A 70046-nucleotide genomic window follows, 5' to 3' on the forward strand; every position below is an offset into this window, starting at 1 on the left:
ACCCCATGCGTTTCGCTGATGAAAACCACTGCCTGTTGCTGTAGAGGAAGGAAGATGATAGGGATGCTGGGGATGGACTCTTCATTAGGGACTGTAGTGGTAGGACAAGGGGTAATGGGTTAAAACTGAAACAGGGGAAGTTTAGATTGGATATAAGGAGGAAATTCTTTCCTGTTAGGGCGGTGAGGCACTGGAATGGGTGCCCAGGGAGGCTGTGAATGCTCCATCCCTGGCAGTGTTCAAGGCCAGGTTGGATGAGGCCTTGGGTAATATGGTTTAGAGCGAGGTGTCCCTCGGGAGATGTGCTCTGGAGGAGGGTGTTGAGGCCGATGGCAGCAGATGGGGATGAAGGTGACTGCAGCTGGATTAGGGGTAAAATTGCATCTACCTCTCACCTGGGCATCCCTTTTTGTCATCCTAAAAGGAAAGAAGTGCAGTGTGATGACCTGGGAACAAGGAGTCTAGCAGAGATGTCCCCTTCCCACCCCCTTGCTGGCTCTTGGGTATCTTGGCTTTCCTCCTTCAATGTGCCCAACCCAAATGTTGTGATGCTGGTGGGCAGTGATAACTACTGGATGCTGTCCTACCCTGGAGCGGGGTCCTGAGCCACTGATGAGCAAGAGACATGCTCACACTGCACCTCCCACCCTCGGTACTATGTGTGTTTTAGTTTAGTTATTAGCATTTGCACATTATAATAGAGAGAAATCCTGTCTCATCCATCCCTGTGTTTAGTTTCTGTGGATGGAGTGATCTGTGCAACCACACGGGCTCAGATGCTTTAACTGGTCATTATACAGCTGTAACAAGAGGACAGCTCTGCTGCTCTTCCAGAGGGCTGATGGATGCGATTCACCAAAGCCTGAAGCTGTTATTTTCCTCTCTAGCTGTAAATGTTTCCGAGTGACAGCATATGAAAGACACTCCATCAAACTAAGTGGAATCAGATAGATAACCAGCCTTCCCAGGGAGCTGAAATTACCTGGCATTTGACTACATGGCTCTTGAAACCCGTGAGGCATCGCATGTCCTGGGTACCAGCTCACCTGCTATGCCTCGGTGTTAATCCAGTGCTATCCCTTGGTCTGGATGTACCCATGAGCAGCATAGTTGTATTGCTGTTGCTTTAGGTGTGGTATGGGGTGATGATGGTCCCCTTTCCCGTGGATGGGCTGGTGCTGGAGGATGCAGGAGACAACATTTTGGGGGAGAAGATGCCCAGATGCTACTGGGATGAGCACCCGTGTGAGGAGCGGTGCCAATCCCGGCTCTGAAGTTGTCCTTACTGCGGTGAGAGGGAGGTCGTTAGCTCTGATTAGAACATTTGTGATTCCAACGAGGCCTTTCATTTCCCCCCTGGCTTCTGTTCTGCATATTTGATGCCCTTCCCTAACGAGAGCGTGTAAATGTTAAGCTGTTGGAATAATATTGCTGCAAGGTTCAGACACTAATGGCAAGCGTTATCACCAGCCGGGTTGTTCAGGACTTAACAAAAGGTACAAAACAATTAAGCTGTGATTAACAATCAAGTGTTTCTGTAATTACAGCGCTGGTTTGTGCTTCTGTTTATGCCTTTTCTAACGCAGAAGAAACCCAGTTGCAGATTGGTTCACTTAAAAACCCCACTGGTGATACAGGGAAAGCCAAGATGATGCCTCTGCCTCAGGAGAAGACCTAGGCAAAGGCCAGGCCTGTGTTATGGCCTTGAAACTGGCTCCCAATGGGATATGGGATGGTTTGAGATGATTTGGTACCTTTAGGGGACAGGTTGTGTTGCAGGGCTCCTAAATGGAAATAAAAGCATGAAAGATGCTTTTTCTGACACTCAGCATAGGTGTAACCCAGTTTTGTAATCTCCCTCCTACCCAGCTCATCTTGAGGCAGTACCCATCAGTACCTTTAAATGTAAAGGGATGAATTCTTTTTGCATAGGGAATAGAATAGAATGTGACTTCCCTTTTTACATACAAAAGCTCCCGAAAAGCAGTTTTTAGACTTAAATAAGAGTGGTGGTGGAGGGATGAGATTAAGGCATCAGGACAGAGAAGTGAAAAGGTTTAGACAAAACCCCATGGTTTTGTATGGAGGGAGGCAGTGGGACTGGAGGTCAGTTATGTGCAGCGCTGGGTGCCCTTTGCTGCCTGTGCAGTGCAGATGTACCAGAGGACTGGATCTGTCGCATCCATTTAACTTGTCAGTCTGTAAGGATCTGACAAATGTATGGGAGAGGAATCTGGGATAACTCATGAACAGTTTGATTACTGCATGCTGCCATAAATATCCCCACTAGCCTCCTGGGCATGAAGAAAGGGGTTTGTTCTCTCTCTTGCCAGCAACCAGATAAGAAGCTCAATAGCCTTCCCTAAGGATGAAGCTCCAGCCTGGCTGGGTTGTGCCCAGGGACTGGTGAATCCCATGGGACAAAGTGGAATCCAGCAACTCAGCAGAGCTATTCCACTCGTGAGTCTTGCCTAAAAGCTCCCGAGGTCATTGGTAGGTTATTTATGAGCAATCAGAAACCAGGAGTGGTTTGTTATTACTGAGAGATGCTAATTCATATTCTAGAGGGGGTTCATTAGCTGGATTGGCTTTATTGTGTGCGAGTTGATAGCAGCCTTCTGGGTGCGATGCTTCTGCCTTCAGAGGGGTGCTGAGAGCTTTGGGGGGCAGGAAGGAGCCCAGAATAGAAGCAGGCTGGTAGCAGTGGTTATCAGAGTTCTTCTTGGCTGCTTTCTCACCTAAATACCTTACTTTGGGGTCTCCCACATGGCCCTTAAGGAGGGAATCTTCGTTTCCTTTTCATTGCCTAATCCTTTTCACACTGTATTTATCCCTCAATGTCACTGCAGGGCTGTGGAGGGCTTCTTGCAAGAGGCAGCAGCACCAGTTAGGAACCAACTCTTGTTTGGTTGGGAGAGAGCAAGGTAAGTGCAGGAAGACCCATGGAGCCATAAACCACACAGGCAGCACGGCTCCAAATTGGTCTGTTCCTCTTGGCAGAGGAGCTGCCTATTGAAGAAAATTGGGCAATTGGTGTTGCTGCCAGCGCTGCAGTGCTTTTGGATGGCCAAGGTGGCAGAGCTCATTTCCAGCCCTGCTGGGATGGAGAGAGCTGTAAATTACAACGGGTGGAAAATGCCACAGTAGAGAGATAAATAAAGATGGGGGAAATTGTTTTCTTCCCTTAAAAGGTTTGTAGGGATGTAAGAGACCTAGTTCTGAGCTAAAAAGGGGACCAACCACCTTGCTTGTGTTTCACGAGTGCTCACGTACTGTTGGCATAAATAAAGCACCTCATATTGCTGATGTACACTTGAGAGAGGAGGTAAAAACACCCTTTGCCTTTATATTTCCCCTTCCAGTGCCTTCCCTATGTACCTGGTTTCATTGCAGGAGCAGCTCATAAATCATCCAGGGCTGCTCTGGCTGTAGGTCATTTGCAGGGAGCCTCAAGGAGGAGCAAGGTGGATATGGAATGGGGCTGTTGGAGACAGCAGAGGGGACACTGTTCCCTATGGAGCTGGGACCTGCCAGGGTTTCTCAGCTTTGTCTGCCACCTCTGGGATGTTTGCAGCATTTCTCCCCCTTGTTGATTCTCTTGTGTCTAATAACAGGGTTGAGCTTAGTGGCTTCTTTCTTTAGCCAAATGCCTGTTTTAGTGAGGGATTTAATATGCTGGAGCTCACAGTTCTCATTTCAGCTGAGGCTGATGTTGTGCCATGTGTTAAGGAGCTATTGAATGCATAGAGCAGGTTGTTGCACTGCTGGCACCATTAACCTGTGCAGACACTCCAGGGGGTGATGCCCTGTGGAGCAGCTCCACCGCCTGAGTGGGTACCAAAGGCTGATGCTGTGGGATGCGGGGCTGGATGAGGGAGCAGCCCATGTCCCTAGGGCTGGTGGCCTGGCAATGAGCTGCTGCTTGCTCAGTCTCTGTGGCTGCAGCCTGGGTATCAGGGTGTCAGAAACACTCCTGAAGGCAAATAAAACCTTGCTCCATTGGGCACCTTGAAAACAGAACGAGGAACACCTCTGAAGCAGAGCGATGCTGTCAGCGATGTCTTTGCCTAGTGAGAGCCCTGTCCGATGCACTTGGGTGATGAAGCATGCTGCCTTGCCTTTGCTTAACGTTTGCCAGTCTCTTTAGGAGATGAATTAGCTCAACACAGATGTAATTATCCCAGCAGGGTGATCGCTTTTGCGAGGCTCTGACTGAAATATCCCTGGTGGAAGGGCTGTGGGGACAGGGGATGGTGCAGGACGGTGATGGGCAGCCCATTGTATTAACAACCCTCACAAGGTTGAGTTCAGGGTTTCAGTTTGGCTGTCGGAGATGGGATCTGATTTATTCCAATGGGTTTTGGCCTGTGAGCAGCCTGTGATGTAAGCCCAGCTGGAAAGACAGGTACCTGGGGACTTTCTGCAGCAGAAGCAGTCTCCCAGGCTTGGGATGCTGTGGAAGTTGAAGCAGCATTTGATTCCCTGTCCTTTTTCCAGATGAGATGACTCCCAGCTCTGTGCCAGCCCTGGATTATGGCTTAGAAGAGGCAGGTATTGGAAGGGAGCGGACCCATTTTGTGCATCACTAACAGAAAAGTTTGCTCACTTGAGCAGAACTGGGGCATTTGTTTTGGAATGCATCTAACCTGGTTTTAGAAACATAAAATATTCATGAAGGTGCCATCTCAGTGACTGGTTTTACTGTTGAATTACCCTGAATGTGAGCAGAACCTTGGTCTGCATCCGGTCTGACTGTTCCAGTGTGCAAGCTGCAGCTCTGAAATGGCTTTGCTGGGCTTCCTTGCATGGAAGGAAGGGAAAAGCATTGCAGACCCAGGCTTGCGCTGTTCCTTTTGTGCTGTGATTGCATGGTTGTGGTTCATGCCCTGCTGTGCTGTTTCCATCCCTTGAATCAGGATGCCCTTGAGGGCTGGCAATACCCTCCATGGGGCGACAAGACCTTGATGGAGGTGGGGTACACAGGGATGATGTGTCCCATAGAACCCTAAAATGGATTGGGTTGGAAAGGATCTTGAAGCTCATCCAGCTCCAGCCCCCTGCTGCAGGCAGGGACCCCTTCCACTGGAGCAGCTTGCTCCAAGCCCCATCCAACCTGGCCTTGATGTTTCCAAATGAAGACTGAATAAATGCCAGTCAACAAAGCTGTTACCTCTTTGCCCACTGTGTAATGCAGAGACCCACTGTGATTAACCAAGGGTGACCTCAGCTCCAGGAGCTGGGATTAAAGCCATGCAAATAGTGGGTTATTTTCCTGCTTCTGTGGGTGGCTCCAGAAGGATCTGTTTTATCTGGGGTTTGTTTGCAAGGATAGATCTTTCTTAGAATCATAGAAGAGTAGTTAGGGTTGGAAAGGACCTTAAGATCATCCAGTTCCAACCCCCCTGCCATGGGCAGGGACACCTCGCACTAAACCATGGCACCCAAGGCTTCGTGTTAAGTTTAGCTTGCTCTTTTCCTTCTGTAATGTGAAAGAATAACCTCATCAAGGACATGGTCACCATTGTCTGCCCATTACAAACCCTACTGATGCAGAAAATACCCATCTGATCTTGGCAGGGTACGTGGGATGCTTGCTTGAAGGATGTTGCTTACACATCTTGGTATTCATTCTCTTGACAGCGAGCTTAATGGACCCATTGATGGCGGTGGGCACTGCGCATCCCTGCTGTGACGGGTCCTGCAAGGGCTGGGGTTTGCAAGATGCTGCTTTCCTTTCCTTTGGAATACCCCCAGCATCCCCGAGCTGCTTCAACACCTTTTCCTTGGCACTGTAAAGCCAAGCCCTGCACTCAGAGAGGGCTTTGGCAGCAGTATGATGCCTCAGTTTTGTGCCCTCAGCTCCTCCCAGAAGGTAAAAGCCAGGAGGCAGAATGTGATCTGAGGGGTTTGATCCATGCTTGTGCTGGGTTCCTTTGGAACATCATCATGCTTCCTGCTGGATTTCTGGGGCCAAACCTTCAGCTGTTGATGGCAGCTTTTACTGCTTTACCTACAAGGGATTACAAAGTACCCTGGAACTGGTTTTGTTGAAGGCAAGGTATTAGAGGTTGAGTGATGGTAGATGATGCCTTGAAAGCAGAATTAGTACTTTAATATAGACATAGATATTAAACTGTCAAGGGAAAGTATTTAAGACAGACAGCCCCTGAATGGTATAAGGATTAATGGGTAAATATTGCCTTTCAATAAATTCACTTAAAAGGGTGATGCCAGATTTAATTCAAACCTTATGTTTAGGTGACTTGGGGGAATGATTGCTACCAAGTCTTCAAGAAGGAATCTTGTTTTGTCACTTTTTGCCTCTGAGGTTTTAAAAGTAGCTTGGGAGTTACTTGTGTGGATCTTACCCAGTTTATGCTGAACGCAAGGGAATAGCAGGTGGGTTTGAAGGTGTAGTGATGCTGTTGGGCTGTGTGGATGGATTACCCTATCTTTGCATTCAGACTAAGCCTGGTTGGTTTGAAGCCCCGCTGAGTAAATAAGTAGTTACTGAATTGTGCCGTTTCGTGTTCCTTTAAGTGGCTGATGGGGGTCAAGGATGTTGAAGTGAAAGAACAGGGTCTCCCGAGGAGGCTGGAGAGTGGAGGGATGCGGGCAAAGGGATTTTACTGTAAGAGCATCGCTTCCCAAACAGTGCTTCAAGTACAGATCGCTGAAGCCAGGCACTTAACCAGAGAATTGCAGAGCTCAGGAGCTCTTCTAAAAGGGCTATTTCCACCATCAGCTTTAAAAGCAAATCTAACGGGTGTCAGAGAAATCAAATACCCAAAGATGGGCAGCAGCATTGTAGCTCTAACAGCCTTGCTCTGTGCATAGCCTGGTCCAGTCCCACTGCTCCTGCAGAGCTCAGGTATGGCCCATGCTGGGATGAGGCTCTTTCTTTACTGGTAAAGGCTTTGTTTGACCGTTTTGGGCGTTAAAGTGTGTTTTGCTTCGTGCTGTCACTGCAGAGCAGCAAACATTCATTAATTCCTGGGCTTTGACCTGATTCCTGGCCATAAATATGAGATTTCTACAAAGGAGCAGAGAAGAGACGATAAAGCAAAGCCCTGATCAAATGACACAGATGTGAAGCAGCCTTTAATTGACTCGCTTTTGTCAGACATAATTAAGTCCTACATTTCATTGCAGTCCTTGGCTCATGTTCAGATCTCAGGAAGTCTTTGGTGATAAGGAGCAGACGAGACTGATGGCTTCTTGCAGTAGCTTGCACAGGAGGCATGGCATCTCATGGCGTATTGGCTGCAAGTGAAGCCATGAGGCACAGCCAAAGCCCAGGTTTCTGATTGCAATAGGGTGCCAAGATGTCACTTCTCCTTCTGTGCATCTTGCTTGTGTATTCCTTCCATTTCTGTGAGCTTCGGTTGCTTTGCAGTTTGCCAGCTCCGGGTGGGCTCAGCTGCCCACCCTATCTGTCAAAGCTTGGATGCATGTGCTAAACATGCTCAAATCCCACCTGTATACTTATACATATGTATATATATAGGTGAGATTTATATATAGGTGAGAAATATATATATATATGTTTTCATTTTTCCTGGATAAGAATGGACTTCAACACATACCCAAGTGCTTCACTGAACAGAGGCCCCAGGGCCCCGTGCTGTCTGCAAAGCCGGTGCCAGCACACCCATTCTATACTGGGAACAGTGTCAGGAATTTAGGTTCCTTTGTGCTGTTTGTTGTCTTCCAGGAATAAGCAGTGCCTTTCCCCTGATGTATGAAGGTAAAAAAGCCATTTCACAAGGTAAGGAAGGAGCAGAGTCAATGGTTGAAGTGGCAAACGCCAAAAAGGAGCATCTTCTATTCACTTAGCTGTGAAGTGGGGTCCTGATGGAGCCGCCTGGGATGCAGGTAGTGAGTCTGTGTGGGGAGTATTTGGGGCATCTTTGTTAAGAGGCTGAAGGTACCCAGGGAGCTTTAGAAGTGAAGGCCCCTGCAAGGTTTTCATCCCTCCTAGCAAAGGGAAAGTACTTGAAAACCTGCCTTTGCCTTGCTCTCTTTCTGTCTATTGTATTATTTAATCTCACTTTCCCCCAGTGGAGTTCTGTGCTGAAAGGAAATGAAATCTCTGCTGTGTTATTATTGCTTTCTGCTTAGATAAATAACGCTGTCCTCGATCCAGGGTGGCTTTTACCTTCTGGATGTGCTGCTCTGGGAAGCATGGCTCTAATGGGTGGGAAGTGATTGGAGGTGTTGCAGAAACATCTCTGCATCCTCACCTTGGGAGCTGAATCCTTTAATAAGCAAAGCTACTGGGTGTTTTGGATAAGGAGGACCCCAGGAGCTGTTACCTACCTGGAATATCACTGCAGAAGCTAGGTTTTGATGCAGAGGGGTTTAAACAGACAGACTCTTGTCTTGCTTTTTACCTACTGGGCTGAAAAAGCCATTTCCAAAGGAGATGCTGGTTGAATCTCTAACTCATTGACAGTGGCAATGCCTGGACGTGTAAAGACTTTGGGCTTCACAGAGCCCAAAGAGTGGCTTGGTTGGTCTGAAAGCAGGTGTACAAAATGCTGTGGTGTGAAATGTTCTTGTAGGGCATTTTCCCTTGCCCCAAAATGAGGACAGCAGGGAGAGGCAAGCTTGAGCTGAGCTTCCCAATGCATTGCTCACTGGGGATGGTGCTTGTAGTCCAGCAAATCTGGGAGATCTCTGAAACACAGGAGGATGGACATGGAAGGGAGACCTCGGGAGAGGCTTTGGTGTGATGAAGATGAGGAGGGAGCGTGGATGGTTGCCCTAAAACAGACTAGAAGAACTTGAGGATGGAGGGAGCAGGTTTGGTTTGGTTTTCATTGCTGTGGGCTCTGCCTGCTGGGGACCAGCCCTGTGATAACCCCATGCCCTATAAAGAGGCCATGAAAGACTTGCCACAGTGGCTCTGAGCAGCCATGGTGCACTTTGACAACTGGCCATTGTGTCTGGACCATTTCTATTTCAGGACATGGTTCTTGAGGGGCCCTGCTAGGATCTGAGAGCAGATTCCAAGGACAGACTCTCCCCGTGACCTCTGTTCCCACCTTGCCCTCCTGATGGTTGATGGCCAGCACTCGGGTCCTTTGAAGCATGCTGAGAGGTTGGTTGTGTGCATTGGCTCTTTCATCTCTCGCTGCAGAGGCTGTCTCATGCTCTTTTGAGTCTTCTTTGCTGCTTTTGAGTTGTCTGCAGCGTCCAGCATGGATATGACCTCAGGAAAGTGCGGAAAAGGATGAGTCTGATTAACTATATCCTTTGGAGAGAAAATGTTGCTTTCCATCAAGAATTTCCTTATTCAGATATAATTTCTGTCCAGAAGGGAAATCAGAAGTGGCTTAAGATGGGCGGATGGGTGCAGAAACTGCCTGCAAATAACTGCCTGCTCATAAGTGTGGTGGGAAATGCTGGGGAGCTGAAAATTCCCTACCTGGGAAGGGAGATTGACCCCTCTGGGAACAGGGATTGCTTTTGCCTTTAGCTCTGTGGGATGTCTTGGTTCGTGCTGGAGGGGTGAAGAATGAGCGTGGATGGAAGCATTTCCTAACAAAGAGATGGGAGAAGGGTCCTTTGCCCAGGGGGATGCTGCATCATGGGATGGGATGGGCTCCTGCACATCATGCTGATGACGTGCAGGAAGAAACCTGCTGTCATTGCAGAGGGCACTGAGGGTGATGTGCTGGAAATCCTCTGCAGCAGTAATTAAACCACACAAGGGTTTCTCATCATTTTCTAATACAAAAGGTATTGTAACCAAAACAAATCCCAAGCCTATTCTGGCCCTGGTTGGTGGATAGGAATTCTGTGGTTGCCTAGGAACTGGTGATCAGAGCCTGACTGCATCCAGCATGGGCTGACAAAGGGCATTCTCATCAATATCATCCTTGTTTATGGCCATAAGGTCCTATGGCAGCTTCCAAAGGGCCAGCTTTGAGAGCTGGGGAAAAGTGCTTGGAATTGTCTGGAAGCTTAAAATATGGGCAAAAAAGGATGGGGGAACATTGGGAATTTTTAGGAGGCGATCATCACATGGACAAGCCCCTGGATTTCAGGAGCCAAGGCAGAGCAGAAATTAAATAAAGGAAAAAGCAGTAGTTTGCAAAAGGAACTGGATAGCAAATGATGTGTATCGGGGAGGGAGGCTCAGCCAGCTGATGAGAGGCAATTATTAAAAGAGCCTGAAATCTGTGGCTATCAAGAGTAAAGACAAAAAGACTCGAAGTATCTTGAAACACAAAGAGTGGTGCCAGCTGGTGGCTTCATCACTGGATGACACGCTTCAATCAGCGCTGTAGTGTCTGGTCAGTGCTGCTTTGTGGCGTTTGGAAAGCCAGAATGATGTGCTTTATCTCCCTAATGGGAGAGAGCATCTTTCCCTTTCCATCCCTAATCAGCAGGGTAGTAAATGATATCCGTGGTGTCAGGGGGTATGCTTAGAAATCAGCGTCCATATAACTGGTGTTTGAGAGTCTCTGAAGAGCTGGCTCACAAGATTGAGGTCTGCAGATGTTCATTTCTCAGCAGCAGCAGAAAAGCTGGGAAAGGGCTGGTTTGTATTCTGAAAGGGCTGTCATTACATCCCAGATAACTACAAGCTGGTAATCCCGGGCAGCATAATGGTATAGGTGAAAGGGAATTGAAAGGATAGGGAATTAAAGGCTAGGAATAAAACTAATGGGTTTATGAAACAGAGGCCTTTAGGAGAAGGCTGAATTCATTAGCTTAGTCATGGTTCTTAGGTAGCTCTAATAAGCCTAACGTTTTGCACAGTGTTTGCCATAGCTTCACATGGCATTTGGATTAAGCCACCCGAGGAGGAGTGTTGGAATGGTGCTGGGAGCAGGTAGCTGGCAGGGATGGTTATCCTATGGTGGGAATGATGAGGACTTGGCATGTGCCTCCATCAGGTGTAGTCCATCCAAGAAGGCACTTGGGCAAGTTCTCAGCCTTGCACTTAACCCTGCTACAAACACATGGCTAATGCAGGATCTGTGTCCAGAGGTTCCTCATTCACCTTGCCCAGAGGAGCACTGCAGACAGCATCTCCCAAACCCAAGAGATGGGATCTTCACCTTTGTCTCCCAAAGATGCTGAGGGCTCTTTGTGGGCAAAGGGACCAGCGGAAGCTGCCAGTGGGCTGCTGGGTCAGGAGAGCTTTGGACTTGAATCGGAGGTAGGAAACCACTACCTGGGATGATGCAGGTCAGACAAACCAGGTGCTTGCCTTTGCTTTCCCTCTCACCATCTGAGCTGTGGCACCTCAAGGATGGTGCTTGTGCTTGGGAAGAAGTGAGGTGATGGAGCATGCTGCAGTAGCCCTGCACAGCCATCCCTGTGGCTCCCAGGGCTTTTTTCCCCCCTTTCCCTCAGCCCTGCCATGCTGATGGTCCTTGCAGCACTCCCCACCCAGGGTCATCCACATGTGAAGTTGTTATGCACAGGGTCACTTTACAAAGGCAGGCTCAGTCCTGGCTTAGAGCTGTACCTCCCTGTGCAATTCTGCCTCTTCAAGCTACTGGAAGCAGAGAGCGATGCTGCCCAAACCTCACTCTTCCTCCCAGCATCACCTTAGCTTAGCAATAACCCCTAAGAAACACAAATCCACCCTGAAACAGGACCCAAACTATTCCTTTTTCTATCGGTCTCTAGCATTCACTTGACAGGCCACATCCCTGCTGTGAAAGATGCTCCAGGAGAGGCGGTGAGCACAGGAGTTGCTAGGTGACTGCTGCCCTCAGGGCGCGATCCCCCAGCACTGCCTGCTCTCGGCATGACTAATGCATCTCAATGCATCCATTGGACAAAAGCGCTGTCACTTGGGTCTTACCGGTTGAGTCATTCCCGCTGGGAGCACTGGGTTATGTGGGTGGCTGAGAGAGGGTTCTTCCAGCCTGGAGGTGCTCAGCCCCCAGAGCAAACATCTCCAACCAGGATGGGGTTGGCCTCGGGGAGCATCCCAGTCGCCTACAATTCCATGGTCCCAATGCCACAGAGCTGCTCTTAGCACCCAAGCACAGCAATGAATGGTGTCTGTTGGCCAATGCTCTTTGGCTGACAATAAAGGCCTTGTCTGAATTGTTTTAGACTGACCCTAAAGGGGGTCATAAAGCCTTTCACACCCCAAATCTAAAGATGGCAAGAGCAGGATACAGGCAGGAAGATGATGTGATGTATTCCAGGTCTGGCTGGGCTTGGAATGCTGGGGGCAAGCAAAGGCTTGTGACATTCCTGTGGATTTCCAAGGCTTTTAAGTAATTTCTGCAGTTAAAGGCAGTTATTGTGTAACATTGACATGTTGCTTGGCTCTTCCTCCCTCTGGTTTTGTATGCAAGTCAGGATTGCAGGTTAAATGCTGTTCTGGCAGTGGTCCAGTGATATTAGGGATGAATTGATGAACACATCTTTTCAGGTCACTTCCAGGGGGACAAACAAGAGACATTTTAGTCCATGGTAGGCAGTGATTTTAATGCCTGAGTGCTCTCTCTGAAGAATAGATTTACAAAGTAAAGGGAAACTTCTTGTAGTGGCTTTCTCTGGCCAAGTTAAACCCCTTAAACTGTTGGTTTTCAGCTGTTCCTCCTCATTCCTGGCACTGGAGGGGTGAAGTGGTTTTTGCAACCGAAGTGGTGGGATCCAGCTCCCAGTGCTGCTGGTGCAGAGGCAGCATCCACAAGGCCAGTCCCAGCCCTCACTATGGAAGAGGCTGCACAGACACAAACCGAGGTCATGCCTTGAAGAGTTTGCTGTTAACGGGAGAGGATTGGGAGGGTAATAAGAATCCATGGCAAAGTATGAGCCTTTATCTTCATCGGTGGTATTGGAAATGCTCATATCCAGTTGGGTTTGGGAAGCTTTCATGTAGAGTATGGAGTAAACGTGTAGTAAGAGGTGAAGGATTTCCCCATCAGGATTTGAGTGTTAAAGCTGCTGCAGATGGGCTGGGAAGCATGGCCATGGAGCAGAGCATGGGCAGCACAGTGAGGGCTTCCTTTCACACAACATCAGGAGGCTTCAGCAGCCCTCGCTGAGCTCTTGGTGTGATTTGCACCAAGGGCACGGCCTCACACAGCTCACAAGCTCCAGGCCAGCTCAGAAGCCTTTGATTTGTGGCTTTTCTCCTAGCAGGGGTGGTGAATTGTAGGCAAAGCTTCTTCCTATGGAGGGCTCGAAGGATGCTTCAAGTTCCTGCGACCACTCGGATAAACGGGGGGGAACAGTGCAGTGAATCCTGTCAGGAGCCTCTCAAAACGCTCAGGGAACACAATGGAGCAAACCTGATCTGATTTCCTCCCAGGAAACAAGCACTGCACAAGGAGGCAAAAAGCAGGTAGGGCAGAAAGCTCCAGCTCTCCTCTCTAAGTGGGTCAGACGGGGAGCCGCTCTCCTTGGGCACTGATGTTTTCACATATGAAGCAAGGAGAAATTAGGAGCTGTATTTATGCAGCTGCATCTGAACATCTAAGGCTTAAACCCTTCAAAGAGCCCATCTAAACATTCAGCCCAAAGCCACCCAAATGCAGGATCTGAAGAGCAGCCTTGGGACTTGCGCATTGGCCTCGCTGAAAGGCAGGGATTGGGGAAAGAGAGTGCGAGGCTGTGATTTAGAGCTGAGATGGATTCGCTTTCCACATGAAAGTCACCCCCAGGAGTTCACCAGGATGCCAGGCCTGTAGCACCTTTCAAGTGTGTGATGCCCTTGAGGGGGTGGATGGAAAACTGAGCCAGGGCAGCAGCTCTGCTGCTCAGAGATGCTCCTGAGCAGGGCTGCGAGCAATGGGTGATCCCAGGAGAAATCGCCTCGGGTGTTTCCATCCCTGTCTGAAGCCCTTGGTAGAGTCCTAGGTAAATCAGGACAACAGCCCTGCTGTTCCCCAGGGGTAAGTGATCCCCTGGGGCAGTTTGTCAGAGCCGATGGATGCGCTCAGACCCGGTGGTATTGGAGCACAAGGGAGCTCCAAGGCTTCTTACCGCAGAGTAGGGATGTCCAATGAGCCTGGTACAGCGAGGGGGCTGGCAGTTGTGCTGATACTGATACACAGACAAGGGCTTATCTGGACCCTGCTGCCCGTGAGGTTTTGCTGTTCCTACAGGGATGTACAATTGGTTGTGTTGCATCCCAGATGTGAAGGTTGGCCACAGCAGGGACCAAACTTCATTTGGCATCAGCAGAGATGCATCCTTCTGACGAGGCTCAGAGCCAGGGAGGGCACAGCCCCTGCTCCTGGCACTGATCCACAGCCTGAGGAGTGACCTGGGAACTGAGATTGCTTGAGTGACTCCCTAAAGGCTTTCCTGTGCTGTTTAAATGTTCCCCATCATGAGACTGAGGTCTGTTTGATGCTTTACTGCATGCAGCGTGTAGAGTCAGCAGTGCCAAGGGGACTGCTGAGGATGAATAAGGTCCTTTGGGGTGCAAGGAAGAGGATGGTGCTGGCAGACCTGCATGGAGGGAGAGGGGGGAAACGCTTCTGCCCAAAGCACACAGCAGACTAGAGACAGGTTAGGACAAGATGGATGAGTGTTGGCTTGCAGGGGAGGGAAGCCAGCAGTTGCTTGCTGTGCCTGTTTATGGCAGTGCTAGCGGGGCTCACATTTATAGCAGCACGTGTTAACTGCCTTCTGCTGCAGCTGCCATAAACAGCTTCAGCATTCCCGACTTCCTGCCTGCATCGGGAGCCCTTCGGTGCATCGCATGGACCATGCTCCTCAAGGGCCAAAAGAGCAGAGCTCTTGGCTTTGGAGAGCTTCGTGTTCCCCATCCCATTCCCTCCTTAGGCTTAGGAGCGAAAAGCCCCAGCACCAGTGACCTGGGACTGGTTTTGCATCACTCTCCTGGAGGGCAGCAGCTGCACTTGGTGTTTCTTGGAACCCAGGAGTTTTTCCTTTGGTTCTTTGTTGCTCCCTTTTCCCTGGAAATGAATTCCCAGCCACTCCATCTGGTTGCCAGAGGTGATGCTTCCATGCAGCTGCGGTAACCGGTGCCATGGGAGGACACCGGGGAGGACCCTGCTGCTGTTTCACCTTCCTTTTGCTCACTTCCATCAAGGGCCCTGTGTATCTTAATGCAGGGTTTGGCTCTTCTTTTACATGGAACTTTCAGGAACGTGTTTGTGACATGGTTTTTTTTCTGGGAGAAACGCCGTGCAAAGGTGAAACTTAGGTGGAATTGGGGTGAAATTCCTGTGGGATTGGGGAGCTGGAAGTTAAAAGGGGGATATGAAAGTTTGCTTTGAGCTTGTGGGCTTTGTTCTGTTTGGATGCTCGTTGCAGGTGCTTTCAGGGAAATCAGTGCACATCAATTCGATAAATCCTCAGAGGAAGGAGAGTAAAAGGAACTAAAAGCTTCTTACAAAGGTATTCCTTAAGCAAAACCTTTAAGCCCAATTCATTTCCATGCTGGAAATAAAGACATCCAACAGCCAGCCAAAGTACCAGGTTTTAGTTAATTTTATGTCTGAGGCACCTGGGTACAGAGGTGAGTGTCCTTAGGAAAGGATATTAGGGATTCATGCAGGCAAAGCAATGAGGGATGCAGGGGTTAAACCATCCCTTGTGCAAAGCCCTCAGGATTGGATGGGAATGTGTGTGTAGGAACTCTTTGCATGCACCGGGGTGAATGCAGGCTTTACATCAAGGTGCTGCAGCCCCTAGTTCCCAGTTTACCCACAGTGTTGTGAATATAATACATATATATTATACACAATAGAATATTGTTGTGGAGCCACTTTGCTGGTGTCCACGCTCCTGTGGGTGTTCGGGTCTTGGTCCTCGCAGTGAGTGGGGCAGGACTGAAGGTGTCAAACTCTTCCCTTCAGCTATTGAAGATCCTTGTTTCCCCTTTCAGCTCCTGAAGTTTGGCAACACTCGCAGATGTCATTGCCTGTCAGGGAGATCTCTTCATTTCCCATCCCCTGGAGTGGGAGCTGCCTGTCAAGTGTCTCTTCTCCACAGTTTCGTGTTTCTGGTAAAGCTATGATTTGATTTGTAGGTTTTGCCTGAACAGAATTAGCTCGTATGGCATGCTTGAGCTGCCAGGGAAGGGAAAAGCCAAGGGATGGTCAGGGGAGTAAAACAAGTTATCCCTCTTGGGGCTACATCAGCAGACCAAAAGCCATTAAATGGCAAAAGCCTCTTAGTCCATGTGATGCTTTGCACATCACTGGGATGATGGTAACAGAAGGTGGGTGACAAGTAGGGCACTAGGGATGGGTTCTGCCCTGATTTTAGGTGTGAATGTCTATAGGGTGAGGATGCCACTGCATCAGCTGGGCTGTGCCTACTGGTGGGTATCAACTGGTGTGGAAATAGGGAGGATGAGGTGGTGGCTGCACATCTGGATGGGGCCAGGGCTGGCCAGATATGGCTTGCTGGCGATGGGAGGTGAGCAGTGGTGGGGTGTTGGAGAGGATGGTGGAGCATTTATGTCTCTCGGGGAACACTGGCAACAGCAATGTATTCTGCTGATATTTAATGATGCCGTATCTATTCCTCCTTCTTTTTATCTCATAAGCACAATCTCACAGGCAGAGATTTCAGCTGCAATATTTAGATGCAGAATTATCTCGAGCGCTGAAAGCAAAACACAACCCAGAGGGATGCATCTGTAGCGCTGCTGCCCCTTGCAGTGTTCAAGCTTCAAGGGAAGGCCATCAAGGTGATTTCTCCAGGGAGACTTGCAAATCAGTGTGACTCCCATAAACTGCTGATGAGGAAGGGAAGAAGCCACCTCTTGCTTTAGACAGGGTCATTTACCTGCTACCTTGTGTCTGCAGAACAGAGCACTAGAGGTTGGTAGGATGCTGAGCACGAGCATCTGCTCCCAACTCAGCTGCTTCCTGCACTGTTCAACACCTGCAGGCTTGGAAGGGGACACGTGGCGTCTGTCACACACTGGGAATGACAAAGTGAGGTCAGGGAATGCAGCACTGGGGCTTTGCAAGTGCTGCGGGAAGGTCGGCTCAAGGAAAGCTTCAATCCCACTAGAGGAAAGGTCCTGTTTAAGTTCAGGTGCCCTCACTCTATCCTAGATGTGAAAAAGCCCGTGTCTATGGGATTGAAGAGCTGACTAGACAGTGAGAACGAAGCCATATGGTACATGTCACCATTTTATATCCTACACTTTCTAAGTCCCCCACCAACATCACACTATTTTTCCCACTTATGAATTTTATGGAAGGCAAATAAAAGCCTAATAGAAGGCAGGAGGAGCTCCATGTTTTCTGCTTCAGCATCACCTGCTGGTTCCAGTGGGATTTGCAAACCCAGGACGTGTTGGGCTGGAGGTGCAAACCAGGCTTTAGGGGTTTTAATGGGGTGCGTGGGTGCTGCTCTGTAATGGCTCATTATTGCAAGGCTTCAATGAAGGAAACAAGGGAAAGGAGGACAGTTACAAGGCAGGCTTGTTAAATCATTTAGATTTGGCTGTCGTACTCAGATTCAGAACGAGGAGGCAATAAAAGGCATCCTCGGGCACATTTTAACAGCCACCCTTGGTGACAGTGGCACTGAACTGCTTTAGTGTCTCGTTTAAAATCAGGAGAAGCAACTCCGAGGATGCTGTAAAACCTAATCCATCTCATCTGAAAGATCAGAGGCTGCAGAAATGCACAGACCTGAACCTCCAGAAGTCTGATGGCCTCTGAGCTCCAGGAGCAATGGTGAAAAAGCCATTTCCCTTCTTTCCCCCTTTCCTCAGCCCTCAGTTGGATTTTCATGAATCCAAACGATAGCATGAGGTGATGCTGCGGTTTGTAGGGGATCTCGGATAAAGAGAAGACCTCAACTAAGCTTTAGATTATTTGGGCCTTTAGAAATGCATATATATAGTTCTTGAAAGCTCTGGGAGAGGGTTTTTGCTCTCAAGTCTCTCTTCTCACCTGCAGATCCTCAATGCAGAACGGTTTCAGATGCCCCTTGACTTGGGCAGCTCCCATGACTGCATCTCCTCTGGAATGGCAAAGGCACTTTGCAAGGCTGAGATGTTTTTACCTCTCTGGGATGCTCCTTTCCTCTCACCTCCTGTGTTTTAGCCCCGGGCTGCTGTTTTCTCTGCTCCTCCATCCATCTCACAAATGGGTTTGCAGCAGCGTCTGGGTTTCTGCAGCAGAAGCACGGTGGGAAAAGTCAATCCTCATTGCTGTGATTACTGGAGCTGGCAGATCCTGCCTCGGGCACTGAGCTCGGGCTGCTCCGGGAGATGGACTCAGCCTGACACCGCCTCGGTGAAGGTGATGGAGGGTGCAAGGCTGGGAAAGGCAGAAGATACGAAGAAAAATGGTCCTGAGGAGAAGTAATGAGAGGTCCAGAAGCTGGGACTGAGCTGGGGGCAGGCTGCAGGAGCATCTCCATGTGTCTGAAGGGAGGATGAAGTGCCAAAGTGCAGCTGGACCCCGCCAGTGTGAGATGTGATGGTTAGGGACTGATGGACCATCTCTGCAGTGGGTCACCCATCAGGAAGGGCTCGGTCTCTTCAACTCTGAGAAGCATCTGATACAACTCTCTGAGGCTCCTGCTGCGATGAAGCACATCTTCAGCACCTCCAGCATCTTCCTCAACTGCTCCTTGGGCTGAGCCGAAGGGGAAGCAGGGGATGAGGAGCAACTATTGAGAGTGAAAAGTGTGGTAGGATATCTGTTTCCTAGAGACCTTTCCCACAACTTCTCACCTTTAGAAGAGGAAGCTGTAGCAGGTTATGTGTTTCTCAGGGTCTTTTCACACAATCTTTCACATTCAAAACCTGGCTCAATCACACACACATCGGTACCAGCATCACTTCTTTTGCTGACCCAGGTTTAAAAACCTCTCCCCATTCCCAAGCTGCTGCTGTATCATTTGTGCAATGAGTTTTGCTGAGGCTGTAATTGGGACAGTTTCATCCTGTGATGAGTGCAGGTGGTGTGGATTGGGTGGATGGAGGGATAAAAGGGAAGGGGATTTGGTGGTGTGAAGGGCTTGTTTCTGGTGGGACCAAGCAGTTTCTTGGTAAGGCTTTGGCTTGGGGTAAGGTTAAATATTGGTTTTATGGGGGAATGGTGCAGTTTCCATAGCTGGGAGTGAGAGCTGAGCAGCCCAGGGTGCTGCACATCCCCTCTCATGGTCACCAGTGCACCCCTGCACACCCAATGCATGTGTCCTTATGGTCCTGTGGGCAGGCAGGGCTGGGTGCATCCATTGCTGTCTCTGCAGCACACCTTTAGCTGTGTTTTCCTGTTCTGTCCACCCTCCAGGCCCTGGGGTTTGGCTCCTGGGAAGCAGCCCAGCTTTGCTGGGACCAGCTTCTCCCAGCAGGGCTGTGGAGTCTCAATCCCACATACAATGAGGGGGAGCTGGGATGCACAGTGCTTCTGGCATGGCTCTTTGCATGGCATCAGAGCGAGCCCGACAGCCACATCAACAGCATACGTGAGGAGACATTGCAGAGCTGCTGCTGGTGGCATGGTATTTGCATGCACATCCTCTACCTTGCTCATGGCTCTTCCTGCTTGCAGCTTTGCTAAAGGCTGGAGCCTTTTTTCAAGGCAGATACTCATTCCTTGGGAAAACTGCTGGGGATACATTTCCCTCTGCAGTTGCTTGGAATTTTCAGTAAACAGCTATTGTTGCCTCTTGCTAGAGCATGGAACAAGGGAAAGCTGCTGTGAATGCATTTAGGTGGGTTAAAGCTGGGGAAACAACGTGCTCTGGGGTGGTTTGGCAGGCATCAGCTGCTATTGATCCAAGTAACAGCAAGATCTTGAGGGATGTCTTGGTGGGGAAAGCAAGTTCAGAAGGAAACAAGCAGCAAATAGATGCTGGGTATCTTGATGATAGGCTTCTTGCTGCAGATTTGCTGCTCTCAAAGCTGTTTGCTGTGTAAAGCGACTGCAGCACTGAGGGGATGAGCAGATCCTTGCTTTGAAAGACCTCTGTGCAAATTGCCATCTGAGCATAGGGGTGGTTTCCTCCTTAAGGGATAAGAGGTTGAAGTGCTGGGATGGAGCTCGGAGGCTCTGAATTCATCATCTGCTTCTGTTTCCTACTGAGTGTCTGTGTAAATCAGGTACCCACCATTGCCTTTCCCTAAAACAGAGACCCTTCGCTCAGCCTCTGGGCTCTGGGGATGCCCAAGTAGTGAACCCTGGGATACTGGGAGCCTATTCCCAGATTGGTGAAAGAAATCAGTGCCTTGGGTGAAGGGATAACCAGGACAAAGAGGGATTTCTGCCTGGAGAAAGTGAAGGAACTCGTTCAGTCTCTGGGAAATGGGACATAATGGTGGCAAGCAATACAATACCAGTGAAGTGGGTCGCATCATGTACTCTCCTCTGTTAGAGCTTGAGGGATTCTGCTCTAAATGGGTGTTTGGTGAAAGCAGGACCCCCTCTAATCATTCCAAGTAGTGAGGATCAGGCTCCCAAAAGGCAGGTGGCTTCTGGCATGAAGTGCATCTGGTTGTTCTCCTTCCCATGGACCTTGTACCTTAATGGGGTCTGGAACCCCTCTGGTCTTGGTGGTTGCTGTGCTTTGGATGTTGACCAAGTCATGCAAACATGGGAGAGACTGGAAGAGAACTGAAGCATCTCTTCCTGTAAATTCATGCTTGGGTTTTGAGAGCTAAATGCCTTTTTCTTCTCCCACTTCGTGGTCCCGGGGAACGTAGCAGGAGTTGATGTATTTGTTGGCATGGGAATTCCAGGGCTTTGGGAGCTGGAAAGGAAATGGAAGGGTAAAGATGGATAGGAGAGAAGCGGAAAGATTTCCTTTGTGATTGTGCTTTAAATGGGAATGAATTACACTTGTTTTGCTATTTTGGAAAGAGGAATCGATTGGCTCCAGCTCTGTCAGCCAGGTCGGGTGCCCCTGGGGTCGGCTGGCTCTTGCAGGATGTTCTTTCATTGTGTGATATGCCTGTTCCTATGGATCATTTCCTTGCCTGCAGCTGCAGGAGTGGGCAGGGAAGTGTCAGCCAGGAGCAGTGTTGGGGTTTCAGGGTACAGGGAGATGCAGGCACTGACCCTATGGCTCTGGCAGAGCAGGCAGATGGAGCTGCCTGCTGGGGATGCGGGGATGGATGAGCTCAGTTGCTGTTCTCTGCTGGCTTCAGCTAAAGGCTGTGGGCAAGTGTCTGGGGTTGTACGTATGGCTCAGTCCATGAGTAGATGGGATGTACTGGGATCACTTGATCGCTCTTCTGGAGCTGGTGTGAGGCTGAGCAGTGACTTCCCTCTGCTCTTCCATGGCTTGACCCTCCTTGACATCATTTTCCATGCCTGTTCTGCAGGTTTTCCAGCGCTGGAAATACCCCTTGCTTTCACTTTTCTAGCTGTAATGCAGTTTCTCTTTCATTCCCCACTAAAACCCAGTACCTGCTCTGCTGATTTCCTTAGTGTTTAATGGTTTGCCTTAGTGTTTAGTGCTCTGCCTGCTCAGCCATAGATACACTTAATGTTCCTGCTCAGTGCTGACCCCATGAAGGGAGCAGCGATGCTCAAGGACTTGTTGTAACGCTGACCTTGGGGAAGCCACAGCTACCCTGAGCTGGAGTTGGGCTCTCCTTGACTTGTGCAGATGCTTCATAAACCCAGAAAGCTGAGGGTGAGCAGAGAGCTCGGGGAAGCACTCAAGATGCCAAGGCTGAAGAGGGTGCGATGAGGAACCAGAGGGAATGCTCTGAGGATGCTTGTCTTGCTGGAGGGGTGAGCTGGGGGATTTTGAGCAGGTAAAAGAATACTGGAAAGTGAGAAAAACAAGAGTTTTGGTGCTTTTTCTTTGCCTAAATGTTTAACAGCAAATAACAGATATACCTGGAAGTCACATCTGTTTCTCATCCTACCAAACAGCTTGAGCTCTATGGATGGATTCGCCAATGGTAACGCACTGTGAGCACCATCAGTTTTGATGGGTGGAGGATGTGTGCATTAACAGAGATGGGTTTGGTGTTTGTGGTGTGGACAGTGATGGGAGAAATGAAGGTGTGTGTCTCCCTGTCTGGCAGGTTCAAGCCATTCCTCTTGTTGTGTCCCTACAGGCTCTTGTCCAAAGCCCCTCTCCAGCTTTGTTGGCCACCTTTAGGCATTGGAAGACTGTTACTGATGTCTCCTGTATGACCGTTACTGTCCATAAACCACATCTCACCCACCATGGCACAATTTAGCTATTTAGTTTTGCTATGTGCCCGTCCCGAGTGGCAGCTGCATTTTGAACCTCTGCTTCCCAGCTCTTCCAAGCGCACTCCACATCCTCCTCATCCTTCCTTCCTCTCCTCTTCAGCCCGGGCTCTTGTTCCCTGCATGAGAAGTGATTTCCCATCTTGCAGTATTAAATCTCTGCTCCTGATGGCCTTGGTTAAAGTGGGCTGAAGGTGGGAAACCAGCTCAGAGACGCAGCTGCCTTCCCCTTCAGCAAGGAGAGGCAGGAAAAGCACCTTGCGGGTAGGGAATGCAGGTGGCTGTGGGCTGCTTCCTGCCCAAGCAGCAGAAATCCTCCACGTTCAGGAGCAGTGGCTGCAAAGTCAACCTGGTTGGAACAGCTGTACATGGAACTGGTGACACTTGAGCTGGGTTAGCTTGAAATAGATAAGGGTTGTTCACCCCAGACTGGACTGATGCTCCTCACGCGTTTGGAGATGGATATGGTGTAGGTATATGGGGAAGCCCAGGGTCCTGCCTCTGCCAACATATATCTATTAACCAAGCAGAGAACAGCCTGCTTGGGCTGCAGATACGGGTTTTTTATAGCATAAGCCTTTGAAAATATGCCAAAAGCACCTCCATATATGCCCAAAGCTTATTTTCATACAAGTTTTAATTCTTTAATGGATATTTTAATTGCCACATTCATCAGAATTGTGTAGTTTTGAGTCTTATTTTGTGCATATTCAAAGGAAAGTGGGGTTGAGGAAAAAGAGGGTATTTGCACCAGGAATGTGGTTTTGACTTGCACATTGATGCTTGGGATGCTCTATTGTAAACTCGGCATCTCTTCATGGTGTGTCACCCGCTGCCTTCGTGGGCACTTCCTTCACCATCATCACCTGGAAGGAGGGTTGCATTTTTGGCTGGTTCTTTTTTGGCTCCTGTTTCCCTGCTGTCTGCATAGAAACCTGCAAGCAGAGGAGCTGATGTGGTTCTCTATGAAATAGGCTGGAGAAGTCCTTCTGGGTCATACAATGAAATCTTGGTGGCCTTCCTTCTTAGTCTTTGTGGATAGACCCCAATGGACAAGGGGAAGACTTCTGATGAGGAAGGAATCTGGCAGGTGTCATGCTCTTGGGATGGCTCTGTCCTCCTCTCATCCCAGGGATCCTGAGGAGAGCAGAAGAGACCATGAGATGTGCTGGAAGGACAAATCTTCATGGTTGAATTGGGATTGGGGTGAAATCAGGTGAAACAGCAGGAGTGGGACTGAAGGTGCAGCATGAACATCGTGGGCTCTTTCCCATCCAAGAGGCCAGGGCTGAGCAGTGTGGAGATGGATGGATGGAGATGGATGGAGGAGGAGCTTTTGTTCCAGACACTAAACATGTCTTGGCTGTCGGTAGTTCAAGGTGGCAACGCTGATCCCTTTCTACGGGAGTCATTCCAAAGCACTGCGCTGTGAGTCAAAGCAAGAACCACAAGACAAATAGGTGAACATGCTGTCTTCGCTGCCTTGAATTAACACAGAGTGAGTATGTGGAGGGCTAAGTGCATTCCGTGGGGTGGGAGCCAGCAGAGAGGAGTGGAGCTGCATTTCCAAGTGCTCTTTTCCCGTAGGCTCCTGGGCTGCCCGCACTGATTTACTGCTCTCCTTCCCTCAGCCTTTGAAACTCAATCCATTAACAATTAATGCCTGCTCTCGTCTTTATTTCACACCCTCTCGTTAATGGAGTGATAAAAACCCCCCAACCTTCCTTCAAGCACCAGCACTGCTCTCTTTCACAAGGCTGCATCCCTGGGTCAGGCTTTTATCCCTTGTTCCCTGTCAGAGCGGTGACCTGATCTTAGGGACGCATTCAGGGCAAGTACAACGTGTGACCATACCATACTGTTACCTTCCTTGTAAAGAAGGTGCAGCTTCTGTGCTAAATCACCCCAGACGTCTGTTAAAGCAGCAAGGGCTGTGTCTGTGCTGCGCTCTCTGAAGCATGTGATGCCCAAGAGCTCATTTTCCTTTTCTCCATGTCCTGGGCAGTAGGGATGTGCCTCAGACTGGTTCTGCCCCATGTGTCTCTGCTTATGGCCCTATAAACTGCTGGGGAAAGGCATCTTCAGGGATGCTCGGGGGCACAAGACCATGAAGCTCCAGTTCTCAGCAGTTACTCTGTGCCTCATCTGGGATCAAACTGGGGCTGGACCCCAAGGGTCTGTCGGGGGGGCAGCTTACCTGGGGGCTCTGGGGCACTGAGTCCATCAGGATTAATGTCCCAGATGGGGAAGAGCAAGGACTGTGCGGGTGCCCCCATGCAGAGGTAACGAGCTCACCACTGCAGCTTCTCAACATAAAGGTGCTACTCCAGCTCTGATCCCATCTGCAGGATGCGTTAGCTTGCACATAAATGACCTTTAGCGAATGCCACTACACGAACGCTATAGAACAACAACCCCCCCCTCGGTGCTTCGCCGCCCTCCTTGGGGTTTTGCCAGTTTCTAGGTCAGATTCCCCATCCCGTTTCTCCCTAGCACAGCACCCAGCTTGCACAGTGCAAGCGGAGGGAGGAATTTGTCTTCTCCCCCTTCAGTCCCTTCCCATTGGGTTGGAGCCCACCCCAGGTAGGCTGAGGGGCTGTGGTTGGGGGGGTGATGGAGGGGCCGGTGTGTGTGTGTGTGTGTGTGTGTGTGTGTGTGTGTGCTTTGCCCGTGGCTCGCTTTCCATTTGGTGCCTCTGGTTATTTATTATCCCCCCCCCCCCCCTTTCTTGTTCCTTCCCCCCCCGCTTGTGTCTTACGCAGTGGGAGCCGCCAGCAGCCGGGGCTGGCTCTGCCCAGCCGCCGTCCGCCCTCATCCCTCCCTCCCATTCCTCCCTATCCCTCCCTTTTCCTTAAAAACGTGGGATCGGGGTGCAGCCCCTGCATCCCCGCCTGCGAGAGCAGCGCATCGCCCCCCCCAACACCACCGCCGTTATCCCCATCCTTGCTGCCTGGATGCGGCGTTAAACCGGAGACCCCCACCCAGGTAAGCGGCCAGAGGGGGCTTGGGTCCAACTTCGGGCTTTTCTTGCCCTGTTACGGGGATGGAGGAAGAGGGGGGGGGTGTTTGTGCACCAGCAGCAGGACGAGCCCCCCCCACCCTGCTCCGGTGGGAGGCTGCGGCAGCTCTTGGGGGGCACGGAGCGGGGGGCCCGGGGGCACAAAGGCGGATACGGGCACTGAGCGGCTAGGGTTGGAGCATGCAGGGCTGGCGCGGTGCAGCCCGCATGGCCCTGGATGCGGTGCGGAGACGTGCGTGAGCTCCCTGCGTGCTCGGGATGCACCAAGCGCTGGGGCTGCATCCCCCAAAACCGCTTCATAGGGAGGTTTGAAAGGGGGGGGGGGGGAATCGCCCTTCTCCTCCAGCACCTCTCACGCTTTGCTCTGGTCCTGGGCTACCCGTTGGCTCGGTGGGTCTTACAACTGTCTCTTCAGCGCTGCAGGTCCTTGGCACAAGCTGATGCTTCAGGATGGACCCGCTCTTCCCTGCCCACATTTTGGAAGACCCTGACCTGAGAAAGCTGCTGAATGACTCCTCTATGCTGAACCTCAGCTTTCTGCCCAGTAACTGGTTCAACAACGGCACGGGGGACAGCTTCCTGCCCCTGAGCATCAAGATCACCATTGTGGTTGTCTACTCCATTGTGTGCATCGTGGGGCTGGTGGGCAACTGCTCCGTCATGTATGTGATCATCAGGTAGGACACGCAATGAGGGGGGGCTCTGGGGAGGGCTGTGAGCAGGGCAAACCTTCCCCCTCGCTCCAAACCCCTGCTGTGGGTGAAGCAGGCAGGCGCTTCCCTGGCCATTGCAATGTGCTTTAGAGGTAATGATGTGGCATTTGCTTTATTGCTTTGGTTTTGTTTGTGTGTTTTTTTTCCCTTCCTAGGCTCTGATGAAGGCTCCCACCAGCTTTCAGCTGCCCTCTGGTGCCTCCTAAAGTTAAACCCAGAGAATGGAACAGAGCGATCAGATCTGCTCAAAAGAAACGAGGCTTTATTTTGCAGGGAGCCAGGGAGGGCAGTGTGATGGGAGCATCCCACTGCTGGACTTGCCATGGGACCTCTCCCTCCTGTGCCATGTCCAGCACCACAGCTGTGGATGCAGGTGCTGCTCCACCGGGATGCTGCTGCTTCCCAAAGCTAATTGTAAGGGAAGGAGGCTGCTGGGAGGCTCAGCTTCCCTTTTACAGGGGGGGAAACACTGGTGTGACTCCCCCAGCTCTTTGGAGGCCATAGATGTGAATGATGCGATGGCGTGCTGCAGAGTTGAGGGCAACTTCTCAAGCTCCTTTGCTTGGAGCATTCACCACCCCAGCAGCACTGTCCTGCAGCCTCCCTGCACATCACTCCTGGCATTTTGAGTGTCCCTGCCTGCTTCTGCTGTGCTTTAATTCTATTTCCTCGAATCAAACCCTGTTTCCTCCTGTAAGTACCAAGTAAGTTTATGCAGCTCTTAAGGTTGTGATTCTGTGTCACACACCAGCAAACTCCTTCTGATCTCAGTACCATGTGTGATAAGGAGTGAGCTTCCATTTCATACACATCCTGGTGCAGGTGGATGCTGCCAGCATAGAAAAGACGGAGTGGATTTGTTTTCTCCTCCAACAGAGGATGAAAACATTTAGCAGGCACCGGTGGGATTAAGTCTTGCTCCTGCCAAAGCAGCATCCCTTGGATGCACATAACTTGGCTGGGGTAGATGCTGCAGGATTAAGTCTTTGGTATCACAGGTTGGTGAACAGTGATTAAATCTCTGTTACAAGGGCAGAGCGACAGGGCTTGGAGCAAGCTGCTCCAGTGGAAGGGGTCCCTGCCCGTGGCAGGGGTTGGAGCTGGAGGAGCTTTAAGGTCCCTTCAACCCAAACCATCTATGGTGATTCTATGATGTTCATCAGGCTGCCTGTCCGTGTTCCTCCTGCCAAGGAGTTTATGGCAGGGATAAGGGATCCCGTTAGCCTTGGGGAGCCTGGAGATGGAGAGAGGTTGGCAGTGCACCAGTGCTCCACTGGAAGAGCTTGTGTTTGTTTGGTGCTGTAGCAGTCCCTCGAGTAGGCAGGGTGATAGTGGGTACATGTACATGTGGCGGGTAGCGAGGCTCTGGGAGGGAGAATCCCTTGTCCCACAGCGATGCCAACCAGGGTGTGTGGAGGGATGAGGAGTCCCTACCCCACATGTGACCCTTGAAGTGTAACCTTTGTGCTTGTGCCTTCTGGGTTTACTGGTTGGAAGCAGTTGAAAACTGAAGATGTCACCTCCATTTTTGCTAGGGCTCTGCCATTCCTTCCTTTTCCCTTTTATTTGGAACCCTCTGTATATGCAAAAAAAAGCCAGGAAAAGTTCAATTTTTTGGGTAATTCTTTTGGGGGATTCACCAAAAAAAACTTCTATATGAACCTGGAGGGGACCCTCGGATAATGTGTGCTGGGGAAGCCATAGAGTTAAGGCATTTGTACAAGCTGCTGGGTCTCCCCATCAGTGTGTCCTGGGGGTTCAGTACTAACCTGAGACTAACACTGGGCTATACCCAGGGAAATGACCCTTCTGGGTTCCATAATTACAACTTCTGGTTATCTCTGGCCAGGATTTTGCTCTCTTTGCCCTTACTTTTGAGGTCAGGAGCAGAGAAACGGGACTCAGTATCTCTAGCCGTGTACAGGAGGATGATGATGACTTCTCAAGCACACGTTTTCCTCCCCAAACCGGAGCGTTGGTGCTTCTGGGTTTCCTGCCTTAAAAGCATCTTTATTTCAGTAGGTTGGAAGCTGGTTGCTGGTAAGTCAGCATGGGGCTTGCGGGTCTTCATGGTCTATCTCTTCCATTAACTGGCAAAGCCTCTGTGCTGCATCCCTGTCACCTGTAGATAGGGTGTACCCTACAAAGCCTGGTTTTCGCTTTCCCTTTCCATGCTTGTATTTCACATCCCATAGGAAAACGCTGTGTTGTGTTCCAGGATGCTTCAGGACCATGAGCAGTAATTGCTTCCTGGTTTTGTGGGAGGTGGGAAACAGAGGCCAGTACCAGCACTTGAGGAAAGAGGAGGCGTGAGGAAGGTTTGGGGTTTGCTCCTCCTGGATGGGTGTTTTGTGGCACCAAGGGGAAGCGTTTAAGATGTCCCCATATTTCCCACAAGGATACAAATGCAAAGCCTCCCCTCTGCTACCTGGAGTGATTTAATCTATAGAGAGCAGTCATGAGCTGACTGTCAATCCCCTTCTAGTGCTGAGCAGCACTAATTGGAGGAGACCAAGAAGAGCTCTCATCAAGAACATGATTTCCTGGACAGTAAAGGGCCTATTGTGGAAACCTGCCTTGTCTGTGGCTTTGTTCTTGCTCATTGTGGAGCTCTTGCCAGTGGAGATAATGCCTCCGCTCCCTCCTTCCCCTTCCTCTCTTTGCTCTCTTCTGCACAGATTTCCTGTGCTGCTTTTTAATGGATGTGAAACAAGGGGTGAAGAGCACAAGGCAGAGAGGGTTTGGGGGAGACTGGGGGGGAATCCAGGCTGCTGTGGTCCCTCTTGGTTATGGACTGAACTGCTGGCCAAGAGCTTTGTTTTTAGGAGTGAAAGCAAAGGGGAAGAGGGATGTATTGTTCTTCCATTGGCTGACCCATGGGGCTGGAGGTGATGCTGACCCCGGTGTTGCTGCATGGGGTATGAGAAACCAGTGTGCCAGGGAAGGGACCAGGGCCAACATGCAGCTTCTGGTCCAGGAAGCCCTCTGTTATCCCTAGCTCCGTCATGCTGTGGTGCTCAGGAGTGATCATCCAGAGGACTTCCCCACTGTTGGCTCTGCTCACCTGGATCAGCCCCCATGGGAATGATGCCTTGTTTCTTTGCCATGGAAGCAATCTGTGGGAGCCCAGTGAAGCTGCTCAGCTCTCCCTAGTGAAGACCTCTGCTTCTGAGCGTTTAAAGCAGGTATTCAGGCAGAATAGGGCTGCAGGACCCTACATTTCCATTTGCTGCTTCCAGGTGAAGCCTTAGGAGGAGAGCTGAGATGTGATGGGGAGCTGCCTGCACCGGGCGGCTGTGCCAGCTGTTGCTCTGCTTACAAACTGCATCAGGCCCTGAGAACAGGGGTGGGGGCATCTGTCTGTGAGGAGATGAGGAAAATGAAGTTAATTAGGACCTTGCAGGGATGCTGCTTTCCTAACAGACAGCTTTCTAAGGGAAGAGCCTCGACCAGCTGCGTGTCCCGGAGCTGAAATTGAGTGAGTGTTTGATGCAGCGTGGACCTGGTGGGTGCTGGTGGGGCCATCTAAGACCTCAGCAGGCTCCACATCTGCCTCTGTTAGCTTTCCCTGGAAGAAAAAGGCTCACAGTAGCTGTGTCTGACCCTTGTGTCTGCAGTGTGTGCTGGAGGGCTCTCGGTGGGGTGAGTGTAAGGGTGTTACCCCTGTGGAGCAGTAATTCCATGGTGTTTAATATGGGACTCGGTTCCCAGTGCTCTTTCAGGGTCTGGGCAATCCCCAGCAGCATTCAGGGCATGAGCAGTTCAGCACAGGCAGACCTGGCCCATGAGCAGGGATGAGAGCATCTTGCTGCAGGATGGATGCTGATGAATGCCCTCTATGACCAAAGCAGCATCCTGGTGACCAGGCACCTGCTCAGGGATGTGTGAGCCCCTGGACCGGTTGCAGAGGCTTTTGCAGCAGCAACCACCCAATCTCTGCCCTCTGCACAGCAGCAACTGGGGCCGTGTCATGGCCCCATCCACACCAGTCCCTGGGGAGCACCTCAAGGAGGGAGGGCAGAGCTTGTTTTTCCTTGCTGTCACCTAAGGGCTCAAAGGGTAAGGCATTCATCTGTCCAAAGTGTGGGTGCTCGCCCTGGCTGGCCCAGGCCCCTTAACCCCTGCTGGTCACTCACCAGCCTGCCAGGTCATTGATAGGCTTTTATGTGCTGGTGTTATGGTCTCTTGTTGTAGCAGCTGGGTCGAAGTCCAAAGCAGTTTTAAACTTGTCCTTCTCAAATTGTCTGTTTTTTGAACCATGAAGAAGAAACCGTCTTGATTTGGGTGTTGTTGGGGGCTGTCAGGTGGTGATGGGAGCAGCAGCGATACAGAGAGCACGGTGTAGATGTATGGCTGGGGGGACGCACAAATCACAGTGGGATGTGCCAGATCAAACACCACCTTCTTGCAGCCTGGGTGCTAAGAGCAGGTTGGGCGCAGAGGTGGCAGGGAGCTGCACTGATTTCCATTGGCAGAGTGGGAGCAGCTCAGCGAGAATCCTCTCTGAGCCTTTTCTGCTCTGGTTTCCTTCTGTGTGTGTGTCCAAGGTTGGTGGCAAAGGCTGCCACGGATGCCATGGTGTGGTGATGGAGGTTGCCGCTCGAGGTGAACAGCGCTGTCTGCATCCTGATGAACAAAGAACATCGAAATCAAGAGGCTCTGAGAGGCAGGGAGCTCCTGGGGATAATGCTCATGGTCCAAGGCTTTGCTCTGGTGTCTGTAGCCCCATTTTGGGTTGTACTTCCTGGTCCTTAGCCTGGGGCATCAGGAGCTGCTTGCTGCCCTGCAGCTGGGTGGAAAGGAAGGAGTGATGCTAAAACAATAGCTCAAAACCCTGAGGGCTCAGCCAGGGACAAAATCCGTCCTTGTGAGAAACAGGACCTCAAAGCCCCATGTGTGGAAGAGCCGTTTCCTTCCTACCCATCTCCTCCTGTCCCAGACTGCAGGTTCCCCTTGCTGATGCAGAGCTTTGTTCCAGGTAGTACTCCTTAAGATGCATTTAGCCAAAAAGAGGGGGCAGCAGAGTCCTGAGCTCATATCCAGCCATCTTTCCTCTTAGGCTGGCCAACAGGAGAGCAGAGCAGCGTGGTGACTTCTGGAGCTGGATGGAGAGCTGAGAACTGCCCTGGGGGAGATGCTCCATTAGGAAATAGCCTCTGTGACCAAGTGCAAGAAAGTGGCTCAGCAGGGAGCTGCTGTCCTCATCTGTCCACAGCCTTATCTGCATCGGAGCTGTGCCATGGGGGGCAGCCGTAGGTGCTTCCTAAAGCCTGAGGGTTTAATTTGTCTTTCCTTTGAGGAGATTAAGAAAAGAGAACACTCTTGGTTCCTGCAGGAGAAGAAAAGGAGCTTAATCCACAGAGAAGTGATGGATTGATTTTTTTGTTTGTACTGAACATTCTGGAAATGTTGGGGAACAGTGGTTGGATGGGGTACAGGCTGTTGGCTCAGCGTGCACAGGAAGTGGAGCTAAGAGTAATTAAATAGGTGTAAATTAATCTCCCTGCCTTTTAAGAGCACAAAATCAACCTTAAAATGCCCTTGAAGGTGGGTCCGCATGGAGGGAGCGCAGGTTTCACAGGGCCAGGCTGAGTGACTGCATCTCCTTGTTGAGAAGGGCTTTGAAGGAGGGGTACCAGTGAGGTCCCTGCAATGGGGGGAGCTGAAGGTTTGCAATCCGCACAGCCCAGGCTCAGGGTGAGCTGAGATGCCCCTAACTTGTCTCTGTGCTAGGGATGCAGGAGTGTGCGTGGAGGCAGTGTTGTCCTCTATGGATGCTGGATGGGTCGTAGAGGTAGGTGGATCACTGTTTCTCCCACTGGAGAGTAAAGTTGCTCATCACTGTTCCAACCCTCAGCTGTTATTCATAGGGTCACAGAATAGTTAGGGTTGGAAAGGACCTTAAGATCATCCAGTTCCAATTCCCTCCAGTTATAACATCAGTTAAAGCAGTGGGGGTTAGAGGCAATGTTGATGAATTGCCTCCAAGGCCAGTCCTCTGGGAAAGATGGACTGGAACAAACTTGACCTTCAGGAAGCTTGAGCAAGCCCAGCTGGCTCTGAGAGATGCTGAGGAAGACAACAGCTCCCAGGAGACCTTTGCTAACAGTTTTAGATGGCTCTGAATAACCTGGAGCTGAGCTGACAATACTTCTTTCTGTGTGCGCTGATGAAGAGCACTGATTTCATTTCTTAATTTGAATTCCCCTCCTGCTGACCCAGAAGTGGCTGAATCCATTCACAGAACCATCTTCTCTCCCTGCTCCTGTGTAATTCTGCTTAGGAAGTCCCAGACACTAAAACCCTGGCAGCTGCCTGGTTGTGTTGGGTTTGCAGAGTGCTTGTTCACACCTTCACAATAGGAAGGACAAGGGTGTTTTTTCCTCTGCTGCTTTGGTTATATGAATTCATTTGATCTGGGGTAGCTTTCTAAGAACCCACTGTCTGCTGGGATTTCTGGGCCAGGAGGAGCCTGATTTGTGTGGGTAACACAAGCGTTGCCATCAATGTCCATCTCCAAACCCTTCACTTTGGCTTTCAAAGTCAAATATAGGATCATTTGTTCTTGCTTCTGAAGCCACTTTCAAACATCTGACTTCTAATACAAGCTGTAAAAGGGGTAAAAATACAGACTTTGTATTCTGGATCATGGATCCCCTGGCTGTTGTTCTTGCAAGCCTGGCTATGTCACTGTGCATCTCAGCAGAGTTCAGAGCATGGCAGTGGTAATGTTCCTCTAAGCATTCAAATAGCCTATCAAGAGCTAAAGCTCCGATCATCAGGGGAGGGCACGGTGCTGAGTACGGTTGTGGGTTTGCTGCTCTGAATCCATTTGACAAGAAAGAGCTTTTTAGGTATAATCAGAGCCTGTAATAATCTAACACGCATCAGACTGAAGACAGCGCCGTGGTTTATGGGCTCAGGTGTTACCCTCGGATGAACTTGTCCTCCCTTAATAACACACATCATTGTCTGCCATTTCTGGCAGCGGTTCTGTAAAGGCCATTAGGGTAGTAAATGATAGATGAGCTGTAGTTTTAAAATTATACCTATTTGAGCTCTTCTTTTGCTTGTGAGAGGAACATCTTGGAGCTGAAGTGTAAGATTCGGTCGCAGAACCACTGTTGGGTTCTCATTTCTGCAGACTCTGCATGTGTCCTTGGGTAGCTGACCGCATCTTTCTTTGCATCCTTTCCTATGTGTAAAAAAGGAGATGCTTTGCCATTGGAACAAGGTGAATCTTCCTTTGGGGTTGTCAGACTTAATACAGAATATGTTCTGTGCTTTGTCCTTTTGGCATTGACAAAACTCTTTGAAGTCAACTCAACTCATGCCTCTATGTGCAAACTATCCCCTTGGTTGGAAAGAACCATTGTGGTGTTGTATTTCTGATACAAACCTCATTCCTCACCAGTTCTTAGCTGCCACTGGCCAGAGCTGGCCACTTTACCCATTCTTACTTGGTAGCTCGCATTTGCCATCATCTTTGGCCCATGTGAGCCTATACAAAATAGCTAATGAACTTACCCCTGGTCCATATGATGCCTTTAAAATGAGCTTATTGGGTAAAGCTTTCACCAATATTTATAATAATGAAGCTGTATGTGATGATATCCTTACCGAAGGCATTTTCAGAGCTCATGGTCTGAGTTGACAGCCTCAGTCTTTCATGGTCTAAGGAACATACTTCTGCTGCCTGTGAAACTGATTGTGAAGGCACTGTTTGTGGTGGTGTAGGAGCTGGGTTGAGCTGCGTGTTGATAAACATGTGGGAGGTGGAAAGGAAAGGGTGTTGAATCTCTTGTTACGTAAGAAATATAGACTATCTCCTTCCTAAAGTGGCAAAATGCCCTCTTCACTAGGCTTCAATGCCTTACCCATCATGGTCAGGTGAAGCTCTAACCATTGTCCTTTCCTACATTGCAGATTCACCAAGATGAAGACAGCAACCAACATTTACATCTTTAACCTTGCTCTGGCAGATACCTTGTGTCTGATGACCTTACCCTTCCAGGGTACGGACACCTTCCTGGGCTTCTGGCCCTTTGGCAATGTCCTCTGCAAGATTGCCATCTCTATAGACTACTACAACATGTTCACAAGCACCTTCACGCTGACGATGATGAGCGTGGACCGCTACATTGCTATCTGCCACCCTATCAAAGCACTGGACATCCGCACTCCCCACAAGGCCAAAGTGGTCAATGTCTGCATCTGGGCACTGGCTTCCGTCTTTGGCATCCCAGCCATGGTGATGGGATCTGCAGAGAATGAAAACAATGGTCAGTAAAAACACATCCAACGGGTGGGAGGTGTTGGTGGCTGGAGAGTCCATGGGCTTGGGGCGGTGTTGGAGAGGGGGTACCACTTTCATTGGTGTGGTGAGCTCTCTGTTGTAAAGCCATCCTAACTCTTTGTGCCTTTGTCTTTGTGCATCACTGCTACTGCTTTTCCTGTATTAAACATGCCTAAAATGAACCTGCAGATGCTTTTCTTCTTGCTGTGGTTTTGCTGACCTTCCTTTCCTTCTTGTTTTTCCCCTCGCAGAAATAGATTGTCTGATTAAGCTCCCTTCACCTGTGGATTACTGGGATCCAGTGTTTGGCATCTGTGTCTTTCTCTTCTCCTTTATGATCCCTGTGTTGATCATCACCATTTGCTACAGTCTCATGATCAGACGACTCAAGAACGTCCGTGTCCTCTCAGGCTCCAAGGAGAAGGACCGCAACCTGAGGCGCATCACCCGCATGGTCCTGGTGGTGGTGGCGGTCTTCATCGTCTGCTGGACTCCCATCCAGATCTTCGTGCTGGTCCAATGCTTGGGTGCCAAAGCAGAAAGCGAGCTTGAGCTGGCCATCTCCTGCTTCTGCACTGCACTCGGGTATGCCAACAGCAGCCTGAACCCCGTGCTCTATGCCTTTCTAGATGAGAACTTCAAGGCGTGCTTCAAGAAGTTCTGCTTCCCCACCGCCTTCAGGACGGAGCTCCAGATGTCCAACAGGATGTGCAGCATCGCCAAGGATGTGGCTTACGCCTGCAAGAACTCGGAGGGGACTAACAATCCGGCCTGACTAGGCATGGAAATTCCCATGGTGGCTGTCGCCCAGCAGAGTCCAACCACCCCCACGTCAGAGCTGACTCAGATAACGGCTCTTTAGCAGGACCTCCAAAACTGAGAGGAAACGATGCTGGGGGTTGGGAAAACCGGAATCTGCAGGAGCAGGTGGAAAAAAGCCCAATTGATGCATTTTTAATTCCTGTGCTCCCTGCGCTGAGGAACGTGTTTGAAATCAGCCCTTTGATTGCTGCGAAACCCCGGTGGTTTCGCAGCATCGTTGAGAATTTGGGAATGAAGTGTTTAAACCAGGCATTGCTCCTGGGACTTACACTTTAGCTGCTGGGAGACAGGCAAAATACAGACTATTCCATTTCTCTCTTCGTCCCTGAGCTAAGATGCAAACAGCTCATGTGGCTCACCAGGCACTTCATTCTTGTAGCGTTGCTCCGAAATTAGACTTTGCTGAAGCCAGAGTGGGCAGCAGCCATCAGACAAAACCCAGGATCAGCTCCAGGATGAGTCATCGCGAAAGGAAGGATGCAGGGAGGGAGAGGAGGGAGCTGAGGGAATGGGAATTCAAACTGCCTTGTGGCTGAGAGCCTGGGGAGGACAACGCCAGCTCCTGCAGATGGGGTCTGCAGTAGAACCCACTGCCTCCAGTGCATTGGTGGTGAGAAGGGGCTGTCAAAACTGGTGAGTGTGGATCAGAAGAGGAGGAAGACAAGACACAAAGTGAACACAAATCCTTATTTACATGCTGCTATCACTTTTTAACCCTGTATTTCCATTGTAATAATGGACAGAATGTGTCTGTATATACGCATCTCTAGTGCCGTAGGTACGGCTGTATTGTAGGATTTCATCTTGCCAAGCATGCCTTGGGGTCCTTCCTCAGGGAGAGGAGGAAGGAACAAAGTGGCCTATATATACATGTATTTATGTACAGGGGATGACTATTTAGGAGAAGTCTGAAGGGCAACTCCTGCAGAAGATATGGACATTTCTGGTCAGAGGGGCAGCCTAAACCCATCCCATGTGCTCCACACGAGATAAGTGGTGCCCAAACTATCCAAAAGGTGGGGGTTTATTGGTTCTTACTTATTTGATAGAATGAGATCCATGATGCTGAGAGGACGTGGGAAATGCTGCTGAGGCACCACCCTCCTGCCAACCACAGATTGATTTTTCCTCTCCCAGTTGGCCAGAGCTTCATGGAAAATGAAATGCTCCATCATTTCACTTGATAATGGAAGCATTCCCACTGGGTGCCCTCTGTGCTGGTGGGGATAGCAGACCTGTGTTCTCCCTGTAGCGCATCGCCCCAGGGCAACCTGGCCAGTGATGCTGATGGGGAAGCAAAGCAATGATCTCCATCAACGCCAGAACCAGCAGAGTCTTCTGGGTTGTACAGATTTCATGTGAATATATTTATTGTGCTCTGGTCTATGAGATCCTGTGTTTTTAATGTATTGGTTTGCCAATATTTTAATGCTGTCACGTTGTTTATATATGCTGTACAAAAGAATCCGATGTTATATTTCTATGTAGGGTGTCTCCCTTTATGGCTGGGCTTAAAATATAGATGCCATTCCAGTGTCTTGCGTATAGGACCCAGATCCCTTGTAAACCGCTTGAGCTGGGAGGAATTTGATGCTGAATCTGGAGGGATCCCAGAGCAAACTTTGCAATTAGCACTTGGGTTGGTTACTATAGGAGGAGGAAGGAAATCTGGGCACTTGAAGCACTTTGCAATGGATGTTTATCCACCAGGAAATCTCACACAACCCTCAAGCATGCGAAGAAGACCTCACTGGGCTTTGCTTGCAGTGCCATTAGGGAGCAGGAGGGTGTTTGTCAGTGGCTGGGTAAGGAACAGCCACCCTCCCTTTGTGGTTCTTGGGGTTTTTAACAGATTTATGTTCTATGGAAAGAAAATACATATATACCAGTGTTTGGCATTTTTTTTTACTCCAGATTTTATTATAATGATGATGCTGCAGCAATCTCATATAAACAAGTACTCAATAAATGTGCATTTACTAAGCTTTTGGGTAATTCCGTGGCCCTTGCAGTGGATGTGTGTAGGCATTCTGTTCAATGCTCAGTGGAGTTTGTTATATGAAGAGCAAGAAAAACCTGAAAGCAAAAGCTTTATTGTACTGTGCCTCTGGAGTTAAAGGCTTGCGATGGGCTGTAGCGCAGGCTCTTTAATTCTCTTCTGCACTGGTTGTGTTGGTATGATTTCCCAGTTACCGCACTGTAAATGACAATTTCCTAGGTGGCTACTTGTGTGCTTTAATAAAGGAGAATAAAACCTCTCTACTTTGAATGATGTGGGTTGGAACCACTTCGCTGCATGCATCAGGGGATGATCTGCTGGGATCATAGAATCCCAGCCTGCTTTGGGTTGAAGGGACCTTAAAACTCATTCAGTTCCAGCCCCTGCCATGGGCAGGGACACCTTCCACTGGAGCAGCTTGCTCCAAGCCCCATCCTTGAGCACTGCCAGGGATGGGGCAGCCACAGCTTCTCTGGGCACCCTGTGCCAGTGCCTCATCACCTTCACAGGGTAGTTCTTCCTTATGGCTCTGCATGTGGGCTTATTTTTCCAGCTAAACCCACTACTGGGTGTATGGAACAACCCTGAAGCACCTGATCCCTTTTACTGAGGTCAGTGGACTCTTCTGTTGTGCAGGCAACAGGCAGCTTTCACATGGGCAGGGCAGCGATGCCAGCATCTCCCTGCTGTTGGAGGTCAAGTCTGATGCAGGATGGAAACAAGCTCTTCCCACATGCTCTCCCCACACCTCTGAGGAGTTATGGGGTTAGGCACCATCATGGAACCAGTGAGTTATGGAACTGGTCTGGAGAGAAAGCCGGAGCAATGTTCTGTAGCCAGGAAAGATGGATTAGCCAGCGCCATGTGCAATAAGGGAAGCGCTGTCTCTCTGCACAGAGATCAATATTCCTGCCCGGGTGGGTAAATATCAGGAAAGGATTTTTATTGGCAGTGGTGATCTTAGTTTAAAAAAAAAAGGCAAAAGAAAATTGGTGGGGAAATAGAAAAGGAAATCTTCATTTCTTTCCTAGCTCAGTTAATTAGAATTATCCAGGGGTGAGTTCTTATAGCAAAGCCATAAAGCAAAGTGCTTCATTCAGTATTATGGGGTTTATTAATGTACTAAATGTTCTCCCTGCTGCTGCTGGCTGGAGGCAACTGCTGGAAAGGCTGAGGAATGGATAAGCCGGGGGCTGAGCTCTCCCTTGAGTCACTCCTTGGCTCATGGCACTGCTACATCTGGTCAGATCTCTGCCTTTGGAAGGATGCTTTGCTGGTGCCGCATCTCCCTTCCTCTCCCCTTGCCCAGGCTGTTCAGCAGACAGCTATTCCCCAACACAAATCACAGTTGCTGAAAGCAGAAATTAAGGTGCACGATTTATACCTTCGCTGAGGTTTGGATGGTTTTATGCCATGGGATGAGTTTATCCTGGGAGGTGCTGAGTTACCCTTCACCGAGCTACAGGTCAGGCCATGGTCTGTTGGTTTGAGTGAGTATTCAGCTGAAATCCCCTGCCTCAAAGAGCTTTAACTGGGCTCTGATCTCTCTCTGGGTACTTTGGGATATCGGACATCGTTGCTGGGTAGGACACTGTGTGATGCCTCTCACCCTGTAATGCTTTACAGGAAGGTGGATGCTCTCCACAGCTATGGCTTCCTTGTGAGTAGAAAGGATCCTTGTATGGATCTTACTTCCTTGTGCATAAAAGGATGTCCAGGAGCCCTGGTGCTGCCACAGCCTTTGCTATCTGCTTAGAAGAGGGATTCTCCGACCTCTGGTAGCAGCAAAGTCTACCAGAAAGACTCCAGCTTGCTTTGCCCCTCATCTCCCTGTGCTTCCCTTCAATGATTTCTGTGGATATTCATGCATAAGGAAATTCCTCCTTCCTTCAACAGGGAGAACCTCCTTTGGACACATCCTGAGCTGCAGCCCTCACCGTGCATTCAGAGCTTCACATGGTGGCAGAGCTTCATCACTCTGGCTTTGCAGAACCACGCACATCCCTCCCAAACCTGCCCAGGGCTGTCTGAAGGACCAGTTCTTGCTCCCTGGCCTTCTCCTGTGCTGAGGAGAGCACAGTTATGATGTTATGGTGGGAGGGATGTTATGATGGGAGGGATGGAGGGTAGAATTCCATGCAGGGTAGAGGGAAATCTGCCCCAGCTTTATGGTGAAGAAGGCTTTTGAGGTGAGTGTTGGTGCTGCATGAGGAACAGAGATGGACTATGAGAAAGTAGAGCAAATGCTGTGTGATGCCAAGGGGTGTTTGGCATAGGGTGGTTTTGGGGATGGGGATCAGGAGCTCCTCCTTGCCATGGCTGAACTGATGCACATCTATTTTGAGTGGTCCACATTGGCTGCATCCATCTCCCCTCCCACCCGTTTAGACTGGGGTGCATCCCACCTTTGCTCAAACACACGATAACAGATGTGTTAAAACCATAACTCATTCTGCAAGGAGGAATATTAGGATTTCTCCAAGCAAAGGGACTGCTTGGAACGGGATCCACTGGGGTGGGTGCACTTCAGGTCAAAGAGCCCCACGACTCACAAACTCCCTTTGACCCTTTATTCAGTACCCTGAAGCCTGGATAGCTTGCACGACAGGGTGAAATAATCAATCAATAGAGCAACATGGTTATGTATCTTGGCAACGACGATGCTCATCAGCCATGTAAACCGACTTTGCTCCCTCTCCCTTAATGCAGTGAAATCCCAGCTGTCTGCAGCATGGGAGTGATGCCGGCTCCCTGTGGAGCTGGGGACACAGGGGGCTCTTTCCTACCTCCTGCCTCTCCTCCTGAACACCAGGTTTCTGCTCCAGCAATCCCAAACCTCACTGAATGCTCCCTGGGGTTGGAAGCGCACAATTAACACCCAACACCCCCTGGGATCACCTTCACCCCCTGGAGAACATCTTTGACTGTTTGGATCCTTAGGACTTTGGTCCTTCTGTGGTTAAGGGCCTCTGGGAGCAAACCCCATCACTCCGTGCATCACTTGGGATCTCCCTGAGTAATGAGCAGGTTGGACCATTTGTCAGTCTGTACAGCATTATTGTGCACATCCTTGCCTTTTGCTCCTGCCTTACTCTCAAATCCTTGTGCCTTTTGCAGTATCTAGGTGCTGGGTGGGAAATCCTACCTGCAGAGCCCACACTGGCAGCTATTACTGGAATGGGAGCTCTCATAACCTGTGCATCCAGCCCATTCCTGCAGCAGAACGTGGTTTTTCATCCATTGCATGTTACTGCTGTGAGGGGACGTAGCTCCTGTGTGGATGCTCCTCCTGCCTGCAGTGGCCAGGGAGAGCATCCGCTGCCTCCCTCCCCTCCAGGCTTGCAGCCAGGCAATATGGGCTAGAGCCAGGAGCCGAGCAGCACCAGCCCTGCCAAACAGCAGATTTCCAGTGCAGTGAAGGATGAATCTGCAAGAAACCAAGCAGGAAACTCGATGTTTTCCAAGGAAACCACTGATGGAATTAGCATCCTCCCTTGGTCTGGTGTTTGGTTGTGTCAGATCCCCTTTCCCATGGCCACAGAGGGGAGATCAGAGTTTGAACTGGCTCTGTCCGCTCTACAAACATTGATTTCCGTGCGTGATTTCAGCCTGCCATGTACAGTGAGTGCTCGTGCCATGCTGATTCATTCAGTGACAGGGAATAGAAACACAAGCTCTGGAGTCAATATGAGAGCAAGACTAATGGCTTTTTGGTCTGATTTCCCCCGTGTGAGGGGAATCCCATGTTGTGATTTGGCGACTTAATGTTTGTTCAGTGTTAGGCATTAGCAGCATCTTCTTCATGTGCACAGGTCGTTAGTTCACACATCTTGGACTTCCCCTCATCTCGACCTCGCACTGCTCCTGCTTTGCTTAACCACAGAGAACATTCCTGCACATAACCACTTGCCTCCAGAGGTGAAGTGTAAACCAGCAGACAATGAGCCCAGCCTCTGGTGCTGGTGTTTATCCTTGCTCCCTTCCTTCCGTGGTGCCTTGGAGATGGGGATGGAAAGGGGACCAGGGCTGATCTCCCTGCAGTTTGCTTTGACGTCTGCACTGGGGTTTAGTTTCAATGTGCTGCCTCTTGTCTTCCAAGGAGTGTGTGTTAATGATGCCCATGTAGGATGGGCTGGCTCTGACCTTCCCTATCCCTGGCTCCTGGTCAGCATGGGTGAAGGAGCTCAGCCAAGAGTGACCCATGGCATGGAGGAGCCCTCTCTCCATTGAAGACTAAGAGAAGTGTAATTACATCCACAGCATTCCATCAATACCGAGCAGCAGCGCGCTGCGTCTCAAGGGAGGTTTCCCACTGTGCTGAAATCTGACCTGATTAATTACCAGCCTCTGATCTCATCGGAGGGGTAAGTTCATGAAACCGAGTCCTCATTCCTCTGCTTTCCATAGTCAGCTGCCCACTGGGCTTTGTGCCGTGGATGCTTTGGACCTCAGAAGCCCTCAAGGTGTCTTATTCTGCTCTATGTGCAGGAGAAGGGGAGGGGATGGAGGGGATGGAGACCTGCACGAGTCCTGGTGAAATTCCACCTCTGGAAAATGGGGACAGTTGAAGGTCTTCTTCCCAAACTATGGTTTGTTTTCCCCTTGCTGGGAATTAGCCCTTCCCAAGTGGGATGCTGTGGATGTGCCAGAGCCCACATCCCTGCCAGAGAGGGGACATTCAGGTGGGTGCTTTAGAGCCATCATCAGCCTTCAGTGCATCCCAGGTTGCTCATCTCCCCTTAGGAGAAGCTTTCCAGCCTCTCCATCTATGCAGTGAGCAGCAGCCTTGGCTGGAGGCACTTGGGGGAGTGCCTGGTTTTTATCTAGACATCAAATATTATGTATTAGGAAGGGAAAATAGCCACTAAACAGCCCTTGAAGCTTGGGGCTTGTTTCTCATTCTACTCTGAGAGCTTTGTTGGATAATTGTGTACTTCTCCCAGAGAAAACAGAGCAATTGAGGCTCGTAATTAAAAGCTATTCAGACAGCTTTGATCTTTCCCTCTGCATCTTCACTTCCCAAACACAAATGCCAGCAGCATCTCTTGGCAATGTTTGCTGTCGCTATTCTTGGTGTTTGCCTTTAAATTAACTCCTCTTCCTCCTTCCCAGCAAAAGGGAGGTGGGGGAAGAGGAATGCAGCAATGGGGCTTTACAAGAGGGGTTTCTTTGGGAAGATTATGGGGGTTTTGGAGGGTGTCTGGTGTCCTATGATGGCAGTAAGTGTGGAGCTGTTCTGGAGGCCTCACTGCTGCCTTAGATCAAGGGTTTATCACCCCAAAACCAGCCCTGGGTCCAGCATCAGCTGCAGGGGTGGTATAAATGCAATGGGACCATGGTCTGTTCTGGACATGGGACAGGGAGATGCCAGTGCTGTGTCCCCACAGAGGGTCCTCAAATGATGTCCTGAAAGAGAGATCAGGAGCCAGCCTGGGGAGTCCCCTTGACTTCAGCATCAGGTGGGGATGTCAAGCCTTGGACCACAAGCTCAATAGGAGTGGACGTGATGCTGCTGTGGCCAAGAAAGCCAACAGGATGCTGGGTTGCATCAACAGGAGCATCACCATCAGAGATGAAGATGTCACCATCCAGCTCCGCTCTGTACTTGTCAGGCCTGGGATGCTGTGTTCAGTTTTGGTCCCTGTTCTACAAAGCCCATGATTCTATGAACCTTGGGGTGCTGAGACCTTCTGAAGCACCAAACCAGGCTTGTTTCTCCCAGAAGCAGCAGTAAAGCCAGAGCGTCACCATTTCCTCAGGTTTGCATTGGGAGCATCAATGGCACGTTAGCACTGATCATCCCCAATCGAGATAACACCCAGGGGCTCTCAGCATCCCGCAGATGACAAGGCAAGTGCAGGCTGTACAGAAAAGGGACAAATTCTCTCTCTTGGATTTCTTTCAACAGTCCCCTCTAGAGACCCTTCTGCTTCGTATCTTCTTTATTCCAAGGTTTTGCTCATCCATTTTTAATCTCTTTTTGGTTTTATTCTTTTCCCCATCTAAAGATGCTTCTGAGAGCCGGATCTGCATCCCTCAGTGGGGTATTATTTCTTTTCTCACCCGAAATCGTGACCAACAGCAGGAGACAGTGTAAGACTGTGTAAGTACCAGGGGATTACAGCTTCGGAAGGGGGAACAAGCTGCAGCACAGCTCGGATGAGGACAATTGATTGAAACAACCTTTATTACTTGCTGCAGCACAAAGACTTAAAAAGCAAGAGCAATTTCCGATCCCTGCCTCTTATCTCAGCTGCCTTTAAAGCCTGTAGTGGGAATATGAGCCCTGTATGAGCCCTAATTCCTGCTCCTGGGGTGGAAAATGGCTTCTTCTCCCTCACACAAGGATGATGAAGCGGACTCCTCCTGGGCTGTTGGTCCCTATGGGTGCAGCCGCAGGAAAGGCGATGTACTTCCCGTAGAGGGGGATGCAGGAGCTTTGCTGCAGTGGTCAAGAGCAAGCAGAAAGCCTTCAGCTCCTGCTGTAACCAGGGAGCTGCGAGGTTACCCAGCACCTTTGCCCTCATTAAACCATCCTGGACTGTCCCGGAAGGATATTGCCCTGGCTTTGCAGCTGAGCTGGCTTCCCAGGAGGCTGGGATGGGGGTCAGGATGGGAGGGAGCTGTGTGCATCCCTGATTCAGCCTCCGGGCACCGCACGGACCCTGCAAGGGATGCTTGTTTAGACAGGGGTTTATTCAGTGAGCTGTTAAGGGGATTTAGTTCCCTGCTTCCAGCCATCAGGATGCAGCTGATGTGAGATGCTGCGATCCGCAGCAAACCAGCCCCTGATGAAACTCAAGCGGAGGAGCCGTGCACAGGGATTCCCTGGGGTGAACCTGTGCGATGTGCAGGCAAGCATCTCAAAGGTGGGTTTTGCCCTCTGGTCCCGTGCTCTGGGGTTCATCCCAGGCATGTTCAACCCCTGTTTGCAGGGGGTTTGCAGGCAGCAGCCTGTGTGTGAGGCTGAGCAGCACTGTGAAGATCCAGCGATGCTGAGCTGAAAGCAGAGAGTGCCGCTTAGTGCCGTCGGGCTGAAACACAAGGACCCACCGGTTAGCTCGGTGCACCCATGGGCCACAGAGCCCTTTCTAAGCACGGGGGGAGACCTTGGCCAATGCAAAACTCTTCTTTCCTTGTCCCCTTGCACCCCTCAAGAGCAAAGAGGAGCTGAGCATCTTATTCAAGCACAGATGAAGGCAGGATGCTGCTGTAAGAGGAGATGCTGAGAGATGGGGATGTTCATCCTCACGGAGAAAGGGATCAGCAATATAAGCAATACCTGTAAATGCTTGATGGAGGGTGCAGGGAAAAAAGAGCCATGCTCTTCTCAGTGGTATTTAAGAGGCACAAACTGAAATATGGGGAATTGCATTTAAACATAGAAGGGGGAAAAAAATCCTTGTGGGAGTGGTGAAGGACTGGAACAGGTTGTCCGGAGGTTGTAACATCTCCATCCTCAGAGACGTTCGAACAGGAGCAGAGACAGCCCTGGGCACTCTGCTCTAGGTGACCGTGCTTGAGCAGGGGTTAGACTGGGGGATCTCCATCCTCAGCCCCTCTGTGATTCTGTGACAGTCGTGACATTGATTTCACTGGGATACTGTCAGGTCTGAAAGCGGGTGACCTACCCTCGAAAAGTCCATTGAATGCGATGTATCAGGTTTTCCACTTATAGGTGCATCCTTTCCACCTATCAGGTGCATCCTTTGAGCCGGTTTCCTGCACTGAGAGGTTTTTCCATATGGGAAGCGCGTTGCCAGCAGGTGGCAATGCTGCTAAAGCAGTGGGTACCCCCCTTCATGCAGGCTGGCTCAGTCCCCCGTTATGCTCCAGGGGGGTCATGCAACACCTCTGCATCCCTCATCTGCTGCTGGACCTGTCTCCTTTCCCATAAAGGTCAGCCAGGACCACAGCACCCAGCTTTCCTTCTGGAATTAACCACCCATATGGTCCTCAGTCCCCTATTTTCCTCCTTTTCCCCACATTCCTTGGGTCGGTAGGTACCTCTTGAGAGCCATTAGCACCTTCTGATTAGAGCTGATCTCTTCCCTCCCTGTTGCTCCTCTTGTGGCTGGGGCTTGCTAAGCATCGCTCCACACACCTCCATGTGCAAACACACACACACTGCTAGGACCAGGCTTTGAACAATCCTTGTGTTTCATAGGATTGTAGATGATAGAACCATGGAATGGCTTGGGTTGGAAGGGACCTTAAAGCTCATCCAGTTCCAACCCCCTGCCATGGGCAGGGACACCTTCCACATGGTTTAGTGGTAGCTGCAAGGTGGAGCTGATGGGAAATAGAGAAGAACCATGAAACTCGGCTCAGTGGGTGCTAAACCTGGGGTTTAAGATGATAGATTAAGGTCCCACCACTGTGGTTTGCTCTCCATGAGGCTGGCTGAGACTGGGGATCCAGCTCTTGATCATTACAGCAAGGCAATGTTACATTGGGTATCAAAAACTCCTGGGCAAGTTTCAATCTGGAGGAATGCCTCCTTCACTTTGATTCCCAAGTTAACCCCTTCAGTATGGGGAAGGCTGCACAAGAGATGGTGTATGCACAAATCTCTTCTGGTTTTCCAAAGGGGAAGAAGCAAATCGCCATCCTGCTGTGCTGAAGGTTAATTTTGGTGTTGGGGGCACTGATAGGGTTTGATTGCCCTGAGGGGCCTCACCTGGTGTCTCCACCCTCACCCATTGCTCCGGGGGCTATTTAAGATGAGCCCTGCACCTTCCAACCCAGTTCTCTTGGAGGGATCCTTGCTTCCAGCACTGGCTCCTGTATGGATTTTGGCCTCACATTGCAGCCCTATCTCCAGCTCCATGTTCTGGATGGACTTCGGATGACTGCTGGATGTAGCTTGTCTGGTATGTGTGATACAGCTCCTGTCTAGACCTGTTTGTAGCCCCATGTTTTACTCATTTCTGGTGAAATTTGGGCAGAAAAGAGCCCATATTTGGTGCTTGTGGACCTGGAAAAGGCTGGAGAGAAAAGGGTTAGCTGAGACAGCCCTCCTTAAACCAGTAACAGGTACCCTGCAGTGTGATGAGCCCTGCTCACCTCTACCACCATGGGTTTAGTGGTTGAGAAAGCTTTTGGTATGGTGTTTCTGATTCTTCCTTTCAAATCCTGGTTCTGTTGATGTGCTTTTGCTCTTTACCTGTTAGAAAAGGAACAGTCACTGCGGTTCTTGCTAGAGGTTTTCTTGTGGCTTCCAAAACACCTTAATTTTGTTACTGTTCTATGACTATGGCATTTTACAGTAGGTAGAATGTAATACATAGCAAAGATATGGGATACGCAGCATCGGTTTTCTCTGGTGAAATAAGAAGCAGTCTCTCTTTTTCCTGTGAGGTTTATTTCATTACTCACTCTTAAATAAATAGATATTTGACACTTAACAGGAACAAGGAGTTAAAAATAACTTCTAACACACATTCCCACAGTATTTTTATGGTGTTTAACACACAAGACCCCAGTCTTGCTTTTGGTTTAAATTCCATTCGTGTTAACAGCTCAGGAATGAGGGAATAAGGGGTAGAAACCAAACATCCCTCAAAAGCACAGCCATAACACACATATGCATGTATGTGGATGTGAAAATGGTTTGTTTTCCAAATACCCATCTGGCACCCTCTGTTTGGTTTATTGATGTTCCATTGGAAGTGCTCATTAGCTCTGCTTCATGAAGCAATCCTCTGCATAACAGCTCTTGGGGACTGAGCATGGTATTAGTCTGAGAACCCTTCTCCAGCTTGTCTGTGCTGTACAGCAGATGGCAGTAAAGGACCACAGTGCAGTAGATGTGTCTCTGAAAAGGACCTTTTCTGCCCTTAATGCTTCAGAGTGTGTGGTTAAAACTAACACTATAGAAATGGTGCTTTGAGACATGGGAGGCGCAGAGAGGGAATAGGCAAGAGCTGCAAGTAAGCAGGACAAACCATGTGAGTGGTAATGATACAGACACATTCATTACACATAAGTGAAAGAAAGAACATTGTGTGTTCATTGACCACCCCTTAGTCTGCAAAGCTGCCCTTCAGAGCCATGGGAGGGAAGGGATCTGAGCCTCAATCCGGTGCTCAGGAAGTTCTGCATTCCAGCATCTTCCGGAAACTCTTCCGGAAGCTGTCATCCAGGAAAGCGTACAGGAATGGATTCAGGCAGGAGTTGGCATAGCTTAGGCTGGTGATGAAGTAGGATATGCCAATGACCATGGAGGTCTGGGGCAAGTCAGTGGTCAAAGCCACAATGGTGGCCAAGTGGAAGGGGGTCCAACAGAAGAGGCACACAGCCAGGACTATGAAGACCATGATAGTGACTTTCTTCTTGGCTTTGTCCAGGGCTTTAGCATTAGAGTTCAAGTGCATGTTCCTTAGCTTGTAGAGCATCATGGTGTAGAGGATGCAGATGGTGGATACTGGAATGGCAAAGCCGAGGATGAGGGTATAGATCCTGCTGGCTTTGAACCAGAACCTTTCGGGCTTGGGGAAGTTGAGACCACAACTCTTGATCTCCAGGTCATCTATGTAGACGTTGGCAAAGATGATGAAAGGGAGAACTATGATGGTGACTAGGATCCAGATGCACAAACTGACAATCCTGGCTGCCCGGTATGTGCGATGTGGCATCCTCTTGGACCTGACTGTAGCCAGGACAACCAGGTACCTGTCTATGCTCATCACTGTCAGGAAATAAATGCTGGAGAAGATATTGTAGTGGTCTATGGACAAGATGACCTTGCAGAGGACTTCTCCAAAGGGCCAGTAGTGAAGGAGGTGTTCAGCAATATTAATGGGCAGGACAAGTGTGAACAAGTCATCAGCTATAGCAAGGTTCAGGATGAACATGTTTGTCACAGTCTTCATCTTGGGGGCCTTGAGGATCACGTAGATGACGGCAGTGTTGCCTGTGAGCCCAACAGCACAGATCACAGAGTAAATCACGGGGAGGACAACGTAGAAATCGGCTGCCTGCTCTTGGAAGGTCAAGTTGAAGCTCATGCTGTTGTCCAGGTAGCAGCTGTTGCCTGCATTGCTGCAGGTGCTGTTCGGATCGTCCCAAAGAGAGCTGTTTCCCATGCCTGCTGGTCACAAAGCACCCTGGGTGGTCATTAAAAGCCTCACTAGCCCAGATGAGAACCTCTTCTTGCATGAGAAGCAGCTGCTACTCCATTGAGAAGTGGCCGATTCCCAAGGGGTGGGTTGTGAGGCAGCATGGACCATACAACTTACCTCTGCTGTCACCCACCATTGGAGGAGTTAGAACTTGAAGTGATCAGGAGGAAAAACCCCTATTGAAACACACACATAAGGCTCCATGAATGAAAGAAATGAGGATTATAACTCCTTCCCTCAGTCACGGAACTCGGAGAGCATCCCGGTGAGCTTTGGCTTTTCTTTGCTGGGGAAGTCAAGTGGCTCCAGTGGAACAGTCTGCAGTAGGAGTCCTGGGGGTGGCAGGAGCAAGGAGGGCAGAGAGGGAGCTTTGTGCCTGGTCTGAAGGGGCGATGCTGTTTCACTTCCACAGCGCTTGCTTTTCCATGCCGGAGCAGAAGCGTTGCAGTGTTTAATCAGTGCCTTTGTGTCGGGTTCCCACTCCTTGCATTGACTGAGATTTCACACAGTGAAGTTCCTGAGACTCCCAGGGTCCCCTGGCAAAAGAAGGAGGGGAGGAAAATAGAGTTCAAGGAGTGTTGCCAAGGTAAAGGTTAAAGGGGCTTAACCTGTAATTTAAGTAATTCTTTAAGCAACATGGTTATGATCTTACTCAAAACGAAGTCCATCCCCACTGTAAATTGCTGTGGCAGCACATAGAACACGGCACAGGTGGGACAGACAAACCTGGAAATCCCAAAAGTTGAGGATTATTTAGGGAAGGGGGGGGGGGGGGAGAAGTGCCCTGAAAGCAAATCCACTTGAAAGTCAAAGCAAGCATTACCCCATCTGTAGTAGCTGCCACATCCACCGCTATCGCCTGCCCCATGCTTCCAAGGATTCCTCTGCAGGGAAGTGAAGGAACAACCAACCCCCTGCGATGATCAAAGATTTGGCAGCTGCTCCCCAGGCTCTGCTAAGGGCAATGCCTCCCTCCTCTTGCGTTCTGTTGTCACACAGCAACGAAGTGAGCAGGACCACAAGCATTGGGAATAGAGGGTTGAGGAGCCCATTACCTGCTGAGCGGCTCCCGTCGCATCCGCACCTCCGGTACCTGCTGCTTGGCACTGCTGAGCCTCTTCTCTCTGCTCCGACTTGGGTCCCTGGGATGCTGACGGTCCCCAGCTCTGTGATCAGATCAAGACGGTGGCTCTGCGTGTGCGCTGCCTGTCTGAGCAATCAGCACTTGTTCACAGCAGGGAAGGGAGGGGGAAAAAGTTTTCCTCTCTGCAGGGCTATTCCAATAGTCAATAGGGTGATGCTGGGGAGCAGCTGGGGCTCCAGGGCTGTGCTCCTCAGGAATGAGGGGGATGCTGAGGGGCACAGCAGCACCCAGGGCTGGCAAGCTGTGGATGGGTGGGAAGAGGAGGGGGGGGTTAAACTGCTGCTACCGGGAGCACTGGCTGGTTTAACAAAGGGAGATGCGCAAATGTGTACAGGGGGAGGGAGTGGGAGGAGGGTACACAACATTGCAGCGCTCAAAATGAGCAAATAAGCAGCTGTACCTTGCCAGATCTGTGCTGGTTTCAGCTGCTTTGGGGGGGGCTCAGCTGTTTTTCCCCAGCTGGGTCTCTGGTCCAGCTTTGGGAATGAAACTGAATCCTTTAGATGTGCATCGTGAGATGCAGGAGTCCTGTGAAGCTGAACCCAGGTTATAGAACAAAACCAGCAACAGGGGAAGCTCACTTTACCTTTGTGTCCCTGTAACAAGAGGGAAAGGGAACAAAGGACTTTCAATCCTCTTGTGGTCTTTTAAATGCATTCCCCACCTGCAGACTGCCCAAGTGTTGTTTCTATACCAGGCAGAGCAAATGCATCCACCAATGCTGTATCTGATGGGGCATTCAACCGAGTAGGTCTGCTCCTCTGCATGAGCCCTGTAGCCAAGAGCTGCACTTGACTCTGCTCCTCTTCTGCAGGCGTTTACCCTGCTCTGGCAATGAATGGGTGGGAGCCAAACACTTCATTGCACTTGGGAAGGTTCCTCCTTAAGGCCATGGTTATAACTGACTTTTCAGCAGGCATTTTATACCCCATGTGCAACTCTTGCAGGTATTTTCTGTATCTCAGCCGGTGCTTATGCCTAAGCAAAATGCAATGGATGTTAAAGATTGCCCAAGAAGATGTATAAGGGTGATGTGATGACATTGCTTCACCATCCTCTTGCCTGCTTTGGGAGAGCTGGCACAGTTAGTAAGCAGCTGTAAGGGAAGTGAGGTTATGACACGTCTGCAGGGGGAAGGCAGCTTTCCAGCAGCCACTGTTGTCTTTGTCAAAGAGAAGAAACTACTGGAACATGGAGAACTTCAGTAGAACGTGATGGTGAATTCACTGATCTCAAACTGGTCCTCAGAGCAAAAGGGGGTAAAAGCATTTTGCATTTGTGGCTTTCTGGTTTTCAGCGTGAAGCACATCTCTTGGGTCCGTGGGAAAGATTAAAAGCTGTCCTTTCACTCCCTAAGTGATGTTATGTTGGAATTGTGGCTGTGCCCATGTGCTTTGTGTTTAGGGGCATGCTCATAAGGAGATGGGACCTGAGGGCTGCAGGGTGGGCTATGTATATAGATGTAGCTGGGGCTACATCCCTCCCTGGCTGCCTTCTCATTATCCATAGGCTAGGATATGCTTGATTAAAACAACCTTGTCAGAGCCGCTGTGAGCAGGGGGGCTTTGATTTCCCAGCGCCTGCTTTAAGCTGTGCTCTCACCTCATTCCTTTGACAGCTTTGCAGTAAAACTCACCTGCTTTGGGGAGGACAATTACAAACAGAACTACATTCACCCTTGAAATCCCTTTGCAGCAGCAGTACGTCCATCAGTGATGTGTCTGTTCTGGGTCGGCCCAGAGCTGATGCTCGGTCACACTGTGTGTAGTGGCATGATGAGAAACAGAGTGCCTGGAGGGGATGCTTTATTCATCTTGTTTTCTCTGGCTTGGTGTCCTTTACACTTGATTATAGACGGTGGCACAAAGCCCTGGAAAATCAAGCCCTAGTTTGAAGCTGCTGTTCCAAAGGACACGAGCTGTGTTTTTTCCCTCTGGGCTACTTGAACTTATTCTTGTGTGAGCAGCCCCATTGCCAGCACAGCGCAAGAGGGACAGAGTTTCTATTCCAGGCAAATCCACCCTATGGAGATGGACTTTGCCTTTTGAAACCCTTGTTCACGCTATGCAGCTCGAGTCAGCTGTGCAAACAGAGAGAGAAGGTGGTATATTAGGGAGGGAAATCCCTTGTGATGCTAAATCAATGGTGCTTTATTGCCTTCATAAAGCTGATGTGCTGCTGCCTCCAGACAAAGGCCATCCATCATCTTGGAGTTATGGATAACCATGGTGCTGGCAGTTGGTGGGGCATCAGGACTGCCTGGTGCATGGCTAAGCTGCAGCAGCTCCTTGCACCTCGCTGGGGTCAGTGCCTTTGGATGGTGATGATCACTGCAGTGGATCCAGCAGCTGGGACACGTCTGACAGGCTGCAGGGGAGGCAAAGTGGTACTGGAAGTGCTGGCAAGAAACTCGGAGTCATGAGGCTTACTTATAAATGGCGTGGTTTTGTCAGGCAAGGGATGTATCAATAACTGCCCCATCTCTGCCTCTGCAGGGGAGCAATTGAGGCAAAGGCTGTGTAATTTCCTCAGAGCAGAGGTGATGGGGAATGAAAGCTGTAGCACAATGGGGGTGGTGGGTGCCTGGAGCTGTTTGTTCCCTTCCTGCAAGCCAGACTGGGAAGCTCCTGCAATGGGTCAGCTCGTTCCCAGCAGCTTCTGGAGCCCCTGGACATCCCCAGCCCCATGGTGCCCATGCTGTTGGAGTGTCTCTGTGTGCTGACAGCAGTGTGTTGATGAACAGAGTGCTGGCACTTTACCTGGGGACTGTAAGAGCAAGGACATGGTGTCGTTCTCACTGCAATTTATATGTATCCATGAAACCTAAAGAGTGCAGAAGGAACACTTTAAACAGCTTCATTTCCCTCTTGGTCCAGCTTCAAACAGCCTTGTTCCAGAGGAGGAATCTAGTTTAAAAGGATTGGAGTGAAAGAGACATACAAGGGTGGTAGATGCTTTAATGGGGTGGAACAGAAATGAGTGTGAGTCGACAGGCAGAGCTCTGCTTTCTCCTGGATCCCCATCCCCACTGTGTTGGTGATAGACAAGGGCTGTGTTAGGATACATGTATAATCCAGTGCTGTAACCCATCAAGCATCCCATGCAGGAGCTAGATGTTGTCTAAGTGCTATTAACTGCTTATTATACAGCTGCCTAAAGCTCTTTGTGTCTGTGCCACTTCCAGGTACTATGAGTTGTCACTTTGATTAATGACATCTGATCTGTCAAGAGCCCCCCTTTCTGTCACTGCTTGGCCTGCTTTGAAAGCTCTGAGGCTTTGCAAACAGCGCAGATGCAATAGGGTTGTGACACAGTCCTGGGAAAGCAGCGCTGGACCCTTCAGTGATGCTCACCCAGGAACAGGCTCTGACCAATATATTCCAGTATCTCTAAGCAACAACCAAATGTGTCGCATCCTCTGCTTAAGCAGCAGAGCTTCTCTGGCCTAAAAGCCTAATCATCAGAGGGCAAATTGATGCTGAATGCCTTTGCTACTTTGGTTGCTCTGATTTCCTCTTCCTCCTGTGTTGTGGCAGTGGAACAACTCATCTTCACCCGGATATCACAGTTTGTACGAAATTCATTGCTTAAAAACCCTCAACACATGAAATCTGTTTTCTGGCACAGCGTTTTCTAGTGCTATTATTTCTCCATACACTGCTCAGGGCAGCAAACATAGGGGAGTACAAGTATGATACTATTGATTATTCTAAGGAGAAAAAGGGAAAAGCAGGAGGCCTGAGTTGAGCTTAGTGAAGCTTCACTCTATTGATGGCTTTGGACTGCAATCGCTTATTACAGCTCACTTGTGCAATGAATACCAGCCTGCTCCACTTCAATAGGTCGCTGTCATTCTTGTGGCTAAATATCTGCTCATGAAAGTTCAGTTTTCAGAGCATGATACGTGTTGGATGTGTCAGCATCATGGAGAAAGGGAAAACTGGGTAACTGAGGTGAGCTGTGAAACACCCAGTGAAAAACACAAGGAAAAGGGAAGATACTGCTGCAAAGTGAGTTTTACAGCAGGTGCTATCTGCTCCATGCACCCTGTGGTTATGGATATAGCTGGGAAATCTGGCTCTGAGGAAGGGAATAGGTTCAGTGTGTGCATCAGAAATAACCAGGAGAGCAGTAACAGTCAGTGGGATCCGGCTTTTCTCGCTTTAAAATCTAATCTGGACCCCAAAGCAAAGCCCCAGAATCCAATTCCCTGGAGAACTGAAGGTGCCAGGTCACTGTCTGAGGTTTTCATGGAGAGCTGGGGGAAATGAGGTTCCCATCGCACATCCTGTTGATGCAAACTTCCTTATAAGGAACCATGCCATAGGGAAGGTGTTCCATACGCGATAAAGAAAAGAACTAAAGAGAAACCTCTGTGTTTCCCACTGGGAATGATTCCTGAAGCACAAAATTCCCTGGACCACACAGGGATCCCATCAGCTGACTGAGCAGGACAAGGTGTTTGGCGTTGGAGAGCTCAGTTGTGACCACTTAACCCTTTCCGCTTTGAACACCAGTGACATTGATGCCGTTTTACCCACGAGGAGCACTCTCAGGCTCTGTGAGACCTCCCCATCTCCATCTGCTTCTCAGTTCCACTTGAAGGCAAAGGATTTCTTGTAAATGGCCCATTCCCACCGACTTCTGCAAGCCCTCACCCAGGCTCCTTGCTGGGAAGTCGATTCTCTCTGTAATAGAAATTGCTTGCTTGTAAATGTTAAGGGATCTGCTCCCCGCCTCGGATATCAGGAGGCACAGGAGCACATGTTGTACAGAAACGCTCCCCAAGTGCATCAATAACCTTTTTGTGTTGCTTACTGAGTCCTAGATTACTGCAGAGTAGTTGTGCGTCCCTGCAGGTTACCTGCAATCAATTACACATCTCCAGCACATCCTGCCTTACAGGGATGAGCTCGTCACGCTGCAATCAGGCACTGGCAGGGCCCATTCTCTTGTGGGGTTTTGAGCTCGGGAGCCAGATTGTGCAGGAATTGAGCTGCTTTTTGGTTTTAAGTCTTTGAATTTCCTTGTTACCTGGCCAGGATTGAAGGTGAGAAGAGCTTTTGGAATGTTGCAGCATCTCCCCTGTTTTCCCCTTTCAATACTCCTGCTTGGCTTCCTTCTCATTGTGTGGAGCATCCAGGGTTCCATAGGTGGGACAGGGGATTTTCTGGGTTGGAAAGAAAAGCATCCATGAGAAGGGGCAGAATATGATGCTGTTACCCATGGCTGGTGTTCCCACCTCTCTGTTTTTCCCTTCCATGCTGCCCTGGGGCAGCTGAATAGTGGAGCTTTTGTAGTTTTATTGAACACATTGAAATCAGTAGCAGAGTTTATGGGCTTTTATTTCATGCTGGAAACAAGCTCTGTTTTGATGGTGTATAAAGGAAAAATGATATTGAGCAGAAAGTAGTGAGAAATGGAGTGATCGACTTGAAGATGTCCCTGTTCATTGCACCACTGGAGAGCTTTGAAGATCCCTTCCCACCCAGACTATTCTGTGGTCAGGGGATCTTTTTCATGTGACTGCAGAAGGGAAAACACAATTGGGGTGTGAGAGATGTGTCATTAACATAAAAGCATCAAAAGTGACCCAAAAAGTGGATAGGCACCACTGTTGGTACTGGAGCATCTTCTGTCTCTGCCACTGTCCCAACTCTTTGCCTGTCAAGAGGAGCTGGTGTGGCTACTGATTGCACCCATTATTCATGTTCTGATTGCACAGCGAGGTGGCTTTTTGGACTCTAGAGCATTCAATCGAGCCCAGGAGATGCGGGACGGGCTGTAAGTGGGTTTGTATTGTCTTGGCTGTTAGGTGTCCCTACCTGTGATGGAGCTATTTGCTCCACTCCGCAGCAACCCCAGGCATGCTGCTTTTGTGGAAGGGAGAATAGATAAAGAATAAAATGGGCTGGTAATTACCTGCCCTTGGGAAACAGCCACTGTGCATTTCTGTCTGAGACCTCCTCATAAGCAGAGGTGGAGCTGGAATGGGGAACTGAGGGTCACATTCACACGATGCTCCCCGTGCGTCTCCAGAGTGATGCTGCCCCATGGAAACACGTTCCTGCAGGAGCCCCCTGGCAGGGGGAGATTTGACATTGCACACACACATTAAAACATGGAGGCAAACGTTCCCTTTCCCCCCAGGAAAGGCAGGACTGTGCCTGCTCGATTTCAGGAGCAGGGAATCAATTGCTGAAGGGATTTCCACTGGGAGATTTGTGCTTTATGAAGTTTATGCTTTGGGGTACAGAGGCAGGTTGGGGAGCTGGAAACCATCGCTCCATCCTTGTCCCCTCTGCTGCTTTAATTGTTTGTAATGACTTAACAGGCAGCACTAAACAGGGAAGCTGATCCTTCCCTGCAGCAAAGAGAGGCACGCAGCATTCTATTAGCTGTTTGAGGGCCTTGGTTTGGAGTTTCTTTCCTGTGTTTTCTTTACAGGCTTGGTCCAAAGCATCAGCAGGAAAACTGTTGACTTTGTATTGAGCCAGCACCAAATCCAATGATCTGGGACAAAAATAACATGGAGATAGAACATGGTGTAATTTAAGCAATTAAATTAATGAATTACACACTGGTTTGGGTTGAAGTCACCTTAAAGCTCATCCCATTCCAACCCCTGCCACAGGCAGGGACACCTTCCACTAGAGCAGCTTGCTCCAAGCCCCTCTGTCCAACCTGGCTTTGGAAATCAATGCATTTCTTCCCTGATGGATGCAGTAAGGTCTCACTGGTTTTGCTTGAACAGTGGTATTTCTTCAGTCTGCCCCCCCAAAAAACCCATCAAACCCCTGCTTCCTCAGCTCTCTCTTTCCCACAACTCTGATCCTCAGGTTTTTCCCTTAAACTACAAGAACTGAAAGTGGGATGGGATTTGTTGCCTCTTGGTACCAAGCAGCTCATGGGGAAAGAAACTGCTTCCTCCCTTCATTTTTCTGCAGCAAAGCATTTAGCTCTTTCCCTGAAGGAGGGGGAAGAAACGCTTTCTTTAAAGCTATCAGAGCCAGATTGAATTCCCTCATCCTTTGGAGCAAAATAACGAAGTTATTGGTTAAAAATAACTCCACATTTCTGAAGAGATCTTCAGAGAAAATATTTCTCTTGGTGACTGATTACAAGTGGGAATGGGAAGAAACTTTTTGCCTTGGACCATTCAAAGCAGTCATTTTTTTACCCAAAGAGCAGATGTAATTACATTTTCTGGATGGGGGAAAAAGAAGCTGTAGTAGAACAAATGGGCTCCAAGCCAGTCTTCGTGTGCTGTCAGTGACCAGATTACAGCACACAGTACCAGCTGCACCAGACAGAACGTTGCCTTTGGGTTATTAGGGGGTTTTTGAGCAATCTCGGTAGCTTGAATAGTTCTTGTACTCATCTATTGGTCTCAGCCATCCAATGGTGTTCATTGTACCTTTCTGTTGTAAGACAGCTCATTTAATGCTGTCCTTTAATGTGGATTTGTGTGGCTTATCCTCCTTGTAGCCCTGGTTTTCAGCTAGACAGAGGTTTTCTTATAGAATCATAGAATAGTTAGGGTTGGAAAGGATCTTAACGTCGTCCAGTTGGCCACAACAGTGAAAGGAAGGAATTGATAGGTGATAATTTATGGAACTTTCTACAGTTGCTGTAAATCCCTGCCTGTAATTCCCATCTCCTTAAAAACGACTTTGTTTTTCCTCCTGCCTGCTCGCTGTGCATCTGTGCTCTTTGTGGCTGCTCTGAATTTAGTGCTTGGAAACACAGTTATACGGCTCCCAGTTGTTTTCACACAGAAGGATCATGTACATCAAATCAATCAAATTTAACCTTCCTATATTTTCAAGTCCCTTTTAAAACTTAATGCTTGGGGTTGCCCAGTTTTAACTGAGCGAGTTTTCATTCCTGCTCCATGGCATTATTGTCACTTAACTTAAATGAGTACCGTGTCCAGCAGATCCTCCCTGGGCACAAAATGCTGGAGGATGAGGCATTGCCCATCATCCTTCTGAGGCTATAAACCTTTGCCCTCTAATTTGTTCTCTGCAATGAATGGATGCTTTTCTCTTCCAAGTGGGTATTTGTCACTCAGGGGTCACCCTGCAGCAATGATGGGGAAGAGCAAATGATGTAAAGTAACTCACTTAATGTTCCTCATACCACAGGCCCAGCAGTTGAGCTGTGTTCATTTGGGTTTTTCCATTCTCAGAGTATATATTTTAGCCCAAAAGATGTGGAGGAGCAGGCATGTTAAAGGGGATCCAGGTGGGAATAATATTTATGGGGAGACTGCCTGTACCTTGGCTCTGCCACTGTGGGAGCTATTGGAGTGGATGGAATTTAAGCTAATGATTCATCTTAAGTAAATACTTCATTTTAAGTTCATTAATCACTCCTCTTCCTGCTGTGTCCCCATCATCCTTGGAGGTAGGGCTGAATCTGAGCTAAACTGGAGGATCGAATTGTTCTTTCATGGGGAGAAAATGAAGGATTTCCAACTTGCTGAGCTCCTGTTTGCAGGAGGAGAGGGATGCTGACAGGGCTGGGGCTGTTCCTGCTGTGGTCCCTCCTTGCTGCTTGTAGCCTTCTCCCCCCAGAGCCCATCACTTGGGTCTGGCAGCAGTTCCTGCCTGACATCTGATTCAGCTGAAGTCTTTTTCATTGTGGACTCAGTCAAATTGCCTCAGCCTCTGGGAAGATTCAGGAGCATCAGGTTTTGGAGGCATCCGAGGCAGCACAGAGCAGCAGCAGATGGTGTAACTGTTCATCCCTGCCCTCTCCTGCACACTGATGCAGCCTGAAGGAGGCAGAGCTTCTGTAAAGCATCTTCTGTACCTCCTGTGGGGGGGAAACAAGTGGCAAACCCCTTAATATCTTAGAGCTTCAGGGATGTGCTGTGTGCCTGCGCTGCACCCCGGGACCTGAGCTCTGCTGCTCTTTGCACTGATGCTCCTAAGCTGCTCTCTGTGATTTTATTTGCAAGCCAACCTGCACTTTGCTGTATGAATTCAGCACCACATCCACTGAACGGGGCCCAGGAGTGGGGAGAAGGATTTGAGATGTGATTTGCACTATGCGCTCATTAAAGCAGGGGAAATGCTGCCTTCCTTCTGTGCCCGGAGCTGCTAATCTTGTTCTGAATGTCAAAAACCTCTCCAGTTTCTCTCATTATAGCTAAATTTGATTATGGCTTTGACTTCACACCTCTTACGTGCAGGTTTTCCTCCCTCCTTGGCTGGAAATATCAGTGCGGAGAAATGCTCCTGAGCCTTTTGGACTTGCACACATTGCTCATCCCCGTTCCTAACGTTGCTTTTAATGATCTTGGGAACCTGAGCACGGGGAGAGCTGGTGGTGGGTTTAGGGAGAGGAAAATGAGGCACCAAGATGAAAGCGCAAATGCAGCGCCAGGGTTACTGCAGCCTGCATCACGGTGGGGATTTGGACTGAGTGGATTAATGCCTGCCTCTTTGAATTGATGACTCCTCCTGTGTCATCCTGCGTGTCCCCTCCTGAAATCCCTACGTAAATGGCAATGGGATGTGAATGTATTATTGCAAGTGGTGATTTGATGCTGACGAACAGCACAGCACAGCCTGTCCCTTCCTTGTGTCCGAAGGTGACTGGGAGCAGATGTTTCCAGCCTGGCATGGGGATGAAATCCTGCTGAGCAGGGTGTGTTTAAAGACTTATCACCTTCTTGCCTTGCCCATGTGCCTTTAATGCCTTCCAGAAGGTAGTTGAAATGTCTAAACATTAAATGGGCAAAAATACCTGGGCTGGTTTCAGCTCTTCCTGTGAATAATTCCATAGGGAATTTGGCTCTTTTTCTGCAGAGGAAGATGAATGCTTTTAGTGTAACTTTTTTATTCTTAGTGAGGATATTGCCTGTCTTGGCCTCCTGTCATCCCTTTTCTGGAAGCAGGCAATATGCTGGGACCATACAGCAGGGTCCTGATGCTGCTATTGCCCCTTGCTGCTGCAAGCTATAGTGCCCTGCAGGCAGTGGTGTTTGTGCTGCTGAGCAGCTCCAATCTTCACATGAAGAACAGGGCCATTTCCAGCTGTATTTTGTCTTGTGTGCTTTAAATAAAATATATGAATAATTACATATATACTTATGATAATTAAATCCCACATTTTGCCATCAGGTTGTTGTTCTCCTGGTATCTAATAGCAAACCCCTTGAGATGGGCTGTTCTGGAGCGTGATCGGAGCTCACTGGGGCATTTCAGGCTCCTGTTTATTATCTGTCATTCCAACTCAGTCACTCACTGATGCTTAAGAGCCATCCATGGCTGTGCTGGGCAATGAGACCACATTTCCTGTAGCAGAAAGGCTAGGTACAGCAATTGGGGTGGTTCATGCAGTGCTCTTCTCCCTGAGGACCTGCCCTGAGCAGGTTGCAAGGGGTTGCTTAAAGGACATCTCCTTATTTCAGAGTCCTCAGGAGCTGGGATGGGTTTAAATTGCTGTGTTAGGGAGCTCTGAGCCAGCTCAGCTTGAACTAATGCATGTCATGCAGAGAAGCTCTGCTCAGAGGTCAGTTCAGATCTGAAGAGCGCTGTAATTGCACGCATCTCCTTGCCATGGATCTGAGTTTAGGCACAGCATCCCATGGATGCGCTGCCTTGGGGTTTGGCTTGTGCCCCAGGCGTGGAGATGTGATGCTGCAGGGGCCTTGTTAAGGAGCTGCATCTCTGCTTGGGTGGATAATTAATGATGGAAAAACTGTTGAGGATTTGGTCTTTTTCTGTATGGTCACAGATTGCTCACATGCCATCCAGTTTCCATTATTCCGTATTTCCTGGGAGAAAGATATATTGTCCCAGGAGCATCTCCTAGGGCTCCAGGCAGGATGACAAGGGAAGCCCATGTCAGAGCTCAGTTCTTGGAGGAGCATCCCTGTGCCATGATGTAGCCATTTGGTAGAAGCACTCTTGGGGTGTAATTCAGTGTGAGGCTGTGGTCCAGCACCGCTGTTGATTCTAGCTCATTGTCAAATCTGCCTCTGGGAGATTAAGGGCTTGGAACTGTATTTGAACCATGGAATACCAGGTTGGAAGGGACCTCAAGGATTACAGGTGAAATCATGTAAGGTGCAGATCCAGCCAAACTCAAGCAGAGCTTAGTGCTGCTGCTGGTTCCCACAGGAGAACCCCAGCATCTCCTGCTCCACACCGCAGGATGGCCTATGGAAGCTTCATCCCAGCAGCAGCACATTTAGTCCAGGTACCACCTCATCCCATGGATGGGTTTAACCTGGGTACCAGGGCTCATGCTGGAGCTGCAGCCATGTGAGGTCCCCGTGGGGCTGTGTGGGACCTGGCATGATTTGGTTGCTCACTGCTCCTGATGAGAAGTTGTGACATGCACCTCGGTGTCAACAAGGCAGCGCTTTAATGCTGCTGCTGTCAGGTTGTCAGGCAGGGCCCACACACCGTGTCTGGAGACAGCTCGGCAGCAGAAGGCAGGGCAAAAGTCAGGATGAAATTCCACATGTTCTTGGGTGCTGTCAGTAATTGCTTGGGAGCGAGATCTGCAAAGGGACTTGGGAGAGCCCGGAATGGCACATTGGTGATGTCCTAATAATTGTCTTTATATAGGGTTAAAAGCTTTGTGTGGCCTAAATGAATCTGCAAATTACAGAAGTCGTGCTGGGCTCATCCTGCTCTGAAATACTATGTCTGTATCTTAACCAGGAACAGTATTAGAGTCCTTTGTCCAAGGAGTCCCATCGAAAAGATGAGGGGCCATGGGCACAAGTTATTCCCAGGGAAATTCCAGCCGGACACAAGAGGAGAATTTTTCCCAATGAGAACAATCAGCCACTGGAATAATATCCCTGGGGAAGTGCTGGATTCCTCAACATTGGACACGTCAGATTTGGCTGGGCATGGTGCTAGTGCATTTAGCCCAGGTCATGCATTGCCAAGAAAGGTTGGAGTAGATGCTCCTTGAGGTCCCTTCCAGCCTGCTATTCCATGGTTCTATCCTTCCTGAACCTACTGCTAAAAGCCAGACGTAACCCAGGAGGAAACCTTTGCAGTGCACATCCATGGCAGATGGGGAGACCTGAACCTTTCATTAAGTTTATTGTTCTCTTAGAGAATTAATTCAGTGTTTAAACCCCTCCATCCTTGATGCTAAAATGCTCTCTCCTCTGCTTCAGCTATGACCCAGCCTGTGGATGCGAAGTACCTCTGCTGCTGTTGCAGGTGGAACGTTCTCCCCTTGAGGCTGTCTGCAGGTAGGTGCTAATTAAAGATGTGCTGGGTTTGCTTTGGTGCCTGAGCAGGGGCTGCAGGACAGGGATAACCAGCACTGACGTTTGCTGCCCTATAAAGTCCAAGGAGCGAATTCATGCCAATTAAATTCACACCTTTAATTAGGAGGATTAAGTGTTGTGCTTGTATCAGACTCAGTGACAGGGGTGGTCTCTGAAAGGAGACTCATAGGATCTAGTGCTGCTTTTTGTGTCTTGTCCATATGGACGTCAGTGAGTTAGATCAGCTGGAGAGTGGCAAGCAGCATCACAAACTGAAAGGAGACATGGCAGCATCAAACCCAGGTTTGTCCCTAAATAGCTGAAGTTAATGAAATCAGAGGGGCAGAGGGCGGTGATCTCTGCTCTGAGCTGGTTTATAGTGCCTTGTTTTCTTCCTGGTTTTGTCTGCTGTGCTGACCCAGGTTTTGCCAGCTGAAAAGCAGCTCGGTGCAGCATCCATCCTCCTCTCCCTTTGCGCGGTGCCAGGGCTGATGGTGTAGAGCAATCCTGCAACTATACCAATGATCCCAAGCCTTGGCTATACCTGAGGATGCAGCTAAACCCCATCAGAAGGCATTGGCTTGTGTTTTCTTGACTATCAGCTCTGTGTGTATCACAGCCTGTGAATGGCTCCTTCCCATGGGATCGTCATGGAAAGCTGCATGTACCTGCCTCTAAGAAATGAACATCACAGGAGATACATGAACAGCAGCACATGATGGCTTTGGGGGTGAGCCCCGGCTGTGGTGGTTCCATGTTAAGGTGAAGGATGGGCATGGAGGGGCTGGATCCAGCACTCCCCACCCTCCAGACTGCTGTTTGCATCTGGTGAAAGGCTCTTGCATGACTTAACCCCTCTCAATGCAGTTTAAATCATTCCCACAGCCCCTGGTGTTTCCAGAGCGGGATCCAAGTGCAGTCCTGTTGGCTGCTGAGCATCCATTGGAAGAGCCTCAGCATCTTCCACCCCCAGAACCACAAAACAGCTCAGTCTCTCCCTAAATCAGGTTTTCAGTCTGTCTGCAAGGCTTCTTTCTCCCCTCCACAAGCATGATTCTATTTGTGTAGTGATGCATTTGGGTTCTTTCCCTTATCCATGTATTCCTTTGAGTAATCACTCATGCATATGGATGATATTATGTGTAGAAAAAATAGGTTCCTGGATTGTCATTTTACCTCACTGTCACTCAGGCAAATGTGGTCCTCATCTGCCCGAGCAACAAATCTGTGGGAATTCTGGCTCAGCAAGGAGCAGAAAGCCCATTTTCTAAGCCAGATTCCCAGCTGATGCGGTTTCACTGGCAAAACAGTGATTGCAATTCATCTTCCTGGGAGGAGAAGTGAAGACTCGTTCACAGATCACAGATTCAGCTGGCCTCTGGTTCCCTGTACTTCATTTTGCACATCCAATTTCAAGGGCCATTAAAATAGGCTCGTGCTTGTGTTGCTAGACAGGAGTGTCACAGTTAGTCACAGGAGAGCAATAAATGACTGTCCCGTGGGAGCTCTTGAAGTAGCCTCCCATGTACAGATACCCTGCACGGTGCCACACAGCTGGATGCTCATGGGGACAAAGAGGAGCCCAGCTGACTGTGGCTGCCAACCCCTGTAAATCACAGCAGTGGCATTGCTGCCAGCGAGTGATGGGGAGAACTGTGGCTGCTGAAGAGAGCTGTGCTTGTTCAGCCTGCAGAAGGCTCTTTAAGGGGAGACCTGAGAGCAGCTCCAGTGCCCAAAGGGGCTGCAGGAAACCTGGAGAGGGGCTTGGGACAAGGGCCTGTAGGGACAGGCCAAGGGGAATGGCTTGAACCTGCCCCAGGGGAGACTGAGCTGAGCTCTTAGGCAGAAGCTCTTCCCTGTGAGGGTGCTGAGGCGCTGGCACAGGGTGCCCAGAGAAGCTGTGGCTGCCCCATCCCTGGCAGTGCTCAAGGCCAGGTTGGAAGGGACCTGAAAGCTCCTCCAGCTCCAATCCCTGCCATGGGCAGGGACACCTTCCACTGGAGCAGCTTGCTCCAAGCCTTGTCCAACATCCCAGAAGAGGTTTGAGGCCTGGGGTTTGGCTCCACATTGTGCCTCTGGGAGATTGTGGGGGTTGAAATCTGCAAGGTGAAGCCATTGAGTGCCATAGGGGAGATGGCAATGCACGAAGCAGCAACCTGCCCTTGGGTTAGTACCTTTGGGATGGGAGCTCACCACAACTGCTGCAGCTCCATGAGTGCTTTGGGGCTGGCACTGTAACAGCCCAAAACGTGGCTGAAGTGTTTTAGATTATTTTTAGAGTTTTGAAAACATTGTTCCCAACACAATTTCCTCCTTCTGTTATAAATAGTGGCACGGAGAGAAGGGAAAATAGAAGCAGTTTGATTAAATCGGCTTTTTCACTCTTAAAATAGTGTCAGCTTGCTGCCTGCTACTTTAGAAACTGGATTAGCAGCATCTATTTCATCCCAATGGAGAGGTGGGATTTAAAGCTTCTCACAACACAAACACTGGATGTGCAAGAGCAGCTTTCCATCCCCAGCAGCCTGGTATCTTGTCCTATTTTAAGCAGCCTCAGCCAGATACATAAACACACTGCTACAAACAACAACAGAAAGAAAATGTTCTACTAAGTAGGGGAAAATAACAGAAGGGGGTGGCAGCCCTTACTTAGGAGCTTGTGTTGACTCTCAAGTGTTGGGTGCAAAGAGGGTTTGCTGTATTCCTCTCCTTGAAGGTGTAGTTATTGAATAGCAATGCATCTCTGAGGCTGTTCAGGTTTGGTCTGATTTTAGGTCTGGGAGGAGTAAGATAAATGTTGTTTTCCTGCGATGCTGCCTTTACAAGGGGGGAGATCACAATGTGCTTTATAGCATAGACCTGTGCATCACCCTGCTGCTGTCCCCTGGGGGCTGAGGGCTTGTGTAACTTGTGTTCCCCAGGGCAGTGGAAGAGCAGCCGTGTGGATGGGACAGGCAGGGAGGACTGGTGTGTCCATGGCTTAATTCACTGCAGCTCTCCCCTTGTGGAATCATTTGTAGCCTGAGGCTCTTGAACACAAGTTAATAAGTGATAAATGAGCCTGCTCCCCTTGGCACGGGTGTGATGGGCATTAGGTAACCCTGGGAGCACTCGATGAGAGGGAGGGCTTGCTCTTTGGCAAGGAGGAGGAAGAAAATACTGCTTGTAGTAACTGGGGTAATGTAATGTGGAGAAGCAGCAATTAAAGATGCGAGCACTGCATGGGATCATTTGCATCATCAGCCTCAGTGTTTGCCAACGAGGCAGCTCTCCTGTGCTCCCCAGCACATCCCTGACCTGCCCGAGCCACCGTCCCAGCCATGGAAAGCCTGGGTCTGAAATGGTCCATGCAGGAAATAGGGAGAACTCTCCTTTGCCTTCTGAGCCTCTGTTTCTTTCTCTTTGCTTCTTTCTCGATCTCAGATGTTGCACTACCCAGACATGACCTTGTTGTCCCATGAGGCTGTATCTTGTGTTCTGTGCAGGATTATTCTCCATAAGCCGTGTTCCTCCTAACCTTTACTTTCATATTTCTGGATTTCTATTGCATGATACAAGAAACTATGGGTTAAGCCCTAGTGGGCAGGGAATGGATTAGAAACTTCAGAGGAGTGCAGAAGCAGTTTTTCTTTAAATTCTTTACCTTCATCTACCTGTTGAAGTGATGGATTTTGCTTGCCTTTTATTCCTTAGTGTTTTTTCTCTATTCCCTTCACTCTGAATTCAACTTTTCACTTGCATTGTGGTTGTTTGGTGCCAGTTATGCGAGTATTAATCCTTTCTATATGCTTGTTTTACCTTTCACAGGGGGATGAGGAGCTCTCTTGGGTTAAACTCATCTCAGTTAAATGCCTTCTATGATGCTGCCTATGTTCTTTGACCACTTTAGGGGGATAAAGGTGCAGAGGTTACAGGTGTGGAGCAATGACTCTTCTCAAGAGGACAAGAACTCCATTATCCAGGTTTTCAGGGGTAAATCGACCACCTCATTCTGGGGAGGAACTGGTTTTGATCAGCACAGAGGTGCCCAGGGCATATACTTGGTCTTGGAAGGACAACAGCAGCTTCCTGGATCCATACCCAGGCTGCACCATAAGGCTTTCTGATGGGATGCTGGGGCAGTGGGAATAGCTGTGAGATGCACGTAAGGAAATAGGGTGTGTGAAGGATCTCAAAGGCAGATCTACTTTCCTTAGATTGCTAAGGCTTGCACAGGAAAAATATATTTTTACTGATCTGGACAATTTGAGGCTTTTTCTCATATTCTTTGCCTGTGAATCTTCCCCCTTTGTAAGAAAGCGGAAAATCCAGAGCTTTTGTGATGAAAATCACTGCTTTTTAGTTTGTTTTTCTTTTCTTTCCCAATGTTTTCATCACAGCAGGAGTCAGAGGATGTGTGTAACCTGCCTGTTTTTGCCTTAGTGGCAGCATCGATGACACGCGGGAGCTGGTCAGAGGAGCGTCACTGTCACTGCGCTGCCCTTAATTCTCCTTGCGCAACTGATGGTGATTAATGAACGAGGCACAGCCAAAACCTTTTGCCTCTCTTATGCTCATCAAGCAATCATCTCCCCCGTCACGCTTTGCCTCCAAACACCTCATTTGCATCCGGCTGACCTTGGCTCTCCTATGTGAATGGGAAGATGAAGAGGTGGGAGCGTTGAGGGCTGGCTTTTATGGGTGAATCATGGAATAGCGGCTGGCGCAGGCTTGGCCATGGGAGGTGCTGTGGAAACACGATGTGCTGTGCCATGAAGGATGGTAGTAAATAGATTGAGGAGGGGAGGAAAAGGGGGAGGGCGCTTGGTTAGATATTGCTGATGAAAAGATGGAGGGAAATAAAGACATATAAGCATGCCAGAGACTGAACTGCACTGCAGGTCTGTGGCTCTTAATAACTGTGTAGTCAATGCTATAAATGACTTGAAACGCTCTTAAGTGACCAAGGGAATGGTTGAGGGAAACAAATGAATACTGATTTGGGCAGAACTTTTACTCTAATTTAAGCAAGATCCTGCTCTTGACATAAAAACTGCTTTGAATCAGCTGGAATATCTTCTCCCAAGAAGAAGAAAGATAGAGCTCTTGTTCAGGTGAACTTTAATCCAGTGTGTATCTGCATGGGAGCCTTCAAACGGTTGTAGGAATAAGGATGGTGCTTAGGGTTAAGATAACTACATCTCATATGAGTAGCTTAGGAGTGGAGGAGCCATGAGTTTTAGCAGGGCAATTACAATTTATGGCTGCTCAGGGGGAGCATTTAACCACATTAAGCTAAGGGTCTGTCTGCATTGCAAGCTGAGCTTTAAGAGGATTTAGTAGTCCTGAGCTCCAAACAGACCCTTAATCCAAGTTTTCCTGTGGTTATGGCCTTGGTCTTGGCTCTTGGGCTGTAAATTGTTCCTGTAAAACAAACACCAAAGTTATAACTTCCATAGGTTTCAAAGAGCTCCTATGGGAAAAGGTGTGCCTGGATTGTGGGCCAAGTTCTTGCTCTTCCCAGTGCTATTAAACTGCATGAAACCTCCTTTTTTATAGGGGAGTTAATGTCAAACCCTGCTCTATCAGCTTGCCATGCTCTTTGGGAAGGAGGAAACTTCACAAGGCATGTTTAACCTGATTTCATTGACAGGTTTACAGCTGGGAGAGCATTAATAAACCAGAATTGCTACTCACCGGGCAGTAGCCACTGAGCAGTTATGTTTTGTCTGTAGGCAGCCTAATGAAACCAGCAGTTAATGACCTAATGAGAATTGAAACCACTGCTCCATGGAGACATCCCTTTTCCTGCACTCCCAGAGGAGTTCAATGATCCTTGATGTTCAGGTGAAAACTGCCTTGTTCTGTACAAGTGGTGATGCACCTTTCTATTGCGGTGTTTCATACGTGTGTGTCTGGATGCTGCCGCATTGGGGATGCAGTCTTTCCTGGCTTGATTCCTTTCTGGAATAATCAAAGTGATGTCAGGATTTAATCCTCTTTCAGCGCTGAGGTCTGACTTTTGAAGAGCCCCAGTCATGCTGTCCTTCTCATCCTGCCCTTGATGGAAATGTTAGATCTTCATGGATCATTTATCAAGTGCTGGCATTGTTTCCCAGGGAATGGTTTTAGGCCTTTGAAGGGTTCTCTGGCATGGGACTGAAAATCCTAATGCTTGGTGGGGTTTTCAATTGCCCAAGTTGTAAAACCTGTTGAAAAACATCTGTTTCCTTTCAGGTGACTGTTTCCATCAGCATTATGAGCTTGGATTTCTTTTCAAAGGGAATTTCAGTGAGTTTCTGGTTGGTTTTCAGAGGGGAATGGTGGTTTTGCACCAGCACCAGCTTACAGTCTGATTAGCTACTGCGCTGGCAATTGGCTGTAAGTGCTTCAGGAGAACAGAATAACAACAGGACAAAATCAAGTAGCAACAACTCTGTGATGGTCTTGGCTGAGTTTGCACCCACCTTTTCCCAGGTGCATGTCACTGGAGAGCTGCCTGGCAATGGGGAGGATGAGGATGCAAACCTCCCTCCACCCCGGCCATCGGTTGATGCTGCGCTCATCGCGAACACAAGTTACATCCTGCACAAGTCTGTGAAGCCAAGGCAGAGGGTTCCAGCAGAGCTCAGCTGTGTCATTTACCAGGCGAGTGAGGACTGGCATCCCCACAGCTGGAGATGGGTGCGTTGAGCTGTATCCCCTGACAAGATGAGAAATGTGTCATGTTTTGTCTTGTCCTGCACAGCAGACATCCTAATTCAGAGCAGCACTGTCTTCTGCTGCTTCCTCTGCCTCCTTGCACTGATGCACACCCCCAGTGAGCAGACCCATCTGTTTCAGACCTGTCACTTCATCTCTCCCACTCATGCTTCCCTTTGTACTAATCCACTCATCCCTGAGAAGATATCCATTCCAGAATAATAGGCGCTATTGGTTCAGCCTTTGATGTGATGAGATTTTTGTAGTCAACATGACAATTTAAGCCACTACAAATAAAATTTCCTTTCTTTTTCTCCCCCCTTTTTTTTTCCTGGAGAAGAAATTAAGGAAAAAAACCTTCATGTAACAAACCGAATGTTCAAGGCTGAAGAGGGCGAAGGTGGAGATGAAGTTGTCTCCTGGGAGGAGTAAATTTGTCAATTTAGCAAATTAGAAGGAATATGCTTGCACCTTTAACGTAGTCAAGTACTGAAATAATGTCAGTGTGAGTAGGCAGGGCTGGGGTGGGAATTGCTGAGCAGAGCTGTGGGGTTTGACAGATCTGTTCACACAAGAGCCCATTTCCTAATGAATCGGGGCCCGGAGAGGTCGCTGGTCAAGGACAAGTTCTCTGCCTGATTTTACACCGTGTTGCTACAAGGCTGTTTGAGGGTGTTTTCCCCTCCCTTTGCATCACTGTGGATGATGTCCTTGATGAGGCCGTCCTGCCACGCACTGACTGCCTGCTCATGGCACCGATGAGCCCTGCACCACGCACCGGTGCTTGTGAGGCCTCGGTCCCCTTTCATTGAAAGCTGTGACAGGTTAAAGGGGGTTTTGTTGAATTACTCAGCAGCATCAAAGGCCCTGAGAGAAGTAATCAGTGGCTGTGGTTGTGTGAGGTGGAAAGGAGGATTTCATGCTTTTTGGCAGACAACAGTGATGCTGCAGAAGCTCTGATCTAGGCTACAGCGCTGAGGACATCATGAAGAGGGGTGGAAGGTCCCTTATGGCCTCTTGGTCCCACTTGGCACATCTTCCTGTCCAAAATCAGCTCAGACCCCATCCCCTCCCAATGCTCTTTGTGCTTTCTGCCAGAAACAGGACAAAACTGAGGGGAGGGGGTGGAAATCCCAACCGAGCAATGCTGAGGGCAAGAGCTCCATCCCGCAGGGATGCTGCGGAGGAGGCTGGAGGCAGCATCCTGCTGCGCTCATGGGTGCTCACGCAGCGTGTGCCACCCGGTGAGTTCCTTCCACAGCCGTTAACGTGCTCCTGATTATATTTAATTAATTAGCAGCAGGGTTGAGATTCTGGAGTCGGAATTGTGCCGGTGGAGGAACAGGAGACAGCGTGTTCCTTGGCACTGGAGCTCCTCCACTGGTACCCGCGACTACGTTTGCCAAGGTAACGGGGGGCAGTGACTCAGAGATGCGCAGGCAGCAGCTGGCAGCACAGTGCTGGCTCCACGGAGGCTGAGCATTTGGATTTGGCTCTTCCAGGCACCTGCCTCATGTTCCTACAGTGCTTTTCCATCCAGGAATGGTGTGGAAAAGGGCGATGAGTCCCCAGGGATGTGGTGCCAAGAGGTGATGCGAGGAGATGAGTTTTCCATGTCCTTTCTTGCTGTGTTGTTCCTTTCTCTTGTGGGATGATCATAGAATCGTGGAATAGTTTGGGTTGGAAGGGGCCTTCAAAGTTCATCTAGTCTGAACCCCCTGCAGTGAGCGTGACATCTTGAAGTAGATCAGAAGCACTTCCAACCTGATACACTGGGCTTCCTTTCCCTTTCTTGCTCACTGTGCTCATGCCATCTCCCTGACAAGCTCACAAAGAAGCCAGCCAGGCAGGCAG

The 70046-nt window shown here is 49.5% G+C and overlaps 2 protein-coding genes and 1 long non-coding RNA gene across 4 annotated transcripts; 2 read left to right on the forward strand and 1 right to left on the reverse strand.

Moving 5' to 3' along the window:
* Positions 1–14900: 14900 nt before the first annotated feature.
* LOC133216730 (uncharacterized) lies at positions 14901–23931 on the forward strand. Its single transcript, XR_009726706.1, has 3 exons — positions 14901–15354; positions 15845–15964; positions 23278–23931. It is a non-coding gene; the product is annotated as an uncharacterized LOC133216730 (long non-coding RNA).
* Positions 23932–25067: 1136 nt separating this feature from the next.
* Positions 25068–36303, forward strand: OPRL1 (opioid related nociceptin receptor 1). Of its 2 annotated transcripts, none has more exons than XM_061361496.1 (4): positions 25068–25130; positions 25580–25841; positions 33804–34159; positions 34425–36303. In XM_061361496.1, the coding sequence occupies exons 2-4, from the start codon at positions 25615–25617 to the stop codon at positions 34946–34948; spliced, it is 1107 nt and encodes a 368-aa protein (XP_061217480.1). In that variant the 5' UTR covers positions 25068–25130; positions 25580–25614; the 3' UTR covers positions 34949–36303. The 2 variants fall into 2 exon arrangements, with proteins under 2 accessions (XP_061217480.1, XP_061217481.1); XM_061361497.1 differs by having other exon boundaries at positions 34584–36303.
* Positions 36304–46945: 10642 nt separating this feature from the next.
* Positions 46946–48493, reverse strand: NPBWR2 (neuropeptides B and W receptor 2). The gene has a single exon (XM_061361721.1). It carries the CDS (start codon positions 48079–48081, stop codon positions 47083–47085), a length of 999 nt encoding a protein of 332 aa, XP_061217705.1. The 5' UTR covers positions 48082–48493; the 3' UTR covers positions 46946–47082.
* Positions 48494–70046: the final 21553 nt, after the last annotated feature.

This window comes from Neopsephotus bourkii, unplaced genomic scaffold (genome assembly GCF_033783945.1).
Source record: "Neopsephotus bourkii isolate Nb327-2 ecotype Australia unplaced genomic scaffold, CSIRO-AGI_Nbou_v1 NB_1060, whole genome shotgun sequence".
NCBI classification, from domain to species: domain Eukaryota; kingdom Metazoa; phylum Chordata; class Aves; order Psittaciformes; family Psittacidae; genus Neopsephotus; species Neopsephotus bourkii.

Coding starts and splice junctions, on each gene's coding strand:
- OPRL1 (XM_061361496.1), top strand. CDS start 25,615: ATGGACCCGCTCTTCCCTGCCCACATTTTGGAAGACCCTGACCTGAGA. Junction 25,842..33,803: donor GTCATGTATGTGATCATCAG/GTAGGACACGCA, acceptor CCTACATTGCAG/ATTCACCAAGATGAAGACAG. Junction 34,160..34,424: donor TGCAGAGAATGAAAACAATG/GTCAGTAAAAAC, acceptor TTCCCCTCGCAG/AAATAGATTGTCTGATTAAG.
- NPBWR2 (XM_061361721.1), bottom strand. CDS start 48,081: ATGGGAAACAGCTCTCTTTGGGACGATCCGAACAGCACCTGCAGCAAT.